The following is a 72,089-nucleotide window of genomic DNA, read 5'->3' on the forward strand; positions in this document are numbered from 1 at the left end:
GTTGGTATATATTTGGCAACGATATAGTTTGCATAATCAGCATACCACGGTGCACTACGTGAAGTATTGATGACATTCAGTTGCTCATCGGGAAAGCTATCATCAATAGGTTGTCTAACCTAGACAAGTTATCTACTACGGGGTTATCAACACCCTTCCTGTTGACAACGTGCAAATCAAATTCTTGTAGCAAGAGAACCCATCTGATAAGTCTAGGTTTAGCATCCTTCTTCTCCATGAGGTACTTAATAGCAGCATGATCAGTGTGAATAGTGACTCTGGAATCAACTATGTAAGACCTGAACTTTTCACATGCAAACACGACTGCTAGAAATTCCTTTTCCGTAGTAGCATAGTTTCTTTAGGCACTATAGAGAGTTTTACTAGCATAGTGAATAACATTCAACTTCTTATCAACTCTTTGCCCTAGGACAACACGAACAACATAATCACTAGCATCACACATGATTTCAAAAGGTAAGTTCCAATCAGATCGTTGAACAATAGGTGCCGTTATCAAGGCCTTCTTAAGTATTTCGAAGGCTTCCTCACAATCATTGTCAAAAACAAAAGGAATATCCTTTTGCAAGAGATTGGTAAGAGGCCTAGAAATCTTAGAGAAGTCTTTAATGAACCTCCTATAGAAACCATCATGACCAAGGAAACTTCTTATACCTTTGATATCTATGGGGTATGGCATTTTCTCGATCGCATCAACCTTAGCCTTATAGACTTCAATACCTCTTTCCAAAATTTTATGTCCTAAGACGATGCCTTCATTAACCATAAAGTGGCACTTCTCCCAATTCAAGACAAGATTGGTTTCTTTACATCTCTGCAAGACTCGATCAAGGTTGCTGAGGCAATCCTCAAAAGAAGACACGTAAACGGAGAAGTCATCCATGAAAACCTCGACAATATTTTCACAAAAGTCAGAGAATATAGCCATCATACATCTTTGAAGGTGGCAGGTGCATTACATAAGCCAAAAGGCATACGTCTATAAGCAAAGGTACCGAATGGGCAGGTGAAAGTGGTTTTCTCCTGATCAGCTTGTGCAACTGGTATTTGGGAAAAACCAGAATAACCGTCTAGAAAGCAGAAGTGTGTGTGTTTAGACAGTGTTTCTAGCATTTGGTCGATAAAAGGCAAAGGGTAATGATCTTTCCTAGTGGCTTTATTCAATTTCCTAAAGTCGATCACCATCTTATAGCCAATAATAATCCTCTGTGGGATCAATTCATCCTTATCATTAGGGACAACGGTAATGCCTCCCTTATTAGGGACGCAATGCACCGGACTCACCCAATCACTATGAGCAACAGGATAGATGATACCCGCTTCCAGGAGCTTTAGTATTTCTTTTCTCACTACTTATTTCATATTAGGATTTAATCTCCTTTGATGATCAACAACTGGTTTGGAATCAGGATCAGTTTTAATCTTGTGCTAGCATAGAGTGGGACTAATGCCCTTAAGATCATCAAGAGTATATCCAATAGCAGCACGGTGCTTTCTCAGAGTTTTTAGTAACTTCTTTTCTTCATGCTCTAAGAGGCTAGCACTAATAATAACATGATATATCTCTTTTTCATCAAGATAAGCATACTTAAGAGTATCAGGCAACTGTTTAAGCTCGAACACAGGATCACTCTTTGGTGCGGGTGGATCCCCAAGCAGTTCAATAGGCAAATTATTCTTAAGGATAGGATATTATTCTAAGACAGCCCTATCTATCTCATCCCTTTCATCCATATGAATATAATTTTCATGCTCAAGCAAGTATTGCTCTAAGGGATCAGTAGGACGCACGACAATAGAAGCCACGGCAATAGTTTCATCCTTACTGGGCAACTCTTTTTCATGAGGTTGTCTACTAAACTTGGAGAAATTGAACTCATGTGACACACCTTCAAAGCCAACAGTGACAGTTTGCTTCTCATAGTCAATATGAGTATTGACAGTATTGAGAAAAGGTTTGCCAAATATGATGGGACAAAAGCTATCTTGAGTGGTAGCAAGAATGAGGAAATCAGTAGGATACTTCGTTTTACCACACAAGACTTCAACATCCCTAACAATTCCCATAGGAAAGATAATATCTCTATTGGCAAGCTGAATAATGACATCAATAGGTTCTATCTCAACAGGTGCAATCTCGTCTTTAATTTCATCATATAATTAAGGATTGAGGTATTGCACTAACACTAGCACCCACGTCACATAAACCATGATAGCAATGATCTCCTATCTTAACAGAAACAGGAGACGTGCCATCAACATGCCTATGTTTATCTCTAGCGTGAGGCTTAGCAATTCTAGCAGCATCTTCACAGAAGTGAAGATTATGTCCCTCAACATTGTCGGACAGGAGATCTTTGATAATAGCAATGCTAGATTCAACTCTAATTTGCTCAGGGGGTGTAGGTGTTCTAATGTAGCATCTACGTATCACAGGTGAAGCTTTAGAATGATCCTTTATCCTAACAGGGAAAGGTGGTTTCTCAATGTAAGCACTGGGAACAATAGGATCATTATAGGCAATGACTTTCTCTTCAACTGGATTGGGTTTAACTACAATGACTTCTAATGGAGGATGATATTTAAACCACTTCTCTTTGGGGAGATCAATATGAGCAGCAAATGATTCACACAATGAAGCTACTATCTCAGAGTCAAGTCCATACTTAGCGCTAAAATCACAAAAAGTATTTGTTTCAACACAGGATTTAACGCAATCAAACTTGAAATTCATACCTGACTCCTTACCTTCTTCAAGCTCCCAATCTTCAGAGTTGCATTTAATTCTCTCCAATAAAATCTATTTGAAGTCAATATCTCTCTTCATAAAAGAACCGGTACAAGAAGTGTCAAGCATGGTGCGATCATCATGAGAAAGCCGAGCATAGAAGTTCTGAATGATAATTTCTCTCGAGAGCTCATGGTTGGGGCATGAATATAACATTGATTTAAGCCTCCCCCAAGCTTGAGCGATGCTTTCTCTGTCACGAGGCCAAAAATTATAAATATAATTCCGATCACGATGTACTAAATGCATAGGATAAAACTTTTGATGAAATTCCAATTTCAACCGATTGTAGTTCCATGATCCAGTATCATCACATAGCCTATACCATGTCAATGCCTTATCCCTCAAAGATAAGGGAAATACCTTCTTCTTGACCTCATCCTCGGGCAAACCTGCAAGCTTAAATAAACCACAAACTTCATCTACATAGATTAGATGCAAGTCTGGCTGTGATGTTCCATCTCCTGAAAAAGGATTAACCAACAGTTTCTCAAGCATACCCGAAGGAAATTCAAAGCAAATATTTTTAGTAGGTGCAGCAGGTTGAGGAGAAACTCTTGTGCTTTCGAGGTGAAGATACCCCGAACAAGCCCCTTAAAGGATTAGTTTCCATAGTGACAAGTGACAATAAATTTCAGCACACTATATGAATGTTTCCTTACCAAGTTCCAATTACCAAAGGCGCTTCACTCCCCGGAAACGGCGCCAGAAAAGAGTCTAGATGACCCACAAGTATAGGGGATCTATCGTATTCCTTTCGATAAGTAAGAGTGTCGAACCTAAAGAGGAGCAGAAGGATCTGACAAGTGGTTTTCACCAAGGTAAAATCTGCAGGCACTGAAATTGTCGGTAACAAGTAGTTGTGTGACAAGATGATTCATAGCAAGTAGCAAGTAACAAAGTATCAACAGTGAAGCAAAGTATCTCAATCCCTTTTGTAGCAAGGGACAAGCCTGGACAAAGTCTTATAGGTGGAAAAACACTACCGAGGACACACGGGAATTTCTGTCATGCTAGTTTTCATCATGTTCATATGATTCACGTTCGTTACTTTGATAGTTTGATATGTGGGTGGACCGGCGCCTGGGTACTGAACTTTCTTGGAAAAGCATCCCACTTATGATTAACCCCTCTCGCAAGCATCTGCAACTACGAAGGAAGAATTAAGACAAAGTCTAACCATAGCATTAAACTAGTGGATGCAAATCAGCCCCTTACGAAGCAACGCATAAACTAGAGTTTGTGCTTCTGTCACTCTAGAAACCCATCATCTACTTACTAATTCCCAATGCCTTCCTCTAGGCCCAAATAATAGTGAAGTGTTATGTAGTCGACGTTCACATAACACCACTAGAGGAAAAACAACATACAACACATCAAAATATCAAACGAATACCAAATTCACATGACTGCTTATAGCATGACTTATCCCATGTCCTCAGGAACAAAAGTAACTACTCTCAAAGCATAATCATATTCATGACCAGAGAGGTAATGAGTAGCATCAAGGATCTGAACATAAATTCTTCCACCAATTAATCCAACTAGCATCAACTACAAAGAGTAATTAACACTACTAGCAACCTTACAAGTACCAATCGGAGTCGCGAGACGGAGATTGGTTACAAGTGATGAACTAGGGTTTGGAGATGTGGTGGTGCTGATGAAGATGTTGATGGTGATGAGTCCCCTCCAATGAGAGGAGTGTTGGTGATGACGATGGCGATGATTTCCCCCTCTGGGAGGGAAGTTTCCCCGGCAGGATCGTCCTGCCGGAGCTCTAGATTGGTTCTGCTCAAGTTCCACCTCGTGGCGGCGGTGAATCCTCGAAAAAGCCTCCTCCTAATTTTTTCGGAACGAAACCCTTCATATAGCAGAAGAGGGGAGCCAGTGGGCCAGCAGGGAGACCACAAGCCCCCTAGGCGCGGCCAGGGGGGTGGCCACGCCTACTAGGCTTGTGGCCCCCTGGTTGTGCTCCTCTGGCAGTTCTTCGACCCAGTATTTTTTATATATTCCAAAAAAAATCCATGTTGACTTTCACGGCTTTTGGAGTTGCGCAGAATAGGCATCTCAAACTTGCTCCTTTTTCAGGCCAGAATTCCAGCTGCCGGCATTCTCCCTCTATATGTAAACCTTGGAAAATAAGAGAAAAGGCATAAGTATTGTACCGTGAAGTGAAATAACATCCCAAAAAGCAATAAATATCAACATGAAAGCATGATGCAAAATGGACGTATCAATGTAGCACAACGATGACAAGTATTTCTCTTAGTTATGAAACAAAGGTATCAATCCACTAGGAAGTCCACAAAACTATGTAAGTAGCACCTGCACACAAATAGAAAATCCTCGCAACCCAACGCGTGGAGGGGTTGTCAATCCCTCGTGGGTGAAGTTAGGATATATTGATAAATGAAAATAAGAGTGATAGCAAATAGAACGCAACAAGGTATTTTTGGGTTTTTCGATAATATAAATATAAAATAAAAGATAAAATAAAATAGAAACGTGAATAGCAAAGTAGAGATTGCAAGTAGATGATGTGAAGTAGACCCGGGAGCTGTAGGTTTCACTAGTGGCTTCTCTCGAGAAAATATCAAATGATGGGTCAACAAATTACTGTTGGGAAATTGATAGAAGAGAAAATAATTATGATGATATTCAAGACAATGATCATGTATATAGGCATCATGTCCAAGACAAGTAGACCGACTTATGCCCGCATCTACTTCTATTACTCCACACATCGACCGCTATCCAGCAGGCATCTAGCGTATCGAGTTCATGGAGAAATGGAGTAATGCCTTAAGAATGATGACATGATGTAGACAAGATCTATTCATGTAGGAACATACCCCGTCGTTTTATCCTTGATAGCAATGATACATGCGCGTCACGTCTCTTTGTATCACTGAGATTGTGTACCGCAAGATCGAACCCATCACAAGGCACCTCCTCCTATTGCAAGATAAAAGATCAAGTTGGCCAGACAAAAACCAAATATCAGAGAAGAAATACTAGGCTATAATAATCAAGAATGAATATTTTTTCATAGATCTGATCATAAACTCACAATTCATTGAATCCCAACTAACACCGCAAAAGGAAGAGTTACATCATATGGATCTCCAAGACACCATTGTATTGAGAAACAAAACAAGAGAGAAAGCCATCTAGCTACTGCCTACGAACCCATAGGTCTGATATGAACTACTCACGCATCATCGGAGGATCGCCAATGAGGATGGTGAACCCCTCTGCGATCGTGTTCCTCTTTGGAACAACCTCTAGATTGGATTTCATGGCTACGGAACTTGCGGCGGCAGAAAGGATTTTTCATCGACTCCACTAGGTTTTTCTTAGTATGGGGGTATTTATAGAGCTCAGAGGCAGTGGAGGAGGCGCCCGAGGGTCCCTCTAGACACGAGGTCGCGCCACGGGCCTCTGGCACGCCCTTATGTCTAGAAGGCCCCGTGGGCCTCGTGTGTTGCTCATTCTTAGCTCCCAAGTTTCCTTCTGGGCCAAAAAAATCTCCATAAAGTTTCATGGCATTTGGACCTCATCTGATATGGATTTTCTGCGAATGAAAAAAAAACATAAAGTGGCAGTAGGCACTATGTCAATAGGTTAGTCCCAAAAAATGATATGAAGTTGCTATAAAATGATCATAAAACATCCAAGAATGATAATATAACAACATGGAACAATAAAAAATTATAGATACACTGGAGACGTATCAACATCCCGAAGCTTAATTCCCGCTCATCCTAGAGTAGGTAAATGACAAAAAAATTATGTGGAATGTTGCCTCTCAAGTTCATCATATTATTTTTCTTTCAGCATGGACATATGGACTTATAGATGATACAAAGCAATAGTCTATAGTTTGACATGAAATTTTTAATAATCAAGCATATGAACAGGCCACAAAGTCTTTCTAAATATCAATGCTAAAGAACATTATCCCTAGTCCATCATGCCATATCATTGATCCATTCATGCAACCCACTTAAATATTAACTATATCCAATTCTCAAGTATGATAATTTTGTTCCTTAGTTTGTTCTTTCTAAGAGAAGATGGAGACTCAAATTCCAAAAAAATACATAAAGTAAACAGATAGGTTCTTTGTAGAGGGAAGCACGTATTTGTAGAGGTGCGAGAGCTCAAAGTGAAAAACTTAGAGATAAAATTTTCAAGGGTGGCATGCTTTTCCTGTCGATGAGAACAACTAAGAGTTTCCAATATCCTCCATGCTAAACAAATTATAGGTGGTTCCCAAACAGAAAATAAAGTTTATTCCCTTTCCACCATTCTTTCACATTCCATGGCTAGCTGTATCCACGGGTACTACCCGTACCAACACTTTCCAAGGAATTTATTATTTGACAACATCAAGTATTTTTTCTTTTTGGGAATGGGCATTCCTATTACCGCACATGTTGTCGTGCATTGACAAGTGAATTAACACTCATATTGAAATAACCTATTTAACATGGAAGATATCAACCACCCCTTGCCGCTACATCAGCGGTACGGGCACACAAAACAAAAATTTATTTTGAACAATAGAGTTGGCACTTGCAAATTTACATGGAATGACATTGAAATAACGCATATAGGTAGGTATGGTGGACTCATTGGCACAACTTTGGGTTTAGTATTTGGATGCACAAGCAGTATTCCCGCTTAGTACAAGTGAAGACTAGCAATAGATTGAGAAGCACCCAACAAAGGAACAAAAATTATCATAAGTGAACATTAAACATAACTAACACCGAATAATGCAACACAAGTAGGATGTAATTTTATAGCATAATTATTGACTTGATGTGCATGCATAGGGAATCACAAACCTTAACACCAATATTCTTACCAGAGTATAATTACTCATCAATATAACTCACATATTACTATTTTCATATCGCAAAACTATTGCAAAGAAGCAAACTTAATATACAATGATCTTCATGAAAGTTTTTATTATATATTTCCTGGGCATTCATCGCTTTGCAACTAATTTTCATTTAATTCCAATTGCCATGGCAAATAACAAGCTCTCAAACAATATAAGTGAAGATCGAGAGCACAACTTTCTTTAAAATTTTCAACTCTCAAAAATTTATAAGTGAACTTTCAAAATAATCTAAGTGAAGCATGAGAGAAAATTTCTTTAAAATAACAGGACCACCGTGCTCAAAAAGATATAAGTGAACTACATGAGCAATTCCATGGCTCAAAAAATTCAAGTGAAGCATATAGAGTGATTCTAACAAATCATAGAAGAACTTAGCTCTCTCAAATGGGTGTGTCAAGCAAGGTTTATTATGACAAACTAAATGGCAAAGAAAACACAGACACAAATGATGGAAGAGGCTCCAAGAAAAACTCATTATATGTGACGAAAAAAATATAGGTCCAAGTAAAATTACCGATGGTTTTTAGAAGAAAGAGGGGATGCCTTCCGGGGCATGCCCAAGCTTAGTTGCTTGGTACTCGTTAGATACTGCCTTGGGATTCCATGGGGAATCCCCAAGCTTAGGGTTTTATCACTCCTTATTCTTTCATCCATCGTGATCTCACTCAAAACTTGAAAACATCAATCACGCAAGACTCAACAAAATTTTCATGAGATCCGTTAGTATAAGAAAAACCAAACATTACTTTCGGTACTATTGAAAACATATTCCAATTTTGTTTTTGCATTATATCTACTGTATTATAACTTTACCATGGCTTATAACCCCTGATAAAAACCATAGAATCCTTGAAACAAGCACAAACACAAAGAAAATAGAATATGTTAAAAACAGAACATTATGTAAAGATTTGAATTTTACTCATGCTTGTGTAATTACAAAAGTTCTAAAAAATTAGTACAACTTAAGGAATTTGTACATCAGTCTTTTGTAAATGTTCCACACACTTTTGACGTTTTTGTTATTTTTAGGATTTTTTCTATAGGACGCAAAAGTTTCTGTTTTACAAGAGGATTAAATTATTACAACACGATTAAATCAACCAACACCCACATGATTCCAATGGCTTTACTTGGCAGAAAAACTAAATAAAACACAAAAAACACAATCATAATAGTACAATAATTGTGTAGACACTCAAGAATAGAAAGCAAAAGTGAAAAATAAATTTTATTCATTGGGTTGCCTCCCAACAAGCTATTTCTTTATAGCTATTAAGATAGGCTTGAGATTTGGTTCATGCTCACATGAAAGATAGTAGTCAAAACAAAAAGAGAGCATAATGTAGCATAAGACAAACACATTTAAGTCTAACATACTTCCTATGCATAGACATCTCATAAGAAAACAAATTAGCAAGACAACAAACGTCTAACATATGCATGGAAGAAGAAAGAAACAATAACAATCTCAACATGAAGAGAGATAATTTAGTAACATGAATATTTCTATAAGCATATTTCCCTCTCTTATAATAGTCACATGTAGGATCATATTCATATTCAACAATATAGCTATATTATAAAATATTCCTTCATGATCCACATGCATAAAAGTTTTATAATCTTCCAAGGTAGTGGGATTAACATTAACTAAAGTCATAACCTCTCGAGACCCACTTTTGTCAAAACAATCATGAGATAGATAATTCTCCAAAACAGTGGGATCATTATTACCTAAAGTTTAAACTCTTGCAATCCCTCTTTTAGTACCATTTCAAACATTATTATCAATATCATATTCATCATGAGGACTAAATAAATTTTCAAGATCATAAGTAGCATCACCCCAATTATGGTCATTACAATGAGTAGTGGACATGACAAAATTGCCATCCCCAAGCTTGTAGTTTTGCATATTATTAGCAGAATTGACATTAATAGAATTTATAATAACATCATTGCAGTCATGCTTTTCATTCAAGGAGATACCATGAATCACTTTATGAATTTCTTCTTTTAACACTTCATAGCAATACTCAGATTCACGATTTTCGAGAAAAACTTCACAAATATAGTCATGAGCACTGAACTCACTAGAAATTGGTTCAAGAAAATTAGATATTTTGAAAAGATTAGAAGGTGGATGAGGATCCACATGTCCTTACTTTTCATCTTTATTTTTTTTTCAAGTGTTGACATGAAGGCAATTGAAGCAAGCAAGCTAGAAAAAGGAAAACAAAAAGAAGGCAAATAAAAAGGCAAAATTTGTGAAGTGGGGGAGAGGAAAACGAGAGGAAAATGGCAAATAATGTAATTTCAGGGAGATGAGAGTTGTGTGTAGGAACCTGATACATCTTGACTTGACCTTCCCTTGCAATGGCGCCACAAATCTTGCTACTCCTCGCTGATGTGTTGGTTTCCGTCCAAGCTTAAAGGGTGATGTAGCACAACGACAAGTATTTCCCTGAGTTGTGAAACCAAGATATCAATCCAGTAGGAAGATCCAAAAGTATGTAAGCAGCACCTGCACACAAATAGAAAATCCTTGCAACTCAACGCGTCGAGGGGTTGTCAATCCCTCGTGGGTGAAGTAAGGATAGATTGATAGATGCAAATAAGAGTGATAGCAAATAGAATGCAGCAAGGTACTTTTGGATTTTTTGATAATATAGATATGAAAATAAAAGAGAAAATAAAATACAAACGCGAATAGCGAAGTAGAGATTGCAAGTAGATGATGTGAAGTAGACCCGGGGGCTGTAGGTTTCACTAGTGGCTTCTCTCTTGAAAATAGCAAAGGATGGGTAGACAAATTACTGTTGGGAAATTGATAGAAGAGCAAATAATTATGATGGTATTTAAGAAAATGATCATATATATAGGCATCACGTCAACGACAAGTAGACCGACTTCTGCCTGCATCTACTTATGTTATTGCACACATCGACTGCTATCCATCACGCATCTATTGTATTGAGTTCATGGAGAAATGGAGTAATGCCTTAAGAAATATGACATGATGTAGATAAGATCTATTCATGTTGGAATACACCCCATCGTTTTATCCTTGATAGCAATGATACATGCTTGCCATGTGTTGGGGATATTATCTGTTACGTGACCCTCCCTAGTTGGGCCGGTTCACCAAGTGGGCGACTCATCCTTTGGCGATTCAAGCTTTGGCCCAATAAGCCCAGGAGCTGGATGGCGGTTCAAGATCCTCGTGGAGAATCAATCATTGGGAGGATCTCCAAGTCTTGGAAAGCACGGCGACTTAGACATAGAAAGAATCATGCCTTGCGTATGGCAATGACTCTTGTAAACCCTAAGGGTTCGACCTGTATATAAAGGCGAGTCCCAGGGAAGGAGAGGGCAAGTTAGAAATCATCGAGAGTTAGGTCAGGCGAGTTACGCCCTCCTTGTAATCGAAACATCATCAATACAACACAAAGCAGGACATAGGCTTTTACCTCTTCACGAGGGGCCGAACCTGGGTAAATCTGCGTCTTGCTCCCGTTCAACCCCTTTGAGTCGCCACCAAGGTGCGATGGCTCCAACACTAAGTCCTTTCACGAGGACATCTGCCGTGATAAAACCACGACAGTTGGCGCCCACCGTGGGGCCTATGCACGGTGGAGTTGAGTTCTCAAAGGGAGCCCTACCAGGGTCAGGGAGCTACGCGGCTGGGCTCATGACCCGGAGCCGCCGCGGAAAGTACTACATCGACAACTCGCTGTGTGGGCCCGAGGCCGATTCAATCGAATCCGGCTACAGAGTCCCCTTTGGCAAGGTCAACATCTTCGTTGGCATGGTCGGAGCACCCGTGCCTGAGCCGGACACCTCCACCGACATCATCGAGCCGGCTAGGTATATCCGCCCCGTTGCGATGCCAAACCTGACACGCTCGGTCTTCGTTGGCTTCACATAGGACTCTGATGAACCAGAGCGATCGGCGACTCAGGAGACCACACCGGTCTACACGGACGACGAGTCATCCATGGGCGACACAGATTCAATTCAGTCTCTACACGGGGGCTGCCTGGGGACCTGTCGCTGGCAATGGATCCCGAGGTCCTCGACCGGACCCGTCGTCATATCGCCGTATACATGGCTGGGGCGACTCGGTCCCAGCAAAACCCTGCAGCCGACAACGGGGTGGGCGAAACATCCAAGAGCCCAGCTGCGATCTTGGTGGACTTGTCGACGGAGATAACAAGGATCATGGCGGCCCCTGTAACGATGGAAAACGAGGTCATGATAAATGCCGAGTTAACAAAACTACGAGATGAGATGGCGAAGGCTCGGCGAGATGCTGAGGCAGAATCCGCTAGGATTGAGACCCGGCAAGCTCAGATCACTACGGAGACAGCCCGCTTGAACACCGAAAACAGGCGACTCGAAAGGCATCAGCGCGCGTCCGACGCCGTTCATCAGAGGAGGCACCAGGGACGTTTACCCCTGATCTGAAACCTACCCGCCTTCTCGACACTCCGCGCACCCCCGGGGCAGGAACCGTTCCAAGAGGAGGGCCGGCTCAGCCACCAAACCCTCCGCTTCGGCCAGCAGTGGATCGCGTTCCCCGTTTCCAAATGCCTCAGGGCCACTTTTCCAACCCCGTGGACAACGTGCTCGCCGCAACTCGCCACTTAGAATCCCTTCCGATTTATGGCAATACTCCGGCTGAAATAGAAGCAAGAAACGCCACTGAGATGCTGAGGATGATGGTGGTTCAAAACGTGCAATTCTCGCACAGCCTCGACCGACTGCAGTCCACCCCCCAAGCGAACCGCACCAGAAGCCGGCCAGAGGACCAACCCGCCATAACCAGCGGACCGCGACACCCGCCTTAGGTTAACCCGCCTGACCATCGGGACCCGCCGGGCCGGGATCACCCGGACATTCAAACCGACCCAGCGCCGCTTATCGGAGGCGGCAGGCCAGTAGGGGTGCCATGCTTGGCCCCCGTCCTTCACAATTAACACATGCCGAAAGATTTTAAAGGACCAAGGAAGGTGCCCAATTACACCCCGGACCTTGAGCCGGCGTCATGGGTTGAGAGTTACGAAATCGCCATGGACATGCTCGATGTAAGTGAAGCGGTCTGTGCCAGGTACTTCACAATGATGCTCGAAGGGACGGTGTGCACTTGGTTGAAAAACCTGCCACCCAACTCCATCCAGACTTGGGCTGAACTGAAAGAACGTTTTGTCCAAAACTTCCGGGGAACTTGCAAACGCCCGATGATGATAGTCGACTTACAGCACTGCGGTCAGCGCCCCGATGAGTCGGCACACCACTGGACGCGGCGGGTCGCAGAAATCATCCACTCGTCGGTTGGCATCACGACGGCTGAGGCTGTGTTGATCCTGGAGCAAAACTGTCACTATGAGCCCTTGTTGCAGAAGCTAGGGCGAATCAAGCGCAAGGTCCAGGATATGGGCGAATTGATGGACACCCTCACTCGGTACGTCGAAGCGGATGATACTAAAGATCCAGGAGAGGACGGCAACAAAGCCAACTCGCCGAGGAAAGGCGAGTCATCCAAAAATCACACCCGGTTTCAAGGGCGCGCCCACCATAATCATGGCAAGAACGGCAAGAGAAGGCAGCAGGTAGGGTCCACAGACTTTGTCACCAACACTAGTGCTAATAATGGCAACCAGCGCGAGAAGAAGAGGGGGTACAGTGGCAAGAAGCTGCGCAAGTATAATGAGATACTTAAAGGCCCCTACCCACACCATGCCTTGGCGGATGGACCGGCGACTCACTCTTGGGACGACTGTTACGTGATGCAGGAATTTTGGGCAGAGGCAATCAAGAAGGGTCAAACCACTGACTAGGGCCAACGGCAGGAACAGTTCGGTGCACCTAATCAACACCAGAACCCGTTCGGCGACTTTCCCAAACCAGGAGCCCAGGGCGGCTCGCAACCAAGCAGTGGCCAGTATCCAGTGCACAACCAACAGCGATATAACCCGCACGGAGTGTTTCAGCAGCCACCCCCGCAGGGGGCTTCGCAGGGGCAAGATGATCATGGCGGGTTCCGCAACAATCCCAAACAATTAAGCAGCAGGCAATACCACGTGTTCACCACCAGTGCCTGCAAGCGAGATAAGAAGGTGAAGCACCGAACGTATAGTGTATCTGAGGCGGCACTCCCCAGGTACCTCCACTGGTCCGAGCAGACTATCTCGTGGAGTAGGGAGGATCACCCGCCCAGAATTGACAACCCTGGCGGCTTAGCATTTGTCGTGGCCCCCCAATTCAAAGGATATACCCTATCGAAGGTGCTTATGGATGGTGGCAGCAGCATCAACATATTGTACTTCGACACCTTTCGAAGGATGAACCTACTAGAGAAAGACCTAATGCCGTCAACCACGGTATTCCACGGTATTGTCCCAGGTAAGTTGGCATACCCAATTGGGCGGGTCAAACTCACTGTGGCTTTGGGTACAACATCCAACCACAGGAGCGAGTCACTTATATTTGAGGTGGTCAAGCTAAAGAGCCCTTATCATGCGTTTTTTGGGCGACCGGCTTACATCCGTTTCATGGCTCGCCCCTGCTATGTTTACCTTGAACTCAAGATGCCTGGTCCTAAGGGACCCATCACGGTCGATGGTGATAGGAGGATAGCAAGGGAGTGTGAGGAAGGAGATGCGGCTTACGCAGAAGTCGCTTGTGCTGCAGAAGAACTCAAGTATCACCAAGCCAATGTTGATCCGGCAGATATGTCGCCCCTCAAGAAGCCAACAACAGATGCTGAGCCGCCCCTCAAGTTCAAACCAACGGATGGCACTAAGATGGTGAACTTCGTTCCTGGCGACTCATCCAAGCAGTTTACTATCGGGGCGGGTCTGGATCCCAAATAGGAAAGCGCGCTCATCGAATTCATCCATGAGAACTGGGACATCTTCGCATGGAAACCTTCTGACATACCTGGTGTACCGAGAGAATTCGCTGAGCACCATCTTAATGTTGACCCTAAAGCAAAGCCGATTCAGCAATATCTTCGGAGGTTCAATGAGGAGCGATGCAAGGGAATCGGGGAAGAAGTCGCCCGTCTTTTGGCCGCCGGATTCATCGTAGAGGTCTTCCACCCCAAGTGGTTGGCTAACCCAGTCCTGGTGCTCAAGAAGAACGGCACTTTCCGCATGTGCATTGACTACACCGACCTCAACAGAGCTTGTCCGAAGGACCCTTTCGCCCTTCCACACATTGATCAAATCATTGATTTAGTGGCGGGCTGCGAGCGTTTGTGTTTCTTGGACGCCTACTCCAGATAGCACCAAATCAAGATGGTTGTGGAAGATCAAGAGAAGGCAGCTTTCATAACCCCATTTGGGCCTTTTTGCTATGTGTCCATGCCGTTCGGGCTCAAGAGCGCTGGGGCGATTTACCAGCGCTGCATCCAAAACCGTCTCCGTGGCCAAATCGGACGCAGCATCCACACTTACGTTGATGACATTGTGGTTAAAACTCGTAAGAAGGAGACGCTCTTGGAGGATCTCAAGGAAACTTTTGACAATCTGCGAGTCTATCAGATGAAGCTCAATCCCACCAAATGTGTCTTTGGCATTCCCACGGGAAAGTTGTTGGGTTTCTTGGTGTCCGAACACGGCATTGAGGCCAACCCGGACAAAATTGAGGCAATTACTTCGCTTGGGAAACCAGCGAATATCAATCAAGTTCAACGCATGGCGGGTTGTATCACGGCTTTAAGTCGCTTTATAAGCCGCTTGGGGAGAAAGCTATTCCCCTCTATCAGTTGCTTAAGAAAGCTGACCGTTTTGTTTGGACAGACGAGGCCAATGAAGCTTTTGCAGCCCTGAACCAGCAGCTGGTTAGCCTGCCAGTTTTGGCCGCCCCGACTGAAAAGGAGCCTATGCTTCTATACATCACGGCGAATTCCAAGGCGGTGAGCGTGGCAGTAGCTATCGAACGGAAGGAAGAAGGAAAGGAATATCCGGTGCAACGCTCGGTGTACTTCATTAGCGAGGTGCTAACCCTCTCCAAACAACACTACCCGCACTGGCAGAAGTTGGTTTACGGGGTTTTTGTGGCAGAAGTCGGAAGCTCAAACATTATTTCCAAGAGCATCCCATCATGGTGGTTAGCTCCGCCCCTCTTGGGGACATCATCCAGAACCGAGAAGCAACGGGGTGAATCGCCAAATGGGCAATTGAATTGGGCCGCACCACGTGCGGTACACCCCTCGCACGGCCATCAAGTCCCAGGCATTGGTCGACTTCATCAATGATTGGACCGAATTGAAGATTCTGGAAGACAAGCCTGACCTCACGTACTCGACTATTTATTTTGATGGGTCTAGGCAATTGGAAGGCTCGGGGGCTGGCATGGTGTTGATTTCACCCAGGGAGACAAGTTCTGTTATGTTCTCCGACTCATGTTCCCGTGCACCAACAACGTTGCGGACTATGAAGCCTTGCTTCATGGTTTACGACTCGCCAAGAAGGTGAACCTCACGCGCGTCAGATGTCTTGGCGATTCTGATATGGTGGCTCAACAAGTTTCAGGCACATGGGATTCCCGGGACCCCTTGATGGCGGCTTACAGAAGGGTCATGTCTGATGTGGCGGGTCATTTTCATGGCTACCAAGTTGATCATATCGACCGACGACTTGACGAAGCAGCTCATGCCCTCTCACGCCTCGGCTCACAACGTAAGCCGGTCCCTCCTAATGTTTTTCTGGATATTTTGCATAATCCTTCCGTGAGGTTGCCCTTAGAAGAGGAGTTGGCGATACTAGATCCTGAGTCCCAGCTGGTGGCGGTTCTCCGTGTTACGCCGGATTGGGATCTTCCTTATTTGGCGTACCTTACATGAGGCGAGTTGCCTTCGGATGAGGTGTTGGCTCGCCAAATCGTCCGTCGGAGAAAGTACATGGTCATCATCAACGGCGAATTATATAAGCGAAGTACCTCTGGGGTATTTCAAAGATGCGTTTCTTTCGATGAAGGGTGCGTAATTCTAAACGAGATCCATGCCGGAGAATGTGGGCATCACGCCGGGTCACGTTCCCTGGTCTCAAAGGCGTTCCGACATGGATTCTTTTGGTGGACGGCTCATGCGGACGCGGAAGAGATAGTTCATCGATGTGATGGCTGTCAATGTTATGGCCGATAGGCCCATGTGCCGGCTCAGGATCTGAGGATGATCCCTATCACTTGGCCCTTCGCGGTCTGGGGGTTAGATATGGTTGGCCCCTTTAAAATGTCAGCCAACAAAAAAACACATCTGCTGGTGGCGGTTGATAAATTCACCAAGTGGGTCCAAGCAGAACCTGTCGGCAGCTGTGATGCAGAAACGGCCGTCAATTTTTGAAAAAGTTGATCTTCCGGTTCGGATACGCGCATAGTATTATTACTGATAATGATACCAATTTATCACAAGGAGCGATGCAGGAGTTTTGCAACTGTCAGCACATTCGGCTTGATATATCTGCGGTCTCTCATCCACAATCTAATGGGCAGGCGGAACGGGCGAATCAGGAAGTACTGCGATGAATCAAGCCCCGACTCGTGGTTCCCTTGGAGCGCACCCCGGCGTGTTGGGTTGAGGAGTTGCCTTGATTATTATGGAGCAACCGAACCACCCCAAACCGTTCTACGGGTTTTACTCCTTTCTTCCTCGTATACGGAGCAGAAGCCGTTCTTCCCAGTGACATTAGGCATGAATCTCCCAGAGTCGCTGCTTATGAGGAACATGACAACGAGTTGGCACGTCAGGATTCTTTGGATGCTTTGGAGGAAGCACGCGATCTGGCGGCCTCCTGATCGGCTATTTATCAGCAGGACTTGCGGCGTTATCGTACCGCCGGGTCAAGAGCCGAGCTTTTCAGGAGGGCGACTTAGTGCACCGTTTGATCCAAGATCGCATTGGCATGCATAAGTTGTCACCACCATGGGAAGGACCGTTCGTCGTCAGCAAAAACCTTCGCAACGGGTCATACTATCTGGTGGATCTTCAGCCTGATCGGCCAACCATGGAGGCTAAGTCAACTCGCCCCTGGAACATAGCCCACTTGCGGCCTTATTACACTTGAGCTATTAGCTCCGTTTTTTCTTCTCTCATCTTCTGAAAATTGTAAGTCTTTCATTTATATAAAGCAATAAAGTTGATGCCCACAAATTCTGGGTCTTTCCTGCCACTTCATCTTATTGAAAGCATGGATCTTTATTGCTCTTCGACAAGTCGCCCAAGCATGGACGCTATCCATACCAGAGAGCATAAGTCGCCATGCTGCACTTATTACAACACTGGGTATCGATAAGCCAAAGAGGATCAAGTCGCTACAAGCGTGTGATTCAAACATGGGCGCCTTATATGATTCTGTGGATTAGGTCGGCTTACTTGGGGGCTATTAGCTCCCAAGTCATTTTATGGTAAGAGCGTATACGCTTCTACAATCCTATGACCGGTTTTTCCCCTAATCATAGGTCACTTGGGGGTTTCCTCTCACTGAGACTAGCCTTACTACCCATTTGGCTAGCGAAAAATTACCGCATTACAAATGGTTATACTGGACTTTGTGTTGGCCGAATCACCATATGGATCCATGAACTCTTGGCGAGTTACTCCGCACTATGGACCCTGAACTCTCCTTGGTTAAAACATGCATGGTATCAGCTAGCGCCCCACATGGAGAATAGAGAAACCATTGGTTCATTGAACCTGCTTCACTGAAGCTCGACTCGTGCCTGATCAGCCGGTCTAAATACTTGAGCTTTTTTACACAAAAAAATCTCCCTCGGGTAGCACTTGAGTTTATCTAACTCGTCCTATCCTGTCGCGACTTGAACGAGCCGACTAAATTCTTACTTTCACTTTCCTGGCACTGCCACGAGGTCTCACATTTTTTTATAACTCGCCGGATCTTTTTGAACCAGGCTCTTTTGCATATAATTCGCCAAAACACCTTGAGTCGGTTATTATTTATCATCCATCTGAGGCGGAAGGGTAGATGAGCAGCTAAGCATCTTTTTGATTGATGTTATGGGTTCCTTGGTGCCCATCACTGCCTTCACGGTCAGCACGCTTCCATTATACAGATGCTCCGTCAATGTGTAAATCGCCTTTAACCTCAAGATACAATCGTCCTGAAGATTGGCGGCTCTCAGACCTGTATAAAGCACAATAATGGTCAGTACTTTCTTCACACTAAGTTTTTCTTTTTCAAAGTACAAGATCAGGGATTCCTTCTTACCAAAGATAGCTTGTGCCATGTTGTAGATATGTTGCTTTAAGCCGGCCAGCTCTTGCTGCATGGCTTCCAGTCTTGTTTTAGCTTTTTCCGCTCGCTTTAGCACGGAGGCTTGATCAGCTTGAGCCTTCTTGTTGGCGGCCTTCAGTTTTTCCATCTCAGCTAAGATCACCTGATATTTTTCTTCCGCTTTAGCACGCGCGTCTTGCTGGTCGGTTAAATTTTTCTTTAAGTTGCCCAACGTCGACTCAGCTTGTGCAAGAGATTCCTGTCAAACATATTATCAAGGGACAAGTCTCAGAATTATTGCAAGCAACACCCCTGACACTTGGGGGCTAATGTATAATTTTTTAGACAAAATTATACCACATCAAGTCCTGGCTCATCTTTCAAAAAATGACACGGCCCTTGGGGGTTACAGGTCGAATTTTTTCTAACATCAAGACCCGGTTCATCTTTCAAAAGATGACCCGGCCCTTGGGGGTTACAGGTCGAATTTTTTTCTAACATCAAGACCCGGCTCATCTTTCAAAAGATGACCCGACCTTTGGGGGTTACAGGTCGAAAGTTTTTCTAACATCAAGACCCGGCTCATCTTTCAGAAGATGACCCGACTCTTGGGGGTTAATGAGGAGGATATGCATTAAGGAGTACCTCATGTTTATTCTTCATCATAAGGAGCAGATTCTTCTCCATCTCATAACTTGACTCCAGGCGACTTGCGAAGCCGGAGCAGGGCTCTTTAATTTCAAGATTCTCATACTGAGAAAGTTTGGCCTTGGAAATTTCATGTCCAGTAGAAGGCTGGGATGATGTTGATACATGCTTCGATAAGACTGCCGAAGCCGGCTTGGAGAAGCCAGTACCAGTGATGATTACAACATCCGGATCTTCAGCCGTTTTCAATGGACTTGGCGGGTTGGGCATTTCTGTGCCTTCCTTGGGAGAACTTGGGAGGTCCGCCTGGTCATCAGGTTTATCCTTTGTCGGGTTAGCATGAGCCGGTGCCGGTTTTTCTTTAGGCTCTGGCGCCGGAGCGGAAGTTGATCCGCCAGTTTTCCTCTTCTTCGCTTGTGCTCTAAAAAAGAGAAAAGATTATGCTTAAAAGCAAGCATCATCATCATCAGGGAAAATGTAAGTATTATAAGGACCTACCCTTGAACGCGAATCATTGGCGGAAGGGCTGACATCACCAAGTCGCCCAACGAAGGGGGAGAATTCTGCAGAAGTAATATCTCAAAATATGAGCAAGTTACAAGTATGATCCAAAAGGAAGCAAAGTGGGACGTTGCTAAAGGATACCTAATTCTGTCGTTTCTTGGTAGGAGTTTTCGCTGGTAACCCGGACACCAAATCTCCTGAGTGGCTCCGAGTCTTCTAATAGGAAGCATGTTGCGCCTTCTTCAAAAGGAAATTAGGATCCAGACAAGCATTCGGGTGAGACATGGGAACTTCCCCACAAACCCGCCTGGCCGGCTTAGGCGGAGGAGAAGATGAGTCGGAAGAAATAGAAATTACCTCTACGGCGTCTTCTTGGCTTTCGTTACCATCATTCTATACATAAGAGATTCAGAGATGTAAGCACAAATTGGAGCAACAAACGTCAAGACAAAGAAGATAGAATTTTTACCTCTGAAGATGCATCGCCGACTTGGGATTCATCCACATCGGACGATTCGGTGATGACGGCTTTGTTCTTTCCCTTGGTTTCCTTTTTTGGAGGTGGCCTTGCTTGCTTCAGGGCCATCTTCTTCGGCCTCTTGGACCAGAATCGGTCGCCTTTCTGAAGTGGAATTTTTATTATGCGAATCAGAATCCAAGTAAGTTGGGAAGAATGAACCAAAGGCGGGTTAAATTATTTACCTTAGGAGCCGGGTTAATCTTGCAGAATGGCTTAAGCCCTATTTGGCTACACTTGGCCATGGGCTCGCCGGTTAACTTCTTGATAATGGTCACAATATCATCCTGTGTGAGTGCTGTGCAGAAGTAGCATTGGGGGTGGTCTAAAGTGCCATCAAAGTCACACATCAAGCCGTCTCGGTGACTCAAGGGAAGGATGCGCCATTCCACCCAGCAGCGGATCAGATCAACCCCAGTGAGACCATTGTTCGTTAGAGATCGTAGCTCGGACAGCACCGGAATAAAATCTGACTCCCCTTCCTCGGTGAGCTTGTCTGGAAGTTTAAAGTTTGTAGGCAGACGTTCTTTCCTATAGCCAAGGAGTTTGTTCTCACCCGGAGGGGAAGTTTCCTCGCGGTAAAACCAAGACTCGCCCCAACCTTTGGTATGGCTAGGCATGGCGAGTGACGGGAATGAGCGGTCCCTGCGGCGTTGAACGTTAACCCCTCCAAGCTCTAAGCTAGGGCCATTGGCAAATTCGGTATGTCAATTCAAATGGAAGAAATACCAAAACAAAGGGACCGATGGCACCATCCACAAATAGGCTTCACAGAATACTTGGAATTGGCATATGTTGCTGATCGAGTTGGGGCCCAGGTCTTGGAGGCGGACGTTCATGAAGGACATAGCATCTCTGAGGAATTTTGATCATGGCGGCTTAAAACCCCGTTCGAGATGCTCAGCAAAAACAACTATCTCCCCTTCCTTTCGGTTGGGGATTTCCTCGCTTAATCCGGATCGCCACCCGAAACTTCCTTCGGGTCGAGATTCCCCGTTTTCACACTGTCGTTGAGGAAGGCGTCGTCAACTTTGGTCGGGAGCTAGTCGGCCTTGAACACGGTGCCCATAGCTACAGAGGAAAGGTTTTCTTGTAAGTTAACTCGCCGAACACCTGTTGGGCGGCTAAGAGGATCTATTAACCCGCCGAATACTTAGTGAGTTACTAAGGAGATCTATTAACCCGCCAAATATTTGTTGAGTGGCTATAGGAATTTGTTAACTCACCAATAAAGGACGAGATCTGGGCACAGGGGCGACTTAAGAATTTCCTATTGTTTAGAGAAGACATCTCAGAGCATCGGGTTCTATAAACAGGTTTCTACACGACACGCAGAAAAATATAGATCTACGAACAAATTAAAATGAATGGAAAGAGGCCTGGATAAGGTAAAACAGTCTATGGCTAGGGTAAAGACATTGGAGATTTGACAGAAGCCTTCTTTAGATCCCCAAACAGGAGCTGATCAACTGAGGATATGGTCGATACTACCGTGCCTAATACTGTTATTCCGAACCAATCAGCATCTATGGGGGCATTCGAGGTGTTCTACGGAACCAGCAGGCGATGAACATCGAGGAGCTAAGATCTGTCTCTAATGGCGAAGGTCTGACCTGATGATGGCGTCCGGAGGCAACCAAGGAAGATCCGCGGTGAGTGTTGCGCACTTGGTCGGCCTGGAGATGCGTCGGACGCGGTGGCCGGAGACGGAGGTCCTCGGGCGGCGATGGAGTTCTCGTGCAGTTGCGAGGAAGAAGGGGCCGACGAAATGGGTAGGTGGGGATGTGCCCTGCCCCTTTCCCCGAGCGTATTTATTGGGTCGGTCGCTGGAATCAAGGCGCCTCACGCGGGAACTGAAGACGGGATAAAGATTCGCCATAATAGATCCAAGATTTTCGGGATATCTGTGCCGAAAGATCCGTTGGTGATTGCGTCATCATTTCTTCCGAGATTAAAGGGATAAGATGGTGTCAACAAGAAACGGTTCGGTGACTTGGATATTTTTACAAAGGGTGGCGGATTAAGCGTGTGATGCGTAAAAAGAGCAGAGTCAGTCGCCCCTAACAAAGTAAGAGTTGGCGTGAACAGGTTCAAGTCAATCTGGGGCCTAATGTTGGGGATATTATCTGTTACGTGACCCGCCCTAGTTGGGCCGGGTCACCAAGTGGGCGACTCATCCTTTGGCGATTCAAGATTTGGCCCAATAAGCCCAGGAGCTGGATGGTGGTTCAAGTCTCTCGTGAAGAATCAATCTTTGGGAGGATCTCCAAGTCTTGGAAAGCACGACGACTTAGACATAGAAAGAATCATGACTTGCGTATGGCAAGGACTCTTGTAAACCCTAAGGGCTCGACCTGTATATAAAGGCGAGTCCCAGGGAAGGAGAGGGCAGGTTAGAAATCATCGAGAGTTAGGTCAGGCGAGTTACGCCCTCCTTGTAATCGAAACATCATCAATACAACACAAAGCAGGACGTAGGCTTTTACCTCTTCACGAGGGGCCGAACCTGGGTAAATCTGCGTCTCGCTCCCGTTCAACCCCCTTGAGTCGCCACCAAGGTGCGATGGCTCCAACACTAAGTCCTTTCACGAGGACATCTGCCGTGATAAAACCACGACACCATGTCTCTTTCTGTCACTGAGATTGAGCACCGCAAGATTGAACCCATCACAAAGCAACTCTTCCCATTGCAAGATAAAAGATCAAGTTGGCCACACAAAAACCAAATATAGGAGAATAAATACGAGGCTATAATAATCAAGCATGGATATGTTTTCATAGATTTGATCATAAACTCGAAATTCACCGGATCCCAACAAACACACCGCAAAAGAAATAGTTACATCATATGGATCTCGAAGAGACCATTGTATTGAGAAACAAAACGAGAGAGAAAGCCATATAGCTACTGCCTACGGACCCATAGGTCTGATATGAACTACCCACACATCATCAAAGGAGCACTATTGAGGATGGTAAACCCCTCCATGATCGTGTTCCTCTCTAGAACGAGCTCTAGATTGGATTTTGTGGCCCTCGAACTTGCAGCGGTTGAAACGATTTTTTGTCAACTCCTTTAGGGTTTTCTAAATATTGGAGTATTTATAGAGCTCACGGGAGATGGAGGAGGCGCCCGAAGACCCCACTAGGCTACACACCATGCCACGGGCCTTTGGCGCGCCCTGATGTCTAGTGGGCTCTATGAGCATCGTCTGCTACTCATTCTTGGATCCCAAGTTTCCTTCTGGTCCAAAGAAAACTCCATAAAGTTTCATGGCATTTGGACCTCATGTGATATGGATTTTCTGGGAAGTAAAAAAATAGCAAAAAACACCAACTAACACTAGGCACCATGTCAATACGTTAGTCCCATAAAATGATATAAAGTTGCTATAAAATGATCATAAAACATCCAAGAATGATAATATAACAGCATGGAACAATAAAAAGTTATAGATACATTGGAGACGTATCAGCGAACCTCGCTCCGATGTGCACATGTTCGAGGCTGCGGGGCATTAGCGAGCAAAGTGAGAGGCTGGCGGGGTTCTATGTGATGCGGTGAACATGTTAGGCTCGCTGGGGAAGAATTGGTCACCGGAGCATCGTCAACGACGTGCTCAGGCGGCGGCGGGCTTTGTTCATTGGTGAAACACCGCTAGAGATAGCTAACAATGCGGGAAGGAGAGGGGTTAGGAGCATGAGCTCAAAACAGTTGCGGCGTGATGCTCTGCGGGCTCCAAGACAACCTAATTAGGTTTGAATTCTAACCTTTCCTATATTTTGTTTAAAACTTAATTTCAAATTATTCAAATTTTTGCTAAAATGTCATCACATGAAAGTATATTTTACTAGGTTCAATTTGCAATTCTTGACCTATTCAAATTCAAACTCATTATGTTTGAATCTGAATTTTAAAATAACCAATTTCTAAATTTCACTTTTTGAGGTAAAATTATATTTAATAAAGATCATTCTGCAACATATTCACTCAATTTGTGCTTATAGGTAGAAGGTTATGATAATCTAAAGTTCTAGGGGGGGGGGGGTTATGCAAATCTGCCAATTTAACTAAATTAGAAAACGAGTGCGTTAGGTTATGGATAATGTGGGTGATGGGGCAGCACGCGGTTGGTCGATACCAATTCGAGGAAGTGATCTAACGAAGGCCTTTAGATCTAGATCAGATGGCTCTGGTTGCATACCCCATCATGAAATAAATCTTTCCAATGTAAAGGTCTGGATCAAGATCGGATTGTAGAGGCTCACCCTGAGTTTGAGTTGCCAAAATCTTGCCGGAGTAGGAGAAGACGGTGGTGCAACAGCTTGGGTTCGAATCAGGTGACGTCTTCATTGATCTTCGGAAGACGAAGGCGGGTCCCCAGTGGTGAGTGCATCATGGCGAGTACAAAGGTGACCACAGGGGAGATTCTAGTGTGCAACCATGGGGGCGACTGCCCCCACTCAATTTTTAGTGTCCTTGTAATATGCCAACGAAAATAACGGTTTGCCCCCACTTAGCAAAGCAAATTTTCCTCCTTTAACACATCTTTGCCCCCTCTAAAATTAAATCTTGCGTCCACCCTTGGGTGACCATGGTGTTGTCGATTGCGTCGTACACTGACGGTGGCACACAAATGGAGCACCAAAGGGAGTTGCTCATCTACTCGTCTTAAGGTCTGTTTGTGCAATAGAGAGGGTGAAGGAAGTAGAGGGGGTCTAGGTGTACCGAACAATGACAAAGCGAGCAACGGGGCCTCAATAGTGTTGACGAAATCGTTCGTCAGAGTTGGGCGGCTATTCCGAAGGTTGAAGACGAGCTTGAAGGCGATACTCCAGGGGCTCTGACGAGGCGTGCTTAGAGGAGGAGGTCGAGGACGACGCGATGATGCTCGGGGACACGACAAAGGGGCGAGGGAGGCGCGGAGGCTACACGAGCGGCTATGTGGATCTCGGGAGAAATTGGGTAGCCTCACAGTGTCGATCTCATGCTTCTCCCGGGTGATGGCTGGCACGGGGACACCGGGCGGAGTTATATACACAAGACCTTTAGCCCGGGTTCCAGTTATGAACAAGGACTAAAGGTCCTTTAGTCCCGGATCCAACCACGAACCGGGACTAAAGGTCAACCTTTTCGGCGCCCCAAATTCTACGCGGGAGAAGGAACCATTACTCCCGGCTCGTGGTTGCAACCGGGACTAAAGGTGTATTTCAATTAATTTTGTTTTCTTCATGTTTAGAGTTTTATAATATATTTTAAAGTGATTATTTTTGTGTAGAAAACTTTAGGTAAAACTCTTAGAATATTTATAGTTTTCTGAGTGAATCTTTTTTCCTTTACGCCACAAAAATTAAAAAGTTTCTTTTAGTGCTAGTAGTTTTCAAATTTGAATAGTTTAAATTTCAATCCTTTAAATTTGTATGAAATACTAGTTTGTGAATAACTTTAGTTTAGAAATAGATTGTTTATTAATTCATTTTCTTGTTGTTTAATATTAGTGTGTTTTATCGGTATTTTCAATTTGGGAATTTTTAGGATATTTTAAATAGGTGTTTTAATCAAAAACACATTGTGTTTAACTCTTTTAGTTTTATACCTTTTTCCTTTGTTTTAATTATTTTAGTTTTTGTTTTCTTGTTATTATTTTGCCAAATAATATTATGTTTTTGTGATTCAATATAATAATTTCCATTTTGAAGAAATTATTTGAGATATTAAATTTTATAGATTGAAATTAATTCCTGTAAAATGCATAACAATATGAAAACTAAACCAAATGAGTTGATTCAAATTTCCGTGGAATCATCTTGAAGATTTCTCTCAACTAGTATCATTTTGGCATAAAGTTGCATAACTAATTTTGCACTTATTACTTAAATACTGTAATTGAAGGAAATAAGTTGTCAAATTGTTTGTCTTAACATAACCTAGACATTCATATTTTGTTTGGAAATAATTGCATTGATTTACTCTATATAACTTAAATACTAAAATGACATGAATCATTCCTAATTTTGAAAATTCATAACTTAATAAATTATTATTTAAAAATCATGTTTCAAGAACCAAAATGCCCTAGCTCTTACAAAGATTCCGACTTTAGAAGGGGGTAGCAAAGTGAAATTTTTTGCTTGCTTGTGTTAGAGTAACCCCTAGGGAAACCAAAAACATATGTATATCCTAACTCTTAGAAAGATTCCCTCTGGTTTGTTCGAAGTGGGACTTTCGATTTATAAGTCCAGAAACTCACTAGAGAGGAAGTGATGATGATGAAGCGAGTCACATACCAGAGTGGGATCTTGGGGTATAAGACTTTTTCTTCGCATATGTCCCTTTATTATGATCGCGCAATAACCATGGAGAATCTTCATCATTTAACATGATGCTTGGGCCAGTATACACATTGAATGGAGGAATTTCATCAAACTCATTATAATCTTCTAACATGTCTTTATTGTCCTCCACTCCCACGATGTTTCTTGTCCCTCAAAGAACTATGTGGCTCTTTGGCTCATCGTATGATGTATTCACTTCCTTATGTTTTCTTTTCCCCCGTTTGGTAGTCATGTCCTTCAGAGAAAACATGATCCACATCATTGGCTAGGACGAATGGTTCGCATGTGTACCCGAGTTTGTTGAGAGCCACTGTTTTCACTCTGTACTATGGGTCTACCTTGACCCCTTCTCTTGTCAGATTGACTCATTTGCATCAAAACAAGGGACCTTAAAAGAACGTCCATAGTCAAGTTCCCATATATCCTCTATGTAACCATAATATGTGTCCTTTTTCCCGTTGTTGTATGTTGCATCAAATAGGACATCACTATTTTGGTTGATGATCTTTTTATCTTGGGCGGTCATGTAAAATATACTCCCATTTATCTCGTACCCTTTGAAAGTCAATATAGTCGAAGATGGTGACTTGGCCAACAAGCACAACTCATCTCCAAAAGTGGTGTTATTCATGAGATGTGTTTGCAACCAAGTTTCGAAAGTCGCCATGTGTGTACGTTTAATCCAAGAGTCAGACTGCTCTGGGTTCTTGGAGCGTACAATATCCATATATTCCCCGATATACGGAGCCACCAAGGTGGAATTTTTTATAATTGTGTAGTGTGCTTGAGTGAAAGAATGCATGTCCATAATTATTACTGCTTTCTTTCCTAGCCCGCCTTTTCCACCCAATCTCCCCTCATGCCGTGATTGAGGAACACCAATCAACTTAAGGTGAGGAATAAAGTTAGCACGAAACTCAATAACCTCCTCTATTCCATAGCGCTTGGATATGCTTCCTTCTGTCCTAGCAAGGTTATGAACATATTTATTTAAACCTCCCATAAACTTCTCAAAGGGGAACATATTGTGTAGAAATACAGGACCCAAAATGGTAATATCTTCGACAAGGTGAACTAGGACGTGTGTCATAATATTGAAAAAAGAATGATGGGAACACCAACTCGACACTGACAAGACATTAGACCAAATCATTTTGTAACCTTGGTAGGATATGTGGATCGATTACCTTGTGAGAAATTGCATTAAGGAATGCACATAGCTTCACAATGGATTTTCAAACATTTTCGAGTAGAATCCCCCTCAATGAGTCCGAAAGTAATTGCATCATAATCACGTGGCAGTCATGAGAATTTAGGTTTTGGAATTTGTTTTGTGCCATATTTATTATTCTCTTTATATTCGATGAGAAGCCAGATGGGACCTTGATACTACTCATGTATTGAAAAAATACTTCCTTCTCTTCTTTGGTAAGAGCATAGCTGGCAGGACCTTGATACTGCTTTGGATGCATGCCATCTTTTTAGTTCATATGTTGCGGGTCATGTTGTGCCTTCGGTGTATCTTTTGTCTTCCAATACACACCGAAGAAGCCTAGCAGGTTCATCGAAAGATTCTTCATCACGTGCACAACGTCAATTGGAGAGCGGACCTATAGGACTTTCCAATAGGGTGCCTCCCAAAATATAGATTTCTTCTTCCACATGGGCACGTGTTCGTTAGATTTGAAATAGATTGTCCACCAGGACCCTTTCCAAAGATTACTTTTAAATCCTTGATCATATAAAATATATCATCACCAGTACGGATGCCGCACTTCTTTCGGTGATCTAGCTCACCTTTGAAATGCTTGCCTTTCTTTCTTAAGAGATACCTGATCGGAAGAAATTGACGATGTCCTGGTTACACATTCTTATTACATTTATCCAAATATAGACTTTCAGTCTAATCTAAACAGTGCATGTATGCATGGTATCGATACGCTCAGTTTGCATCATGAATTACTATTGATATTTGTGTTGATCTTGTCCATTATCCATTATTATAATACAATTCTTATGCCTTTTCTCTCTAAATATGAAAGGTACATCACTGTAGTGTCGTGTTTCCTGGAAAATAATTTCCAGAAAAGAGGTCTCTGTATTTACCAGCCCCAGGATTGTTGTTAGGTGGTAGAAACTTACTTGATACAGAATATCCAAGAAAACTACAAAATCTGGGTTACAAGACCTTAAGATCTGCAGGGTTGGACAAAAGTCTGGGGTTGACGGCAGAAGCGACTCAAGGAATCTCCAGTGCCCATGGGACTCCATTCCCACATGAACAGCTGACCTGGATAAATTCCTATCTCACAAGGCTGCTATCCCCGACTCCTAGGGTCCGTGGTTGACGGCATCGTGCTCCTCTCCGAACGCAATCTGGCCAAGACAATAGCCAGGTACAAGCCAGTGAGTACTTTGAATGTACTCGCAAACATCAAGATAACAAATAATTTAAAGTAGGTGAGATGCATGCAAATCCACTAATAACTCTATCATGCCATTATAATTTAATTCATGGAAGCATTCATGCTAATAAGCAATTTTTCCACCAATATTTCATAAACAAGCAAGGAAGGTAATAATGAATAAGTAATAGCATGCGTGCCGCAGTCGGGCGTCGGAGCGGCATCACCTAAAGGGCTCACATGCAAGCCATAACAGTTGTCACGGTCGGGCGTCTAAGCGACACCACCTAATAGACCTATAAGAATTATAATAAGCATGCCACAGTTGAGTGTCTGAGCGACACCACAGAAAGGGCTTATAAGGAACAATAATAAATAATGAATATCCAGGAGGTAGAACCGTCCCAAGGATATCCAACAGTCACTATCATAGGGGTTAGTCCACAATAATATTTATAATAATATGGTCTCCCACCACATCTCCGGATTAGTCTCACGATTTCATTAACTTCCTCCGAAGACCGATACTCAGACCGACACTTCACTAGTCAACCAGTCGTCCTTGACCGTGGATACGGCTACTCGAATAGTTTTGACTCTGCAGAGGGTGTACTCTTTACCCACATTCCACGGGTTTCAATAGTCACTTGGACTAATCCCGTGTACGGTATTTTAGAAGTAAATTCTCAGAACCATAACACACCCATTTACCCCCGCGAAGCCTGGCTTCACCCGGACTACGCTGCCAGGGGAAAACCATAAGATGGGGAGGCTCCGACCTCGACTAGCATGGGATCGAATTTATACCGTGCGCTACAAGGGAAGGGCCATTCCCTCTCGGTCCCAGACCAGAAACACCCATGCCCCCTGACCGGATGACTGGATTTAGTCCAGGGCCATGGATACCTTCATCCCGGCCTCTCTACTTGGTGTGTACCTGGTAATAGGTTTATGACTTACTAAACCATATTTCCTTTCGGAAAGACATGCGGCAGAATGTAAGGTATGGTGACACCCAGACAAGACTCGATCTATGGTTGACTTAGGAGATTTAATATTTTCCTGCAAGGGTTGATACCACACAATCTTGTTGAAGAGATAATCTCAGGGTTACTACCATCACACCTTGACATGCTTTCACTGACCACTCTCGTCCCACGAGGTGTCAGCTTATAGTCTCATTTCCACCAAACACACCTTACTCTGAGGTTGTCCAGAACAATGTAGCATATGAAGTAAGCGGCAATAACAACTCACCACTTGCCTTCCACAACTTACCAACAATAATGTCCCACATGCTCTTATGCAAGTTATTATTTCATGCGAGATTTTTATTAACATAATCTAAAACCATGCAACATATGCACGACCACAAATATCACACACTTTATGCAAATTTGGATTCAAGATGCTTGCCTTTGGAGTTAGAGGAGGGTGATGTGCACCACATAATACTTGAAGCGAGTCTCCTCTGTCCAAATCCTAGTTGAAAATATTGGAATTAACACACAAACATAAAATAGCACACAAAAGTTGTTTGAATAATTTTGTAATAAATATGTAAACAAACTAGAGGCAATTAGAAAGTGGTAGGACAAAGAATCATTCCATTTGGAGTTTCCTATAAAACGTTATAGCCATTCTAAGTTTCTTTAAATCTGTTTTTAAAATCAAATATAAAAGAAAAAGTTTCAGTAAGAATACGCTTCTTAGCAGGGAAAACACAGTTATAGAGATAGCTATAGAATAATGCGCCTTACTCAAATGAAAACGCACCCCGGGGCTGCGCCACTCGGGGTTGCGGCTGGCTCACCGACAGGCGGGACCCTCCTGTCGGGTTCCTCTTCTACCTCCTGTGCGCGCACTAGACAGGGGACAATGGTGGTTCCGGTGACGCTTGTCGATGCTAGGGGGGTCTGCTCTTGGAGCTGAGCACGCCGGCATGCTCAGGAGTGAGGGCCCCATCCTCTGGACAGCAAGGGCAGCGCCGGGGGCCTTTGGTGAGTCTCTCCTCGCTGCCGCGACACAGAGCTCCAGCGGCGATGGCTTTGGCCTACGACGGCCATGGCCTGATTTTTGCAACGGGAATGGGTTCCTAGGGCTTCAGACAGGCTAACAGGGGAGGTACAGGAGAACGACAGGGCTTAGGCTGCCGCAATTTAGCCAAAGACGGTTGGCGACAATGCGGTCACACAGGTGCACAGAGTGTTGGAAATATGCCCTAGCGGAAATAATAAATTAGTTATTATTATATTTCCTTGTTCAAAATAAACGTTTATTATCCATGCTAGAATTGTATTGATTGGAAACTCAAATACATGTGTGGATACATAGACAACACACTGTCCCTAGTGAGCCTCTAGTTGACTAGTTTGTTGATCAAAGATGGCCAAGTTTTCCTGGCCATAGGCAAGTGTTGTCTCTTGATAACGGGATCACATCATTAGGAGAATCATGTGATGGACAATACCCAAATTATAAACGTAGCATGTGATCGTGTCATTTTGTTGCTATTGTTCTCTGCGTCTCAAGTATTCATTCCTATGACCATGAGATCATATAACTCACTTGCACCGGAGGAATACCTTGTGTGTATCAAACGTCACAACGTTACTGGGTGACTATAAAGGTGCTCTACACATATCTTCGAAGGTGTCCGTTGAGTTAGTATGGATCAAGACTGGGATTTGTCACTCCGTGTGACGGAGAGGTATCTCGGGGCCCACTCGGTAATACAACATCACAAACAAACCTTGCAAGCAATGTGACTAAGTGTAAGTCACGGGATCTTGTATTACGCAACGAGTAAAGAGACTTGCCGGTAACGAGATTGAAATAGGTATGTGGATACCGATGATCGAATCTCGGGCAAGTAACATACCGGACGACAAAGGGAATGACATACGGGATTATATGAATCCTTGGCACTGAGGTTCAAACGATAAGATCTTCAGAGAATATGTAGGATCCAATATGGTCATCCAGGTCCCGCTATTGGATATTGATCAAGGACTGTCTCGGGTCATGTCTACATAGTTCTCAAACCCGCAGGGTCTGAACACTTAAGGTTCGATGATGTTTTAGTATAGTTGAGTTATATGTGTGGTTACCGAATGTTGTTTGGAGTCCCGGATGAGATCACGCACGTCACGAGGGTTTCCGGAATGCTCCGGAAACAAAGATTGATATATAGGATGGTTTGATTTGGTCAATGGAAGGTTTCAGGCATTTCCGGCAGTGTACCTGGAGTGACGAATGGGTTCCGGGTATTCACCGGGAGGGGCCCACCCACCCGGGAGTGAGCCCGGTGACCCTAGGGTGGCGCATGAGCCCTTATTGAGATGGTGAGGCCAGCCCAATAGGTCCATGGCGCCACAAGTGGAAAGAAACCAAAGGAAAGAAAAAAAGTAAAGAGGGAGGTGGGACGGAAGGAGTGGACTACTTCCCACAAACCGAATTGGGTTGGGAGTCCACCTCCTCCCTCCGGTCGGCGCACCAAGGGGCTCCTTGAGCCCCAAGGCTAGCCCCTCCCTGTTGGAAATATGCCCTAGAGGCAATAATAAATTAGTTATTATTATATTTCTTTGTTCATGATAATCATTTATTATCCATGCTATAATTGTATTGATTGGAAACACAATACTTGTGTGGATACATAGACAAAACACTGTCCCTAGTAAGCCTCTAGTTGACTAGCTCGTTGATCAAAGACCGTCAAGGTTTCCGGACCATAGGCATGTGTTGTTACTTGATAACGGGATCACATCATTAGGAGAATCATGTGATGGACTAGACCCAAACTAATGAACGTAGCATGTTGATTGTGTCATTTTATTGCTACTGTTTTCTGCGTTTCAAATATTTATTCCTATGACCATGAGATCATATAACTCACTGGCACCGGAGGAATGCCTTGTGTGTATCAAACTTCACAACGTAACTGGGTGACTATAAAGATGCTCTACAGGTATATCCGAAGGTGTCCGTTGAGTTAGTATGGATCAAGACTGGGATTTGTCACTCCGTATGACGGAGAGGTATCTCGGGGTCCATTTGGTAATACAACATCACACACAAGCCTTGCAAGCAATGTGACTAAGTGTAAGTCACAGGATCTTGTATTACGGAATGAGGAAAGAGACTTGCCGGCAACGAGATTGAAATAGGTATGCGGATACCGACGATTGAATCATTGGCAAGTAACATACCGAAGGACAGAGGGAATGACATACGGGATTATATGAATCCATGACACTGAGGTTCAACCGATAAAGATCTTCGGAATATGTAGGATCCAATATGGGCATCCAGGTCCCGCTATTGTATATTGACCGAGGAGTGTCTCTGGTCATGTCTACATAGTTCTCGAACCCGCAGGGTCTGCACACTTAAGGTTCGACGATGTTTTAGGCGTATTTGAGTTATATGGTTGGTTACCGAATGTTATTCGGAGTCCCGGATAGGATCACGGACGTCACGATGGTTTCCAGAATGGTCCGGAAACGAAGATTGATATATAGGTTTGTCTCATTTGGTTACCGGAAGGTTTTCGGGCATTACCGGCATCGTACCGGGAACGACGAATGGGTTTCGGAGTTCTACCGGGAGGGGCCCACCCACCCGGGAAGAAGCCCAAAGGCTTTGTGGGGGCACACCAGCCCTTTGTGGGCTGCTGGGCAAGCCCAAGGGGGCTTGCGCAGGAAGAAGAAAAAAACCAAGAAGGGAGAAAAGGAAAAAAAAGGAGAGGAGGTGGGACAAAAGAGGAGGACTCCTCCCCCTCCAAACCGAATTGGAGAGGGACTCCTCCTCCCCCTTCGGCCGAACCCTTGAGGCTCCCTTGAGCCTCAAGGCAAGGTCCCTCCCCTCCTCATTTATATACTGAAGGTCTTGGGTGTTTTGACACAACTTTTGCCACGTGCATTCCGACACCTCTACTTCATAGATTTCCCTCTAGATCGTATTTCCACGGATCTCGGGCGGAGCCCTGCTGGAATAGATCACCACCAACCTCCGGAGCACCGTCACGCTGCCAGAGAGCTCATCTATATCTCCATCTCTCTTGCTAGATCAAGAAGGCCGAGATCATCATCGCGCTGTACGTGTGCTGAACACGGAGGTGTCGTCCGTTCGGCATTAGATCGGGAAGGATCATGACGAGCTCGCGGGACGGATCGCGATGAAGTTCGCGGGACGGATCATGATGAGATCACGAGATGGATCACGATGAAGTTCGTGGGACGGATCGTGATAAGATCGTGGGATGGAGTGTACGAGTACGGTGATTTGAATCACACAAGCTATTCCACTACATCGTCCGTGTTTCTTAACGCTTACCGCTGTGCGATCTACAAGGGCATGTAGATCTGAATCTCCTCTCGTAGATGAACATCACCATGACAGGAATTGCGTGTGTGTAGGAAAAAAATTCTTTCCCATGTGACGTTCCCCAACAGTGGCATCATGAGCTAGGTTCATGCGTAGATGTTATCTCGAGTAGAACACAAAAGTTTTTGTGGGCGGTGATGTGCGATTTGCTGCCCTCCTTAGTATTTTCTTGATTCTGCGGTATTGTTGGATCGAAGCGGCTCGGACCGACATTACTCGTACGCTTACGAGACACTGGTTTCATCGCTGCAAGCAACCCCGTTGCTCAAAGATGACTGGCGAGTGTCGGTTTCTCCAACTTTAGTTGAATCAGATTTGACCGAGGAGGTCCTTGGAGAGAGGTTAAATAGCAATACATACATCTCCGTTGTGGTGTTTGCATAAGTAAGATGTGATCCTACTAGATACCCATGGCAACCACATAAAACATGCAACAACAATTAGAGGACGTCTAACTTGTTTTTGTAGGGTATGCTTGTGATGTGATATGGCCAACGACGTGATGTGATATATTGGATGTATGAGATGATCATGTTGTAATACTTAATATCGACTTGCACGTCGATGCTACGGCAACCGGCAGGAGCCATAGGGTTGTCTTTAAACTAACGTTTGTGTTTGCGGATGCGTTTACTATATTGCTAGGACGTAGTTTTAGTTGTAATAGCATAGCATACACGTCAACCTCGATGGCGGCACGATGATGGAGATCATGGTGTGGCGCCGGTGACAAGAAGATCATACCGGTGCTTTGGTGATGGAGATCAAGGAGCACTTGATGATGGCCATATCATGTCACTTATGAATTGCATGTGATGGTAATCCTTTATGCACCTTATCTTGCTTAGAACGACGGTAGCATTATGAGGTGATCTCTCACTAAAATTTCAAGACGAAATTGTGTTCTTCCAGAGTGTGCACCGTTGCGACAGTTCGTCGTTTCGAGACACCACGTGATGATCGGGTATGATAGACTCAACGTTCACATACAACGGGTGCAAAACAGTTGCACACGCGGAACACTCGGGTTAAACTTGACGAGCCTAGCATGTACAGACATGGCCTTGGAACACATGAGACGGAAAGGTCGAGCATGAATCATATAGTTGATATGATTAGCATAGAGACGCTTACCACTGAAGCTACTCTCAATTCATGTGATGATCGGACTTGAGATAGTGGATTTGGATCATGTACCACTCAAATGACTAGAGAGATGTACTTTTTGAGTGGGAGTTTAAAATTAATTTGATTAGTTAAACTCTAATTATCTTGAACATACTCAAAATGTCTTTACGAATTATGATGTGGCTTGCGCTATAGCTCTACAGTTTTTATATGTTCCTAGAGAAAATTTAGTTGAAAGTTGATAGTCGCAGCTTTGCGGAGTGAGTCTGTAAAACTGAGGATTGTCCAAGTTGCTGCGCAGAAGGCTTATGTCCTTAGTGCACCACTCGTTGTGTTGTACCTCGAGCATCGTCTGTGGATGTTGTGAACATCTGACATACACATTTCTGATGACTACCCGATAGTTCAGTGCATAATACGTAATGGCTTAGAAGCAAGGCGCCGAAGACGTTTTGATACGTCACAGAACATAAGAGATGTTCTAAAGAGATGAAATTGAGATTTCATGCTCGTGCCCTTGTTAAGAGGTATGAGACCTCCGACAAGATTCTTTGTCCACAAAGTAAAGGAGAAAAGCTCAGTCGTTGAGCGTGTGCTCAAATTGTCTGAGTACGACAATCGCTTGAATCAAGTGGGAGTTAATCTGCTAGATGAGATAGTGATGGTTCTCCAAAGTCACTACCACCAAGCTGTGAGAGCTTCGTGATGAACTATAATATATCAAGGATAGATACAATGATCCTTGAGCGATTTGCGATGTTTGACACTACGAAAGTAGAAATCAAGAAGGAGCATCAATAGTTGATGGTTAGTAAAACCACTAAGTTTCAAGAAAGGCAAGGGCTAAAAGGGATACTTCATGAAACGGCAAACCAGTAGCTCCTCTAATGAAACCAAAGATCGAACCAAAACCCGAGACTCAGTGCTTCTGTTATGAGGGGAACGGTCACTGAGGCGGAGCTGCCCTAGATGCTTGGTAGATAAGAACGTTGGCTAAGTCGATAGAAGTATATTTGATATACGTGATATTGATGTGTACTTTACTAGTACTCCTAGTACCACGAGGGTATTGGATACCGGTTCGGTTGCTAAGTGATTAGTAACTCGAAATGAAAGTTACGGAATAAACGGAGACTAGCTAAAGGCAAGGTGACGATACATGTTGGAAGTGTTTCCAAGGTTGATATGATCAAACGTCGCACGCTCCCTCTACCATTGGGATTGGTGTTAAACCTGAATAATTGTTATTGGGTGCTTGCGTTGAGCATGAACATGATTGGATCATGTTTATTGCAATACGATTATTCATTTACGGAGAATAATGGTTATTCTATTTTCTTGAATAGTCACCTTCAATGGTTTATTGAATCTCGATCGTAGTGTTACACATGTTCATAATATTGGTGCCAAAAGATACAAAGTAATAATGATAGTACCACTTACTTGTGGCACTTCCACTTGAGTCATGTTGGTATAGAATGCATGAAGAAGCTCCATGCTGATGGATCTTATACTCACTTGATTTTGAATCACTTGAGACATGCAAATCATACCACATGGACAAGGCCTAGTTTTTCATTGAGATGAAACAAGAAAGTAACTTGTTGGAAGTAATACATTTATGATGTGTCAGTCCAGTAAGTGCTCAGGCACGCAGTGGATATCATTATGTTCTTACTTCAATGACAATTTGAGTAGATACAGAAGTATTCACTTAATGAATCACAAGTCTGAAATATTGAAAAGTTCAATTCTGTTTCAGAGTGAAGTTCGTCGTAACAAGAGGATAAACTATCTACGATGCGATCGTAGAGATGAATATCAGAGTTGCGAGTTTTGGTACACAGTTAAGACAATGTGGAACTTGTTTCGCAATATATGCCACCAAGAACAACATAGTGTGATGGTGTTTCCAAACGTCATAGCCACAACCTATTTGATATGGTGCATGCTATGATGTCTCTTATGGAGTTACCACTATCATTTATGGGTTGTGCATTAGAGACAACCGCATTCACTTTAAATAGGGCACCGCGTAATTCCGTTGAGATGACATACTATAGACTGAGGTTTAGAGAAATCTAAGTGTTGTTTCTTGAAAGTTTAGGGTTGCGACGCTTATATGAAAAAGTTTCAGTCTGATAAGCTCGAACCCAAAGCAGATGAATGCATCTTCATAGGATATCGAAAACAGTTGGGAGCATCTCCTATCTCAGATGTGGAAGCAAAGTGTTTGTTTCTAGAAAACGGGTCCTTTCTCGAGGAAAGGTTTCTCTCGAAAGAATTGAGTGGGAGGGTGGTAGAACTTATGAGGTTATTGAACCATCACTTCAACCAGTGTGTAGCAGGGCGCATGAAGTTGTTCCTGTGGCACCTACACCAATTGAAGTGGAAGATGATGATGGTGATCATTAAGCATTGGATCAAGTTACTACAAACCTCGTAGGTCGACAAGGTCGCATACTACTACATAGTGGTACGGTAACCCTGTCTTGGAGGTCATGTTGTTGAACAACAATGAACCTACGAGTTATGAAGAAGCAATGGTGGGCCTAGATTCCGACAAATGGCTGGAGGCCATGAAATCCAAGAGAGAATCCATGTGTGAGAACGAAGTGTAGACTTTGGAAGAACTACTTGATGGTCGTAGGACTATTAAGTAAAGATGGATCTTTATAAGGAAGTCAGACGATGATGGAGAAATGTCACCATTAAGAAAAGCTCGACTTGTCGCAAGGATGTTTTCCGACAAGTTCAAAGAGTTGAATATGATGAGACTTTCTCACTCATAGCGATGTTAAAGGTCTGTTGGAATTATGTTAGCAGTTGCTGCATTATTTATGAAATATTGCACAGTGGATGTCAAAACATTATTTTCCTCGACGAAAAGGTTGTATGTGATAGAACCGGAAAGTTTTGTCGATCCTAAGGATTCTAACAAGTATGCAAGCTCCAGCGATCCTCGTATGGACTGGTGCAAGCATCTCGGTGTTGGAATATATGATTTGATCAGTTGATCGAAGCTTTTGGTTTATACAAGGTTTGTGAGAAACTTGTAATTCCAAAGAAGTGAGTGGGAGCACTATAGTATTTCTGATAAGTATAAGTGGTTGACATATTGTGGATCAGAAGTAATGTAGAATTTCTGTAAGGCATAAAAGGTTGTTTGAAAGGAGTTTTTCAAAGGAATACCTGGATTGCGCTACTTGAAATGTTGAGCATCAAGATCTATGGAGATAGATCGAAACGCTTAATAGAAGTTTCAACAAGATGCATGCCTTGACAAGTTTTTGAAGGAGTTCAAAATAGATCAGCAAAGAAGGAGTTCTTGGTTGTGTTGTAAGGTGTGAATTTGAGTTAGACTCAAAACCCGACCCCGGAAGAATAAATAGAATAGGCGAAGGTTGTCTTCCATACCATAGCCGTAGACTCTAAAGTATGCCATGCTGAGTATCGCACCTGATGTGTGCCTTGCTACAAGTCTGTTAAGAGGTACACAGAGTGATCCAGGATTGAATCACTGATCAGCGGTCAAAGTTATCCTTAGTAACTAATAGACTAAGGAATTTTTCTCTATTATGGAGGTGGTTAAAGATTTCGTCGTAAAGGGTTACATCGATGCAAGCTTTGACACTAATCCGAATAACTATGAGTAGTGAAACGGTTTCGTATGGTAGAGTAGATATCTGGAATATTTCCGAATAACACATAATAGCACCATCTATAAGATGACATAAAGATTTGTAAATCTCACTCGGATCCGAAAGGGTTCAGAACCGTCGACTAAAACCTCTCTCACAAGCAAGAGGTGATCAAACCCCAGAACTCTAAAGGTGTTGGATTCGTTAGAATCACATAGTGATGTGGACTAGATTATTGACTCTAGTGCAAGTGGGAGACTGTTGGAAATATGTCCTAGAGGCAATAATAAATTAGTTATTATTATATTTCTTTGTTCATGATAATCGTTTATTATCCATGCTATAATTGTATTGATTGGAAACACAATACTTGTGTGGATACATAGACAAAACACTGTCCCTAGTAAGCCTCTAGTTGACTAGCTCATTGATCAAAGATGGTCAAGGTTTCCTGACCATAGGCAAGTGTTGTTACTTTATAACGTGATCGCATCATTAGGAGAATCATGTGATGGACTGGACCCAAACTAATGAACGTAGCATGTTGATCGTGTCATTTTATTGCTACTATTTTCTGCGTGTCAAGTATTTATTCCTATGACCATGAGATCATATAACTCATTGGCACCAGAGGAATGCCTTGTGTGTATCAAATGTCACAACGTAACTGGGTGACTACAAAGATGCTCTACAGGTATCTCCGAAGGTGTCCGTTCAGTTAGTATGGATCAAGACTGGGATTTGTCACTTCGTATGACGGAGAGGTATCTCGGGGACCACTCGGCAATACAACATCACACACAAGCCCTGCAAGCAATGTGACTAAGTATAAGTCATGGGATCTTGTATTATGGAACGAGTAAAGAGACTTGCCGGCAACGAGATTGAAATAGGTATGCGGATACCGACGATCGAATCTCGAGCAAGTAACATACAGAAGGACAAAGGGAATGACATACGGGATTATATGAATCCTTGACACTAAGGTTTAACCGATAAGGATTTTCGGAATATCTAGGATCCAATATGGGCATCCAGGTCCCGCTATTGGATATTGACCGAGGACTGTCTCTGGTCATGTCTACATAGTTCTCGAACACGCAGGGTCTGCACACTTAAGGTTCGACGATGTTTTAGGCGTATTTGAGTTATATGGTTGGTTACCGCATGTTGTTCGGAGTCCCGGATAGGATCACGGACGTCACGAGGGTTTACGGAATGGTCCGGAAACGAAGATTGATATATAGGTTTGCTTCATTTGGTTACCGGAAGGTTTTCCGGCATTACCGGCATCGTACCGGGAATGACGAATGGGTTCCGGAGTTCTACCGGGAGGGGCCCACCCACCCGGAAAGAATCCCAAAGGCTTTGTGGGGGCACACCAGCCCTTAGTGGTCTGGTGGGCAAGCCCAAGTGGGCCCTTGCGCAGGAAGAGAAAAAAACCAACCAGGTAGAAAAGGAAAAAAAAAGGAGAGGAGGTGGGTGGGACAAAAGAGGAGGATTCCTCCCCCTCCAAACCGAATTGGAGAGGGACTCCTCCTCCCCCTTCGGCCGAACCCTTGAGGCTCCCTTGAGCCTGAAGGAAAGGTCCCTCTCCTCCTCCTTTATATACTGAAGGTCTTGGGTGTTTTGACACAACTTTTGCCACGTGCATCCCGACACCTCTACTTCGTAGATTTCCCTATAGATCGTATTTCCACGAAGCTCGGGCAGAGCCCTGCTGGAATAGATAACCATCAACCTCCGGAGCGACGTCACGCTGCCGGAGAACTCATCTACCTGTCCGTCTCTCTTGCTGGATAAAGAAGGCCGAGATGATGGTTGCGCTGTACGTGTGATGAATGCGGAGGTGCCGTCCGTTCGACACTAGATCGCGAAGGATCATGACGAGATCGCTGGACAGATCGCGACGAAGTTCACGGGACGGATCGTGATGAGATCGCGGGACAGATCGCGATGAAGTTTGCGGGACGGATCGTGATGAGATTGTGGGATGGAGTGTACGACTACGGTGATTTGAATCACGCAATCTGTTCCACTACATCGTCCACGTTTCTTAAAGCTTACCGCTGTGCGATCTACAATGGTATGTAGATCTGAATCTCCTCTCGTAGATGAACATCACCATGATAGGAATTGCATGTGCGTTGGAATTTTTTTTCCCATGCGACGTTCCCCAACACTCCCCTCCTCTTATATATATTGGTGGTTTAGGGCTTTTTGAGATACAAGTTTGCCACGTGCAACTCAAACCTATACCACGTAGTTTTACCTCTAGATAGAATTTCTGCGGAGCTCGGGCGGAGCCCTGCAGGAGTAGATCATCACCACCACCGGAGCGCCGTCACGCTGCCGGAGAACTCATCTACTTCTCTGTCTCTCTTGCTAGATCAAGAAGGCCGAGATCGTCATCGAGTTGTACGTGTGCTCAACGCGGAGGTGCCGTCCGTTCGACGCTAGATCGGAACGGATCGTGGGACGACGGTGATTTGTATCACGAAGCTGTACCACTACATCAACCGCGTTTCTTAAACACTTCCTGCTTAGCAATCTACAAGGGTACGTAGATCTAATCTCCTCTCATAGATAGACATCACCATGATAGGTCTTCGTGTGCGTAGGAATTTTTTTGTTTCCCATGCAACGTTCCCCAACAGTGGCATCATGAGCTAGGTTCATGCGTACATGTTATCTCGAGTAGAACACAAAAGTTTTTGTGGGAGTTGATGTTCGATTTGATGCCCTCCTTAGTCTTTTCTCGATTCGGCGGTATTGTTGGATTGAAGCGGCCCGGACTAACATAACTCGTACGGTGGCGAGAGACTGGTTTCATCTTTTGACATGCAACCTCGTTGCATAAAGATGACTAGAGGGTGCCTGTTTCTTCAAGTTGAGTTGAATTGGTCTTGACTGAGGCGGTCCTTGGAGACAGGTTAAATAGCAATTTTCACATCTCCGTTGTGTATTTTGCGTAAGTAAGATGCGATCATACTAGATACCCATAGCAGCGACGTAAAACATGCAACAACAAATTAGAGGACGTCTAACTTGTTTTTGCAAGGTATGCTTGTGATATGATACTGCCAATGACGTGATGTTATATATTGGATGTATGAGATCATCACGTTGTAATAGTTAATATCGACTTGCGCGTCGATGCTATGGCAACAGGCACGAGCCATAGGGTTTTCTTTAAACTAACGTTTGTGTTTGCAGATGCGTTTACTATATTGCTAGGTCGTAGCTTTAGTAGTAATAGCATAGATAGCACGACAACCTAGATGGCAGCATGATGATCGAGATCATGGTGTGGTGCCGATGACAAGAATATCATGCCGGTGCTTTGGTGATGGAGATCAAGAAGCACAAGATGATGGCCATATCATGTCACTTATGAATTGCATGTGATGTTAATCCTTTTATGCACCTTATTTTGCTTAGAACGACGGTAGCATTATAAGGTGATCTCTCACTAAAATTTCAAGAAGAAATTGTGTTCTCCCCGACTGTCCACTGTTGCGACAGTCCGTCGTTTCGAGACACCACGTGATGATCGGGTGTGATAGACTCAACATTCACATACAACGGGTGCAAAACAGTTGCACATGCGGAACACTCGGGTTAAACTTGACGAGCCTAGCATGTGCACACATGGCATCGGAACACAAGAGACCAAAAGGTCGAGCATGAATCTTATAGTTGATATGATTAGCATAGACATGCTTACCACTGAAGCTATACTCAACTCACATGATGATCGGACTAGAGTTAGTGGATTTGGATCATGTACCACTCAAATGACTAGAGGGATGTACTTTTTGAGAGGGAGTTTATTAAGTCATTTGATTAGTTAAACTCTAATTATAATGAACATTGTCAAAAGGTCTTTGCGAATTATGATGTAGCTTGCGCTATAGCTCTACTGTTTTTATATGTTCCTAGAGAAAATTTAGTTGAAAGATGATAGTAGCAACTTTGCGGACTGAGTCCGTAAAATTGAGGATTGTCCTCATTGGTGCGCAGAAAGCTTATGTCCTTAATGCACCACTCGGTGTGCTGCACCTCAAGCATCGTCTGTGGATGTTGCTAACATGTGACATACATGTTTTTATGACTGCGTGATAGTTCAGTGCGTAATACTTAATGGCTTGGAAGCAAGGCGTTAGAGACATTTTGAAACGTCACAGAACATAAGAGATGTTCTAAGAGATGAAATTGAGATTTCATGCTCGTGCCCTTGTTGAGAGGTATGAGACCTCCGACAAGATTCTTTGTCTACAAAGTAAAGGGGAAAAGCTCAATCGTTGAGCATATGCTCAGATTATCTGAGTACAACAATCGCTTGAATCAAGTGGGAGTTAGTCTTCCAGATGAGATAGTGATGGTCCTCCAAAGTCACTGCCACTAAGGTGCTAGAGCTTCGTGATGAACTATAACATATCAAGGATAGATATGATGATCCTTGAGCGATTCTCAATGTTTCACACTGCGAAAGTAGAAATCTAGAAGGAGCATCAATTGTTGATGGTTAGTAAAACCACTAGTTTAAAGAAGGGCAAGGGCTAGAAGGGATACTTCATGAAACAGCAAACCAGTTGCTGCTCTAATTAAGAAACCCAAGATTGAACCCAAACCCGAGACTAAGTGCTTCTGTTATGAGGGGAACGGTCACTGAGGCGGAGCTACCCTAGATACTTGGTAGATGAGAAGGCTGGCGAAGTCAACAGAAGTATATTTGATATACCTGATATTGATGTGTACTTTACTAGTACACCTAGTAGCACGAGGATATTAGATACCGGTTCGATTGCTAAGTGATTAGTATCTCGAAATAAAAGCTACGAAATAAACGGTGACTAGCTAAAGGCGAGGTGATGATAAGTGTTGGAAGTGTTTCCAAGGTTGATGTGATCAAATATCGGATGCTCCCTCTACCATCGGGATTGGTGTTAAACCTAAATAATTGTTATTTGGTGTTTGCATTGAGCATGAACATGATTAAATCGTGTTTATTGCAATACGATTATTCATTTAAAGAGAATAATCGTTATTCTATTTGCTTGAATTATTACCTTCAATGGTTTATTGAATCTCGATCGTAGTGTTACCCATGTTCATAATATTGGTGCCAAAAGATACAAAGTAATAATGGTAGTACCACTTACTTATGGAACTCCCTCTTGAGTCATGTTGGTGTAAAATGCATGAAGAAGCTCCATGCTGATGGATCTTTGTACTCACTCATTTTTTGAAACGTTTGAGACATGCAAACCATACCTATTGGTATAAACGCATGAAGAAACTCCATGCAGATGGATCGTTTGGACTCACTTGATTTTGAATCACTTGAGACATGCAAAATCATACCACATGGAACAAGAAAGTAACTTATTGGATGCAACTACATTATTGATGTGTGAAGTCCAATGAGTGCTGAGGCACACAGCGGATATCGTTATGTTCTTACTTCTGATGATTTGAGTAGATACAGGAGTATTTACTTGATGCATCACAAGTCTGAAATGTTGAAAAGTTCAAAGCTATTTCAGAGTAAAGATCATCGTGACAAGAGGATAAACTGTCTACGATATGATCATATAGATGAATATCTGAGTTGCGCATTTTGTTACACAGTTAAGACAATGTGGAAATTGTTTTGCAGTTCATGCCACCTAGAACACCATAGTGTGATGGTGTGTCCGAACGTCATAGCCACGCCCTATTTGATATGGTGCATACTATGATGTCTCTTATCGAATTACCACTATCATTTATGGGTTATGCATTAGAGACAACCACATTTACTTTAAAAAAAGGGCACCGCGTATTTTCGTTGAGATGACACGGTATGAAATATGGTTTGGAGAAACCTGAGCTATCGTTTCTTGAAAGTTTGGGGCTACGACGCTTATGTGAAAAAGTTTCAGCGTGATAAGCTCGAACCCAAAGCGGATAAATGCATCTTCATAGGATATCTAAAACAGTTGGGTACATCTCCTATCTCAGATCCGGAAGCAAAGTGTTTGTTTCTAGAAATGGTTCCTTTCTCGAGGAAAAGTTTCTCTCGAAATAATTGAGTGGGAGAGTGGTGGAACTTGATGAGGTTATTGAACCGTCACTTCAACCAGTGTGTAGTAGAACGCAGGAAGTTGTTCCTGTGGCGCCTACACCGATTGAAGTGGAAACTGATGATGGTGATCATTAAGCTTCGGATCAAGTTACTACAAACCTCGTAGATCGATAAGGTCGCGTACTACTACAGAGTGGTACGATAACCCTGTCTTGGAGGCCATGTTGTTGAACAACAATGAACCTACGAGCTATGGAGAAGCGATGGTGGGCCCGGATTCCGGCAAATGGCTGGAGGCTATGAAATCCGAGAGAGAATCCATGTATGAGAAGAAATTGTAGACTTTGGAAGAACTACTTTATGGTCCTAAGACTATTAAGTAAAAGATGGATCTTTAAAAGGAAGACAGACGATGATGGTGAAAAGTCACCATTAAGAAAAGCTCGACTTATCGCAAAGATGTTTCCGACAAGTTCAAAGAGTTGACTATGATGAGACTTTCTCACTCGTAGCGATGCTAAAAATCTGTTGGAATTATGTTAGCAATTGCTACATTGTTTGTAAAATATTGCACATAGGATGTCAAAACATTGTTTCCTCGACGGTTTCCTGGAGGAAAGGTTGTATATGATACAACCAGAAGGTTTTGTCGAACCTAAGGATGCTAACAAGTATGCAAGCTCCAGCGATCCTTCTATGGACTGGTGCAAGCATCTCGGAGTTGGAATATACGCTTTGATGAGATGATCAAAGCTTTTGGGTTTATACAAGGTTTGGGAGAAACTTGTATTTCCAAAGAAGTGAGTGGAAGCACTATAGAATTTCTGATAAGTATATGTGGTTGACATATTGTTGATCAGAAGTCATGTAGAATTTCCATAAAGCATAAAGGGTTGTTTGAACGGAGTTTTTCAAAGGGAAACCTGGATAGAGCTACTTGAACATTAAGCGTCAAAATCTATAGAGATAGATCAAAACGCTTAACAGAACTTCCAATGAAATGCATGCCTTGACAAGTTTTTGAAGGAGTTCAAAATAGATCAGCAAAGAAGGAGTTATTGGCTGTGTTGTAAGGTGTGAATTTGATTAATACTCAGAACCTAAACACGACAGAATAAAGAGAATGGACGAAGGTCGTCTTCTATGCCTTAGCCGTAGACTCTAAAGTATGCCATGTTGTGTACCGCACCTGGTGTGTGCCTTGCCATGAGTCTGTCAAGGGGTACAAAGAGTGATCCAGGATTGAATCACTGAACAACGGTCAAAGTTACCCTTAGTAACTAATAGACTAAGGAATTTTTCTCGATTATGGAGGTGGTTAAAGAGTTTGTCGTAAAGGGTTACGTTGATGCAAGCTTTGACACTAATCCGAATAACTTTGAGTAGTAAAAAATATTCGTATAGTAGAGTAGATATTTGGAATATTTATGAATAGCACGTAGTAGCTGCATCTATAAGATGACATAAAGATTTGTAAAGCTCACACGGATCTGAAAGGTTCAGAACCATTGACTAAAACCTCTCTCACAAGCAAGACGTGATCAAACCCTAGAAATATATGGGTGATGGATTCGTTAAAATCACATAGTGATGTTAACTCGATTATTGACTCTAGTGCAAGTGGGAGACTGTTGGAAATATGCCCTAGAGGCAATAATAAATTAGTTATTATTATATTTCCTTGTTCATAATAATCGTTTATGACCCATGCTTTGTATTGATTGGAAACTCAAATACATGTGCGGATACATAAACAACATAATGTCCCTAGTGAGCCTCTAGTTGACTAGTTCGTTGATCAAAGATGGTCAAGTTTTCTTGGCCATAGGCAAGTTTTGTCACTTGATAACGAGATCACATCACTAGGAGAATCATGTGATGGACAAGACCCAAATAACAAACGTAGCATGTGATTGTGTCATTTTGTTGCTATTGTTTTCTGCATGTCAAGTATTCATTCCTATGACCATGAGATCATATAACTCACTGGCACCGGAGGAATACCTTGTGTGTATCAAACGTCACAATGTTACTGGGTGACTATAAAGGTGCTCTACAGGTATCTCTGAAGGTGTCCGTTGAGTTAGTATGGATCAAGACTGAGATTTGTCACTCCGTGTGACGGAGAAGTATCTCGGGGCCCACTCGGTAATACAACACTACACACAAACCTTGCAAGCAATGTGACTAAGTATAAGTCATGGGATCTTGTATTACGGAACGAGTAAAGAGACTTGCCGGTAAAGAGATTGAAATGGGTATGTGGATACCGACGATCGAATCACGGGCAAGTAACATACCGAAGGACAAAGGGAATGACATACAGGATTATATGAATCCTTGGCACTGAGGTTCGACCGATAAGATCTTCGGAGAATATCTAGGATCCAATATGGGCATCCAGATCCTGCTATTAGATATTGACCGAGGAGTGTCTCGGGTCATGTCTACGTAGTTCTCCAACCCGCAGGGTCTGCACACTTAAGGTTCGATGATGTTTTAGTACAATTGAGTTATATGTGTGGTTACCAAATGTTGTTCGGAGTCCCGGATGAGATCACAGACATCATAAGGGTTTTCGGAATGGTCCGGAAACGAAGATTGATATATAGGATGGTTTCATTTGGTCACCGGAAGGTTTCGGGCATTTCTGGCAGTGTACCGGCAGTGACGAATGGGTTCCGGGTATTTACCGGGAGGGGCCCACCAACCCTGGAGTGAGCCCAGTGACCCTAGGGTGGCGCATTAGCCCTTAGTGGGCTGGTGAGGCCAGCCCAATAGGGCCATGGCAGCACAAGCCGAAAAACACCAAAGGAAAAAAAAGGAAAGAGGGAGGTGGGAAGGAAGGAGTGGAATCCTTCGCCCAAACCTAATTGGGGTGGGAGTCCACCTCCTCCCTTCGGCCGGTGCACCAAGGGGCTCCTTGAGCCCCAAGGCTAGCCCCTCCCCTCTTCCTATATATATTGGTGGTTTAGGGCTTTTTGAGATACAACTTTGCCACGTGCAACTCAAACCTATACCACGTATTTTTACCTCTAGATCGGATTTCTACGGAGCTCGGGCGGAGCCCTGCACGAGTAGATCATCACCACCACCGGAGCGCCGTCACACTACGGGAGAACACATCTACTTCTATGTCTCTCTTGCTGGATCAAGAAGGCCGAGATCATCATCGAGTTGTACGTGTGCTTAACGCGGAGGTTCTGTCCGTTCGGTTCTAGATGGGAACGGATCGTGGGATGGAACGTGGGATGACGGTGATTTGAATCACAAAGCTATACCACTACATCAACCGCGTTTCTTAAAAGCTTCCCGCTTAGCGATCTACAAGGGTACGTAGATCTAATCTCCTCTCGTAGATGGACATCACCATGATAGGTCTTCGCGTGTGTAGGAAATTTTTTGTTTCCCATGCAACGTTCCCCAACACAGAGAGCAAACTCCGGCAAAATTGAAGCGAGGGGAGGGAAGCTACAGGTTAGGGGAGGCTGTTGCAAAGCTCAGAGGGCTCTGGGGTCCTTTATATGTCCTGCTCGAAGCGGCTCACCGATGCTTGCGGATAAGCTCGCCGGCGACAACTTTTGTCAGCAGCAGGGCTCAACACGGGCTCAGGTGCTACAGCACGGCAGTTGGCAGTTAGCACATGACACAGGGGAGAGGGTCCAGGGGCAGGTGGCGCTCGGGAGGGGCTCGGGCGGTGCCGTCCACTACAAGGGCCGGAAGAAGCCACGGTCATTGTGCTGCCACTGCACTGCTCGTGCTCAGGGGCGGCAACCAACGGTCGGGGAAGGGGGTTGACGTAGCTCTTCGCGCAGACCAGAGGACGAGGGTGTGTGGATGCGGCGGCTCGGCACGCGCCCGTGCAAAACGTGCGCTCTGGCTTGCCCAGAGCACGCACGACACCTGTTCGACGAAATGCCCGGCACCCACAAAGGACTTCAGAGCTGCTAGGACTCACCTGGCTTAGGCTAGGGCAAGGGAATAAGTTATTTGACAAGCTAGCTGGGCCACAGAAGGAATTTGCCAATGTAAATTCAAACTGATGCCAAATCTGGCCATGCTCCAATTGTGGTTGATGAAATGCCAGGGGCTCCAAATGATCTTCTCTGCAACCCAAAAACTCCAAATCACACTATCCCTAAGTGTTAGCGATGGTGGTAGGGTTGGTTGGGGAAAAGAAGAATTGGTTAGTGCAACTCTTGGAGAAAACCTATTCTGGATAGAATCAGGAAGCTAATATCACATGCACATAAATTCACTCAATGGGGGCTCAACTCCTGGAGTTAAGGTTTTGGTAGGGTGTCATACAAATATGCAAAATATCAAAGAAAACAAAGCAAGGAAGAATATGGTTGTAGTACAATGTACCACACTGAATCAGAATAGAAAAATGGTTGTTTTGCTAAATTTTTCCAAGGCACAAGGTTAGGTTTTTGCATAAAATTTAATCTCATGCTATACTTGACATCCCCAAATTTTTATAGAATTTTTGAAAGATTATTTCTAGAGGTTGTAGTACAAACTCAAATCTGGATCAGATTAGAAAAGAAGTTAATGTGCTAAAAGTTTTCAAAACAATTGGCTAGTTTTTTTGTAAAAATATGATCCAGGGACATCATAGGTCATCTTCAAGTTTTTATAGAATTTTTAGAAAAAGTTATATAAGGGTTGTAGTGAAAAACAGGCCCTTAAAGAAAATATAAATCATTTTGAATAAAAGTAATCTTAGAAAAATATTAACATAAAATATCCCATGAATTTTCCATAACAAAAGAAATGTTTTTGAATCAAGCACTCAGGTTCCATCACAAACTTTCAAAAACATTTACTTCGGGAAAGCATCTTTATAAAGGAAAAAAGAGTGTTTCAAAGATGGATTGAAAACCCAGGAATTCAGATTTTAGATAGACATGGCCAAATACTAACCTGATGTATTTGAGTAAAGAATTTAAAAAAAGTATCAAGTAAGGGCTCAAGCACTAAATGATCTTTGAAATGCGAGAAGAATGGAAATATTTTTTGTAAAGAGGCTCGGAGAAGAGTCATGAAGCAATTTATTTCTCAATTTTTTTGTTCTAGCCAATATTTTATTTCAGAAAAATATTATTAATTTTTTGGGGTGTGACAATCACTGAGAGGAAAATATCTTGCAACTAGAATTATGGATCGGGAAACCGAGAAAAAGGGAGAAAAATCATCTTGCTCCAAATGACCTAAACTTGACTGACATTTTTTCTAGAATACTTGAGAATTTCTGGGCCAAAAATATACCACAGAGGGGCCACCATCCGGGCAACAAGCCAACAAGGCGCGACCCCCCTGGCCGCACCCTGATAGCTCGTGGGGCCCCAACTGGCCGTGTGGTGACCATATTCTCCTATATGGTGTGTTCACCCTAGAAAAAATCATAAGTTATCTTTCGGGACGAAGCGCCGCCGTCTCGAGGTGGAAACTGGGCAAATGCCATTTTACTCTCTGACAAAGAGATTCTGGCGGGGGAATTCCCCTCCGAGAAGGGGAAATCAAAGCCATCGTCAGCACAAATGTGTCCTCCTTCGTGGGAGGACCAATCTTCACCAACATGTTCACCATCACCATCTCATATCCAACCCTAGTTCATCACATGTATTCAATCTTTGTCTCAAAACACAAGATTGGTACGCGTGAATTGCTAGTTAGTGTTGATTACATCTTGTAGTTAATTCTTGTTTGAGTACTTGGTGGAACATATTATGTTCAGATCCGTAATTATTATCATTACACCTCTGATCTTGAACATGTTGATGTTATGTGAGTAGTAATTATTGTTCCTCAGGACATGGGAGAATTCTTGTTATAAGTAATCATATAAAGTTGGTATTCGTCCGATATTTTAATGATATGGATGTTGTTACTTCTCTTAGTGGTGTCATGTGAACATCGACCAGATGACACTTCAACATGTTATGGGCCTAAGGTAAGTCACTCTGAAGTAACAAATATATAATGGGTTGCGATAATGACAGAAGCTTAAACCCAAGTTTATGCGTTGCTTCGTAAGGGGTTGATTTGGATCCACATATTTCATGATATGGTTAGATTATTCTTAGTTCTTTCTTCATACTTGTGAATGCCTGCGAGAGGGGGTAATTATAAGTAGGTTGTTAGTTCAAGTAAGAACAACACCTTAGCACTCGTCCACCCACATGTCAAATCATCAAAGTAGCAAACGCGAATCAACTCAATATGATGAACATGACTAGACAAAAATTCTCATGTGTCCTCGGGAGCGCTTGCTTTATATAAGAGAACTTTCAGGCCTATCCTTTACTACAAAAAGGATTGGGCTACCTTGCTGCACCTTTTCTACTATTATTACTTGTCACTCGTTACGAATTATTTTTCTATAAAACTATCTATCACTGCTACTTACAACACTTACACAGAATTCCTTGTTGAAAACTACTTATTGTTTCCTTCTGCTCCTCGTTGGGTTCGACATTCTTACTTATTGAAAGGACTACGATTCATCCCCTATACTTTTAAGAATCTTTTTTGTATCCATTGCCGGGGAGTGAAGCGCCTTCGGTAAGTGGAAATTGGTAAGGAAACATTTTCGTTACATGCTGAAATTTACTACTTCTTATCATTATGAATGGTCACCCTTTGAGTGGCTTCTTTGGGGCATCTTCGCCTTGAACTAAAGTTGAGGAAATTGTTCCTCAACCTGTTGGACCTACTGAAACTATTTATTATGAGATTCCTTCGGGTATGGTAGAGAAACTGCTGGCTAATCCTTATAACGGTTCAATTCATCTTGATTACCATTTGATATATGTTGATGAGATTTGTGGATTTTTTAAGCTTTCAGGTTTACTAGGAGATAAAGTTAATAAGGAAGTCTTCCCTTTATCTTTCGAGGGGAAAGCACTAATGTTGTAGACTCTACTGGATGATATTGGATCATGGGATTGGTATTGCTTGAAGGTGGAATTTCAACAGAAGTTTTATCCTACGCATCTAATTCATCATGATTGGAATTTTATTTATAATTGCTAGCCTCATGAAGGAGAAAACACCACTCAAGCTTGAGTTAGGCTTAAATATATGATGCACACCTTCCCCAAATATGAGCTCTCAAAGGAATTTATTATACATGATTTTTATGTTCGACTTTCTCATGATGATCAAACATTACTTGATGCTTGTGTTGTCGGTTCCTATATGAAGAAGACTATTGAATTCAGATGGGATCTTCTGGAAAAATTAAAAAGCAACGCCGAAGATTGGGAACTTGATGTAGGTAAAGAGTATTTTATGGAAACTTCTCATTTTCATGAGTTTAGCAACAAATATGGCCTTGACAATCAGATATTAGTTTCTTTTTGTGAATCTTTTGCTACCTATGTTGACCTGCCTAAGGAAAAGTGGTTCAAATATCATCTCCCAATTTAAAAATTACCTGAGGAACCGGTTAGAATTAAGAAGGAATAATAATTGTTAACCACGTTGATCCAATTGTTCCTACTTCTTACATTGAGAAACCTCCTTTCCCTGTTAGGATTAGAGAACATGCTAAAGCTACAACAATGGTTAATAAGAGTTATGTTAGATAACCTACACCTTCTAAACAAATAAATGTTGAGCCTAATGTAGTTATAGGTAAATATCTCGTAGTTTGTAATATTGATGGGCAGGTTATTTACCTTTGTGATGAAGCTTCTACAATTGCAAAACCCGTTAGAAACAAACGAGATGAACTATATAAAAATAAACCGGTGGTAAGCACACTTGTCATCTCACTTAAAATTGGAGATCATTGCTATCATGGACCGTCTCATATTGGTGCTAGTAATAGTGCCATACCCTTCACATTATATCAAGAAATTATGCATGATATAGCACCCTGTGAAATTGAAGATATTGATGCCACTATTAAGCTTGCAAACCGTGATAATATTTCCCCACTGGGGATTTTTAGGGATGTCAATGTCTTGTGGGGAAAGGTCAGTACCCCACTGGTTTCTTAGTACTTGGTTTGGAACAAGATAATTTTTATCCCGTCATATTTGGTACACCATTCTTAAACACGATTGATGCTGAAATTAATTGTGCTACCGTGAAGGTTAAAGTCATCTTTGGTGATATTTCTCATGAGTTTAACTTCCCTAATTTAAAAAGCAGTCGCATGAAAAAGAATTGCCTAGTAAGGATGAAATAATTGGTCTGGCTTCTCTTGATGTACCTCCTACCAATCCACTAGAACAATACATGCTAGACCATGACAATGATATGCATTTGAACGAAAGGAATGAAATACATAGCATACTCCTTGATCAACAACCTATCTTTAATCATAGTTTTCGAGTCGAAATTTTAAGTGATCCTCCTCCACCCAAGGGAGATCACATATTTGAGCTTAAGGCTTCACCTGATACTTTCAAATATGCTTATCTTGAAGACAAGAATATATATCCTATAGTTATTAGTGCTAACCTTTCAAAACATGAAGAACGGAGATTACTCGATACTTTAAAGAAGCACATGGCTGCTATTGGATATATTCTTGATGATCTTCAAGGCATAATCCCCACTCTCTCTGAGCACAAGATTAATTTGGAATGTGATGTTGAACCCTTGGTTGATCATCAACGTCGTCTCAACCCTAAGATGAAAGAGGTGGAAAGAACTGAAATACTAAAACCTCTGGAGGTTGGTATAATCTATCCTATTTCTGATAGTAGATGAGTGAGTCGTGTTCATTGTGTTCCTAAGAAAGGCAGTATAACTATTGTTCCAAATAATAAAAATGAACTTATTCCACAAAGGATAGTAACTGGTTATAGGATGGTAATTGGTTTCAGGAAATTTAATAAGGCTACTAGAAAAGATCATTACCTCTTGCCTTTTATTGATCAAATGTTAGAAAGATTGTCTAAGCACACACACTTTTGCATTCTTGATGGTTACTCTGGTTTCTCTCAAATACCCGTGTCAAAAGAGGACTAAGAGAAAAGTAACTTTACTTGTCCCTTTGGAACTTATGCTTATAGGCCTGTGCCTTTTGGTCTATGTAATGCACCTGCTACCTTTCAAATATGTATGATTTCTATATTCACTATTTTTTGTGAAAAGTTTGTTGAGGTCTTCATGGATCATTTTTCCGTTTATGGTACTTCCTTTAATGATTGCTTGAGCAACCTTGATCGAGTTTTGCACAGATGTGAAGAAACTAATCTTGTCTTGAATTGGGAGAAGTGCCACTTTATGGTGAATGAAGGTATAGTGCTTGGGCATAAAAAAAATTCAACGTGGTATTGAGGTGGATAAGGCCAAAGTTGATGCAATAGAGAAAATCCCTTTCCCACGAGATATCAAAGGTATAAGAAGTTTCCTTGGTCATGCTGGTTTCTATATGCGTTTCATTAAAGAATTCTCAAAGATTTCTTGGCCCTTAACTAACCATCTCTAAAAAATATGTTCCTTTTGTTTTCGATGAAGATTGTAGAAGCCTTTGAAATACTTAATAAAGCCTTAATTTCTGCACCTATTGTTCAACCACCTAAGTGGAACCTACCCTTTGACATTACGTTTGATGCTAGTGATTATGCTGTATTTGCTATTCTAGGGCAAAGAGTAGACAAGAAATTGAATGTTATTCATTATGCTAGTAAGACCCTAGACACCGCTCAAAAGAATTATGCTATGAGTGAAAAGGAATTTTTAGTAGTTGTGTTTGCATGTGATAAGTTTAGGCCTTACATTGTTGACTCTGAATTAACTATTCACACTCATCATGCTGCTATTAAATACTATATGGAAAAGAAAGATGCTAAATCTAGACTCATTCGATCGGTGTTGCTACTCCAAGAATTTGATTTGCATATCGTTGACGGGAAGAGAGTTTATAACCCTGTAGCACATAACTTGTCTAGGATGGAAAATGTTCTTGATGACACACTACCTATTGATGATAATTTTCCTAATGAGCAACTTGCTATTATAAACACTTCACATAGTACTCACTTGTATGCGGATTATGCTAATTACATTGTTGCTAAATATTTCCTCCTAGTTTCACCTATCAACAAAAGAAAAAAATTCTTCTATGATTTACGACATTAATTTTGGGACGACCCACATATTTATAAAGAAGGAGTAGATGCTCTTATTGGATGTCATATACCTGAGCATGAGAAGAAACAAATTCTAAGTGTCACTCCGAGGCCTACAGAGTACATAATGCTCGTGAGAAACTGCACACAAGATATTACAATCTGGTTTCTATTGGCCTACTCTTTTTAAAGATGCTCGTAATTACATACTTTCTTGTGATGAATGCCAAAGTGTTGCTAATATTAGTAAGCGTCAGGAAATGCCTATGAACTATTCCCTTGCTATTGAACCATTTGATGTGTGGGCTTTTGACTTTATGGAACCTTTTCCTGCCTCGAATGGATAAACTCATATTCTAGTTACTATGGCTTACGTTACTAAGTGGGTAGAAGCTATTCCATCTAGTAGTGTTGATCATAACAATTCTATTAAAATGCTTAAAGACATTATCTTTCCGAGGTTGGGTGTCCCTAAATATTTAATGATTGATGGTGTTCACATTTTATTCATGGTGCTTTCCGTAAACTGCTAGCTAAATATGATGTTAACCATAGAATTGCATCATCTTATCATCGTGAGTCTAGTGGTCAACTTGAACTGAGTAATCGTGAAATAAAATTAATCTTGCAAAAGACTGTCAATAGGTCTAGAAAGAATTGGTCTAAGAAACTTGATGATGCTTTGTGGGATTATAGGACTGCTTATAATAATCCCATGGGGATGTCCCCATATAAAATGGTCTATGGAAAAGCTTTTCATTTACCTCTTGAGTTAAAACATAAAGCTTATTGGGCAATTAAGGAAATTAATTATGATTTTAAACTTGCCGGTGAGAAGAGGTTATTTGATATAAGCTCACTAGATGAATGGCGGACACACACTTATGAAAATGTTAAGTTGTTTAAAGAAAAGGTGAAAAGATGGCATGACAAAAGAATTCAATGTAGGAGACTTAGTGCTTTTGTATAATTCTCATTGTAGAATATTTTTTCTGGAAACTCCTCTCCAAATGGGAAGGACCTTATGTTTTCAAGGACGTTTATCGCTCTGGTGCTATAAAAATCAATAACATCGAAGGTAAAAAGCCGAGAGTGGTGTATGGGCAAATAATCAAGCATTATATTTGAGGTACATCCATTAATGAGGTAACTAATGTCATCCAAGTCATAACACAGGAGAAGCACATAAAGGCAGTCTTCCGGAACACTCGAGAAACCTAAAAAGGGCGTAGGTACATGGTACGATAAGTACACAAACTACAAAAATGCCAGAAAATACTTTTTGCTGGTTTTGGTATTTTAGAAAAAATACAAAAGCAAAACAGAGTCCACGGGACCGATATGGGAGGCATAAGCCAACAAGGTGCGACCCCCTTGGCCGCGCCCTAGTAGCTTGTGGGGCCCTCGTGAGCATCCTGGACTTCAAATGCTTCCCCAGCACATATTCATACCTGGAAAAATTCATTATATATACTCCCATGTTTTTTGACCACCGCCTCACGAGATTTTCCTCTATTCTAGTTTCGAGGTGTTTTTCTCATAGATTTAGATCGCCATGACTTCACCAAGGCCTCCCAAGGAAAAGTTCTTCAAAAAGGTCATCAACCCCTACCTACCATAGGTGATGAAGCACCCTCAAGCCATTGAAATGCATGAAGGGGTGCTTCACATCCGCGATGTTCAAGGTCCAAAGAAGGAGGGAAGCGAGAAGGCCAGGCTTGCAGTGGTGGAACAGGAGATCTTTAAATGCCAAAGGATGGTGGAGCAAGGTTTGAGTGCTAACCACTCCATGATAACAGATATCATCCGGGAAAACAAGATGGACACAAAGAACCTGGGGGATATTCTCTCTAACCTTCAAGATCGGATCGATCACCTCCAAGATCAAATCTATGAACTCCAAGGTCAAAATTGTGAGTATGAATTTAGGTTTCAGAGGATGAGCTTCAATGTTGGTTTCAGGAATCCCGAGAGAAAATTTTCTTTCTATGATGGGGAGTCTACAACCTGGAGTACCGAGGACACGCATGCTAATTCACCACCATCACCTAAAGAGGACGTTTGAGTACATGGGTATGGGAACCACCCTTGGCTTGTTCCAAGCTTGGGGAGGTGCCTCATACGTCTCCATCATATCTACTTTTCCTAACACTTTTGCTCTTCTTTTGGACTCTAATTTGCATAATTTGAATGAAACTAACCCGGACTGACGCTGTTTTCAGCACAACTACCATGGAAATAAAAGTTCTCGGAATGGAACGAAACCTTTTGGAGATTTTTTCTAGAATAAATGAAAATTACTAGAACCAAGACCCACCAGAGGGGAAGCCACATGCACCCACTAGACATTAGGGCACGCCATCCCCCTAGCATGGCCTGGTGTCTAGTGGGGCCCACATAGCTCCGCTGACCCTAATTTGAGCGCTATAAAATCATATTTCCGTAGAAAAAAATCACAGAGGAAGTTTCATCGCCTTTCACGATACGGAGCCCCCGCCACCTCCTGTTCTTCATCGGGAGGCCTAATTTGGAGTCCGTTTGGGGCTCCGGAGAGGGGAATCTTCGGTCTTTGTCATCACCAACCCTCCTCCATCACCAACTCTATTATGCTCTCCATCGGGAGTGAGTAATACCTTCATAGGCTTGCTGGTCGGTGAAGAGCTCGATGAGATTCATCATGTAATCGAGTTAGTTTTTTAGGGCTTGATCCCTAGTATCCACTATGTTCGGAGATTGATGTTGCTAGGACTTTGCAATGCTTAATGCTTGTCACTAGGGCCCGAGTGCCATGATTTCAGTTCTGAAGGGTTTACGTTTTCACCATTATATATATGTTCTTGATCCGATCTTACAAGTTATATGCACATACTACGTGTTAGGCTCCGCATACCCCAAAGTGACAATAATTGGGGTTCTTTCGGGTGATTATCGTAGTATGAGGATTTCATGTATTCACTATGTGTTAATGCTTTGTTCCAGTTCTCTATTAAAAGGAGGACTTAGTATCCCTTAGTTTCCTTATGGGCCCCGCTCCCACGGGAGGTTAGGACAAAAGATGTCATGCAAGTTCTTTTCCATAAGCACGAATGACTATTTACGGAATACATGCCTACATTATATCGATGAACGGGAGCTAGTTCTGTGTCACCCTATGTTGTGACTGTTATATGATGAATATTATCCGACAATATCACCAATCTAGTGCCTACGAGTTTTCCACATATTGTGCTTGCTAAGTTACTACTGTTGCCACTACTGTTACAACTGCTACAAAACTGCTAACACTGTTACCGTAACTGCTTCTAGTGTTACCACTGCTATCAAAACTATCATATTATTGTTCTATTGATCACTGTGTTGTAGATACTAAATATCCAAGGGTGGTTGAATTGAAAACTTAGCTTCTAATACCTGCAAATATTCTTTGCTCCCCTTGTGTCGAATCTATAAATTTGGGTTGAATACTCTACCCTCAAAAAGTATTGCGATCCCATATACTTGTGGGTTATCGATTCCTTGTTATCGTATCACCATCACATCCATCATTACTATCTATCTTAGTTCGATCCGTAGTAGTTCGTGACTTAGAGAAATAATTTTCAGATTTTCTTTGCTTAGGATTTTTGCTTTGGGTTCGACCTATCCTTGTAATCAAGTATGGGAGATATATAATAAAGATTAGTTGATTTTTTGTGGTTTCGCATGGGCACCCATCATCATAGCATGTCAATAAAAAGAAAGATAGAGATCATATGCTCATCTCATGAGAATGTAATGACTTCACACAAAAAGGGTATGAGTGATAAAAATTGTCCATAGTAAACAAACATAGTATTAGTCATTTTGCAATCTAAGCAAGATTATGATATAGGATAGGGGATCACATATAAATACATTATCGTGGACATCTTTTATGATTGTGAGCCTTCATCAAATATTCTATAATGATCAAGTGTTGATGTTGGACATGGAAGACAACGTAATAATCACGGTAGTTTATATTCACATATAAGTTATATGGTCTTGGATCCTTCAACATGTGTTGCTTTCCTTAGATCCTTCGCTAGCCCAAAAATTATGTACCAAGTAGAGATACTACTTGTGCATCCATAACCCTGAAACCCAGTTTTTGCCATGAGAGGCCACAATACCTACCTATGGATTGAGTAAGATCCTTCAAGTAAGTTGTCATTGATGCATCAAGCAATAAAAATTGCTCCTAAATATGTAAGATGTGTTATTGCAAGGTAAAATAAGCTTTGTACAATCTTGTGATGGCAAAGAAATAAAAGCAACATGGTGCATAACAAAGTTTGCTACCATAAGGGGCAATATAAAGTGACGTCCCCTTGCATTAAGAGTTGGCACATCCAACAAATTAGAAGCGCATGACAACCTCTGCTTCCCTCTTTGAAGTCCTATCTTTTACTTTCAGGATTTAAACTCTGTGCTTGAGTCAATAAAGTATGTTCCTCTTCCAACCTATTAATTCTATAGTGGAAAACATCATGTGTTGGGGAAAGATTCAGATTTATATATCCTAGTGGATGTAGATGATCATGATTTATTATAATTAACATTATCCTTGAGATAAGTAAGTTGGGTGGCAAATCATTTAAGATCCTATCTTCCTATGTGTCCTACGGAAACATGAGCTCCACAAATATGCCCTGATTGTCAGCAATCATAGAAGATTAAATGATAGTTTAGTTTGTGAACTTGCAAAAAATAAAGCTCATACATAGACTCTCCTCTTGATTATGATGAATTATGATTGCCCTAATGACTGAGAACATAGTTTGGTGATTTTAATTTTATGCTCCATGATCCAATTTTTGAGAAACGATTGTAACTTGTTTATGAGAAGTTATATAATAAAAAACTTGCTACTATGTTAATATTCATGATGCTCTCATGCTCGTATTGTGTTTTTGCGACACCTCTCTCTCAAATGTTGTGGTCATTATTTTCGAGCTCGGCTTCCGCTTGAGGACAAGCAAGGTCTAATCTTGGGGGAGTTAATATGCTCATTTTGCATCACGATTTACTATTGATATTTGTGTTGATCTTGTCAATTATCCATTATTATAATACAACTCTTATGCCTTTTCTCTCTAAATATGCAAATTACATCACCGAGAGGGAAATATCTAGAAACTGGAATTTGGACCGGTATACCAAGAAAAACGCAGAAAAATCGACTTCCTCCAAACGACGTGAAACTTTACGGAGAAATTTTCTAGAATATTTGAGAATTTCCCCACCAAAAATATACCGAAGAGGGGCCACCAACTAGGCACAAGCCAACAGGGTGCCCCCAGGCCGTGCCCTGATAGCTTGTGGGGGGCCACCTAGCCCTCTCACGACCATGTTCTCCTATATGGTGTGTTTTACGCTAGAAAAAAAATCATAATTTATCTTTCGATACGAAGCGTCATCGTCTCGAGGCGGAAATATGGGCAAAGGCCCTTTTGCTCTATGGTAGAGAGATTCTACCGGAGAAATTCGCCACCAGGAGGAAGAAATCGAAGCCATCGTCATCACCAACGCTTCCTCCTTCATGGGAGGACCGATCTTCATCAACATCTCCACCAGTACCATCTCATCTCCAACCTTAGTTCGTCACCTGTATTCAATCTTTGTCTCAAAACCTCAGATTGGTACCTATCGGTTGCTAGTAGTGTTGATTACATCTTGTACTTGATGCTTCTTGCATTACTTGGTGGAACATATTATGTTCAGATCCTTAATTGTTATTACTACACCTTTGATCTTGAACATGTTGATGTTGTGTGATGTGTAATAATTGTTCCCGAGGACATGGGAGAAGTCTTGTTATTAGTAATCATATAAAGTTTGTATTCATTCAATATTTTGATGATATGGTTGTTCTTACTTCTCTTAGTGGTGTCATTTCAACGTCGAATAGAAGATACTTCGCCATGTTATGGACCTAAGGGAAGTCATTGTGAAGTAACAAATAGATGATGGGTTGCAAGAGTGACACAACCTTAAACCCCAATTTGTACATTCCTTCATAATGTGCTGATTTGGATACATATGTTTCATGCTATGGTTAGATTATTCTTAATTGTTCTTTCATAGTTGCGGATTCTTGCGAGATGGGTAATCATAAGTAGGTTGTTATTTCAAGTAAGAATAGCACCTTAGCACTGGCCCAGTGACATGTGAAATCATATAAGTAGAGAACGTGAATCAACTTAATATGATGAACATAACTAGATAGGACTTCCCATGTGTCCTCGGGAGCGCTTGCTTTATATAAGAGAAGTTTGTGGCATATCCTTTGCTATAAAAGGATTGGGCTACACTTCTGCACCTTTTCTACTATTATTCCTTGTCACTTGTTATGAATTATTTTGCTACAAAACTATCTATCACTGTTACTTACACCACTTGCACAGAATTCCATGCTGAAAACTACTTGTCATTTCCTTCTGCTCCTCGTTGGTTTCGACACTCTTACTTACTGAAAGGACTACGATTGATCCGCTATACTTGTGGGTCGTCATGTATCCCTTTTTTGTTTGTCCTGAAAGGTTACTAAGAGTAGGCCAATCATTGTTGGTTACAAACAACAATGCTCTAGGTTAATTTCCTCATGTTTATGCTCATCCTCATACACGTACAACTTTTTTATCCCACAATTGTAAAACTTTTTCAACTAATGGCCTAAGGTACACATCAATGTCGTTGCCGGCTTGCTTAGCGCCTTGGATGAGCACTGGCATCATAATGAACTTCCACTTCATGCACAACCAAGGAGCAAGTTTACAGATACATAGATTCACGGGCCAGGTGCTATGACTGCTTCTCTGCTCCCCAAAACGATTCATGCCATATGTACTTAAGGCAAACTATAAGTTCTTTGCGTCAACTGCAATTTTCCGGAACTCTCTCTCTCTCAATTTTTCTCCACTGCGACCCATCAAAGTGTAGATCTGGCCAAACGGGCCAGGTAAATGGGCCGGCCCGACAACCCGCATGCCTGGCACGACACGGGCCCAGCCCGGCATGGGCTAATCATGCTCGGGCCCGGCACGAAGCACACATCGGGCCGTGCCTGGGCCTGGAGGCTGAGCGCGCGGGCCGGCACGACACGACCTGTTTATTTTTTTTATATGTTTTTAGATTTTTTTAATATATATACAAAAATATGACCCAATAGACCCAAAAATAAACCCATAAGGCTAAAAAATGCATCCCGGTGTGCTAATCGGGCCAACATGCCGATCCGTTTAATAATTGGGTTGTGCTTGGGCTTAGAGGTGCAGCCCATGGGTCGGCATGGCATGGCCCGACTAATAAATGTGCCTGGGCAGTCCATGTCGTGCCTGGCCCGATTACCACGGGTCGTGCCGGGTCATGCCGTGCCGGCCCGTTTGGCCAGGTCTGTTAGCGAGTACTCTCAACATCGTGTCTTTCTTACGATCTTATTTGTGCCATCACGACAACTTTGCATGCTCCTTGTTTTGGAACAAACGTTTCAACCATGGTATTATAGGAGTATACCACATCACCTTGGCAGGAACCCTCTTCCTAGGGCGCTCGACCTCAACATCACTAGGGTCATTGTGACTGATCCTATAGCGCAATGCACCGCATACCAGCATGCATTCAAATTCTCCTACTCCTCACTATGGTAAAGGATGTAGTCATTAGGGCACGCATGTACCTTCTGCACCCCTAATCCTTGGGGGCAGACAACCTTCTTTGCTTCGTACGTACTGGCGGGCAATTCATTATCCTTTGGAAGTGTCTTCTTTATCATTTTCAACAACTTTTCAAATCACTTGTAAGATACACCATTCTCTGCCTTCCATTGCAGCAATTCCAGTGTGGTACCCAACTTTTTCTTGTCAAGTTCACAATTTGGGTACAACAATTTTTTGTGGTCCTCTAACATGCACTCCACCTTCAACCTCTGATTTTTCACTTTTGAAGTTTCTCCATGCATAAACAATGGTCCGACCAAGATCATCAACGGGATCATCTCATGCCTCTTCTTCATCTTCGTATTAAGGGAACCTAGGATAGTTGTCATCATCCTCTTCTTCTTCATTGTCTTCCATTAAAACCCCTTTTTCTCCGTGCTTGGTCCAATAGTTATAGCCGAACAAGAAAGCGGACTGAAGCAGGAGGTTGTGAAGGATTTTTTAGGTAGAGCAATCCTTATTATTTTTACTAACACCACATGGACAACACATAAAACCATTCCGCTTGTTTACCTCAGTCACACGCATAAAATTATGGAGGCCATTAATGAACTCGGGAGAGCGTCGGTCATTGTGCATCCATTGTTGGCTCATCTTGATTACACAACATTGAAGTGACCAAATTAATACAAGTTCATCACATTAAAACCATAGTAGAGTAGTGACCAAATGTTATTACTACAAAAATTTATACATAAAGTTCATACATACTTCTTACAAAATAACATAAAACTATCTGAAACATTTAAATGAAACAACAAATATGATCAAAATGCAACTAAGGTAATAATTGATCGAACAACATAATGATACCAAGCCTATCTATTAATGAAATATTTTCTAATCTTTCTAATCTTCAAGCGCATTGCATCCATCTTGATCTTGTGATCATCGACAACATCAGCAACATACAACTCCAATTTCATCTTATATTCTTCATTATTTTAAAAAAAAATCAAATAATATTTTTCTTTTTCAACTAAATTTAACTTCTCGACAAGAGGATCGGTTGCAATTTTCGTTTCACATACATCCTAGATAAAAATATCTAAGTCAACTTGATGGGCATAATTGTCATAAACACGAAATGAAACCAATAGTTATAAAATATAGTATACCACATCCGAATCATAAACCAGATGGGGGTCGACGGGGACGGATATCAAAACCATGGCACTATATATAACAAACAATCATACAAGTAAGAAAATTATACTAGTAACTATCTAAATCAAAGAAATAAGATCAGTTTTAGCAAAAAGGGTAAGAACAAGAGGCTCACCAAGGTGGTGCCGGCGACAGGACGGCGCAGGCGATTGACAATGATGAGGACGAAGATGGGAAGGCACTAAGTAAACCACACCTACACATATGCAAAATAAGAAGTTAATTTGAGTTCAAATTGCATATAAATCAAATAAAACTCCCACATAATTACACCCAAATTGAAACACACAAATCACTATACGTATAGAGCATGAAACGAGCTAAACTAGCAATAAGAGATGAAAGGATGAAGTTGCTAACATTTTAAAACCTTGGATAGATGGGCTGCCACCAATCTTGACAAATATTGGAAAACATGGAGGATCAACTCAAGCTTGGTGAAGGAAACACAGAGGAGAGAAAGCTTGGACTCGGTCTGATGAAGCAGCTTTATAAGGGAAGACTTTAGTCCCAATTGGTTATACCAACCAGAACTAATTAATGGTCTATCTTTAGTCCCGGTTGGTGATACCAACCGGGACTAAAGGGGCTCGCAGGTGCCCCAGCCTGTCACAACCCCTTTAGTCCCGGTTGGTGATACCAACCGGGACTATAGGTTCCATTTAAACCGGGACTAATCCTAGTCGTGCCCCCGTCCGCTCCTAGTCGTTGGGACCAGGACTATAATGCTTACATTAGTCCCGGATCTAAACCTGGCCGGGACTAAATCTTCGGATGAAAGGTCTGTTTTCTACTAGTGTTCCTACACAGGTGAGACACATCGCATGGCCATGACCCGAGCCAAAAAGCTGTGCATTGCTCCGTTATACAAAACAAAGCTAGGTAGTGGCCTTACACCATTTTGTTCACGCACAATGAGCTACCTAAACCTCTCTCCCTTCCCTGATAAGCCTTCTAATCTGCTCAATTAGCATAAGATAGCGGGACCAGTCCACCTATATAGCTTTCATCATGTTGGCACCAACAAGATAGTCAGAAAAACAAATTTTTTAATCTTAAACACAATACAAAAACTCATTTGTACGAAACATGCGAGCACACAGCACACCCTTCTTCTATGTGTACTTTCGAAAAATTGAGATGGCAAATTGAGACTAACATAGTCAGCATAAGCTCCTTGAGAACGTGGATACAACACCTACCACTAAGGGAATAAAAACTGTATACCTTGCAATAAATCAAGAAAAATACGAATATCAATATCAAGTCTTATATTTAAATCCCGATGGACAATTTTCATTACACGGAACCTAACCGACTGGGAAATTTTTGGTTCGCTGAGAAAACATAAAATAAATTTGTATATGTGTAACTTAACATAGTATGTAGCTCTTCAAACTTGTCCTGGCCTTTTTTAAGCAATTTACCTCCAAATTTCACATTTAGTGTCGGATATGACCATGTTTAGCGAAAAACATTTTTTCCGTAATCTAGGAAATCTTGTGTCGCATTTTCAGTTTTTATTAAATTTCCTTTTAATTGTGCATGTCATGTATATGGTTTATTTTTTATCCAGTTTTGACTAGTTTTTTCTCTATGAAACAGTATACGGGGTCGTCGCACCGCCCCACCTAGTTCGGACCCAACCTGCCACAACCGCAACTCGTCCTTCCCATGTGTCTGCTCGCACTTGTACTTGGTTGAATCCAACAATGTGCCCACTTGCTCGTGTGCTTGGTCAATACCAACCGTGTGACCAAAAATACTGTACTTAGTGAGACCAATATACCTTGTCTCCCCGCTCCTTTCTTTTCTTCTCTTTTCACTGGTTCCTTGCTTTCTTTTCTCGGCGACGGATCAACCGATGACATCAAGGTGATCTATGGCATGCCCGACGTCCAAAGATAACTTTTTCTCTCAAGCTCCTCTGCCATCTCCCCTATCTCCCTCGGCTGGTCGGTTTTTGGTGGAAAAGTAGAGAGTTGGTCCAAATATTCTGGAGGAAAAGAAATACAATATGTATCGGGGGGAATATTATGTTTTTGGTTGTGTAAGATTTGGATCTAGGTTTTGTGCAGTGCTCGTCAGTGAAATCCATATCTTTTTTTAAGAACAGAAAGGTTTTAAAAGTGGTAAATGTTGTGTTTTGATTACGTGTACTTATTGTTTTACTCGATTCGATGTTGCATCCTGATGATTTTCCAAAAAGAGAAGGATTTAGGGCAAATCAAACTTGGGTTTAAGCTTTAAGATTGAAAATGTCGTAATATGTTATGATGTTCAGTCAGGTGTTATAAAAAATATTTTGAGTTGTCAAGAAATTAGTTTCAGTTGCACTAAATAGGTATTGGTTTTTGATGGTGCAAATGAGAGAGTTGTGGATGGTTAGGTTCATTCTGCATAATAAACAAGAACTCCAGGTCGTGAACTTGATATCTTGCAAAGTGGTTTAAAGTGTTTTTTGTTATTTGAAGGAGCAAGTTTTTTGATTTGGATTTAGTTGAAGTGATTGCGTGTATAATCCGACAACAAGAGGCAATATCATCATGGTTGAAATCACTAATGAATCTTCAGTTCAGAAGATGCTTGAAGAATTTCGAGCACTAAAAATGTTGATGATGCATATGAATATGTGGATAATGATGATGCATGTGAATATTGGAAACCAATTATAGACAAGATCATTTCATTGACTCAATTGATGATGTGGACTTTGACCTTTATGCGAAGGCAAAGAGATTGAAATAATTGTATGCACTAGAAAAGAAGAAGAAGACAAGGGTGCTCATTTAGGGAAGAGTGTGAGGATTTTTTTTCTAGATGAGGATGTTGATGCAATGATAGACAAGGTGCATAAATATTATGATATATTTCTTTTGCAAAGGCATACGAGGTAAGACAAAAAGGGAGAATAGAAGGAAGAAATTATCTTTGGTCAATAGAAGGGAACAATAGAAAAGGCGGGTTGATAAATACTTGAAATTGTTTGATCATGTAAGTTCAGATGGCGGAGACCGTCCTTTATCAGAAGATAGTGCTTATGGGGAGACAAGGTCCATGGTTTTATTCTGGGACAGAAAAAGAAAAATAATAAGATGTTAATAGACCCTAGAATGCAGTTTGATGATGAATGTATGATTTATCCTAATAAGATGTCATCACATTTGGAAGAGTGTACAAAAATGTGATGGGTGAAGTGTTGGGCGAAAGTGTGTGCAATTTTGTTCATGTGAAAGCGTTCAAGGAGTCATGTGCAATTGAGTCTATTTTTTTGATAAACGTGATGGTCAATGTGATCAATCGTGGTCCGACCTTGTTGCTTGGACACTATGGTGCCACCACAATGTGGCCATCTTCGACAAGATCGCTCCCTCTACCTCCTTTGTGTTTGTTACTATCAAATATGAAGCCCGCTCATGGGCCACTACCGGATCTAGAGGACTTAGAAACCTTACTCATGTAACCTGCAAATCTTGCAAAAGGGGTTGAGCATCCCCATCTTTCTCTGCTCATGCAACTGCCATGGACACACCTTCTAGCGCATGTATCATGGCACCGACCTATTGTTTCAATCTCTATCTATCAATATAAATATACGCTACTAGGCGTATTCGCGATTATAAGTAATTGTGTTAATTTAAAGTTTCCTAAATTTTCTTCGTGAAATTGGGCTAAATGATTATTGCTAAGCGAATATTTGAGTCATAAGTGTATTTTTTTACTCAATCCATTATTCACATTCAATCCCTGATTACATTTAAATCTAACCCATAATTCATAATGCATATAACACACAATTAATTGTCAATAATCATTTCATTTCAGTATATCCTAGTGCCAAGAATTACATTTGAGTTTTAGTGTCAAAAAATTCACTTCAATTTAAAACAATTGATATCAAAAAATTATGTTTGAATGTAGTGTAAAATAATCCAGCTTAAGTTTCAGCCTGCAAATAATATCCACTTCATTTCATACCAAGTCGTTGTCCAAATTTTAGTTTTAGTTTGTAAAGATTCAGTTTGACTCAAATTTAGTGTGGGTGTCTAAAAACTTAGTTTCACTAAAATTCAGTGTCACATGTCAACAAATTTAGTCCTGGATAATATTTCACTCAACACCATAATTCACATGGAATACAAAACATAATTTACAATTCATAATAGCACCATTACTCCTCATCATGACAATCATGATTTCCATCAATTAGTTCACATAAGAATCCTACTTAGCTGACTACACATACATTAGAACTCACTTCATCAACATCACCCACATTTCCCCACACTTGTAATGCCCTTTCTTGACAACTTAATTTAACTTCATCACAACTGGGACTACTACACTAGTAAAACACATCACTAACCAGTATAAGGCACACATTTCATTACTACAGTAACCATAGATGCTTGCAACAAACAACATGATTATGATTAAAACCATCAAACTATACCTTTGCATCTTTCTCAACTCCATCTTCATCTTGTGTATCTCCTCCTCCTTGTCCTGTCCATCATATGGTTGCAACATCGCACTAACCGCATTGAGCGTGCTGGTGTTGTTGTATGTAAGACTAGGGGAGTTCCTCCTTCTCATGCGACGCTCGAAATTTGAGGCACCACACAAGTTGTACTATCTTGCCACAAGACAATGTTACTTAGGAACCCTAACAGAAGCAACCAGGAGGCGCCATGGAGGCACAAATACAAATGGACAAAGAAAAATGTGGTGATCAAAGGAAAACTTACCATGAATGTGCTCTTGGACGCCCGACTTCCCACATGTAGCTGATCATCGACAAGATAGCTTCCCCTCGGCAGCTCACCCCAAGATCCAGAAGTGAGCCTCACCACTGCCAGCAAAAGTGAATGATCCCAAGACACCGAGCACGACACCGTCGCCACACACATGACCAAAAGACATAGCCACAACCGCCGCCATGATGCTCGACGGAGAGTCAACCATGTGTACTGCAACCCCATAATCCATTGGCGCAATACTACACCAATCGTCACCATCATAGCACACCGACCATGGACGGAAGAGTAGAAGGTGCGTCCTTTCACTCCTAGATCGACATCAACCATCAAGTCACTACATCAAGCGTCGATGTGGCCACGCCAAAGTCCCCCTCTAGTACAAGTGGACCCTAGGAGACCTAGTGACTACCGCAACCGTCGTTTGGAAAAATTTCTGCCCATAACTCTCTGGCATGGCCCAAGTGAGCTTGCATGATGCCACACATGTGGCCATCGACAAAAATCCATTCAACAAAAAATTAGCCCCTCCGAGAGATACCTCTCAATCCACCAGCGACGCCATAACATGTGGATTCCTCCCCCAACCAATCTGCAAGATGCCGCCTAGGCGTGAACAAAACGTGGCTTAGAGCCGAGAAATGATACATGAAGTCGAGTGAGAGTCGAAGCATGAAGAAAGAGAAACCAAAACTAGGAAGGATGATCGTAAAAACTCCTATACCGGTGGCAAGCATGCGCCCCGCCCCTCTACCAACATGCGCAACCTAGAGAAGCAGTTTCCACCTCCATGTGATATTCCCTTCCATAACTGCATGATGGGACAGCCATGACAATCGGGAACATCCATTGTTTATCAGTCACACCCAATCTACCCCCCCCCTCCATCATTTCCCAATGACCCTCCCTTGCACCATCATCCAACGTTGTGGACCACAGCCCAACTTGCACAAACCTGTTTCTACACACCTTAAGGAATGGACAACACTCTGTTGGGGAACGTTGCATGGGAAACAAAAAAAATCATACACACACGAAGACCTATCATGGTGATGTCCATCTACGAGAGGAGATTAGATCCACATACCCTTGTAGATCCCTGATACATCTCCAACGTATCTATAATTTTTTATGGTTTCATGCTATTATCTTGTCAAACTTTGGACGTTTTGTATGCCTTTTATATCTTTTTTGGGACTAACTTATTAACTCAGTGCCAAGTGTTAGTTCCTGTTTTTTCCGTGTTTTTGACCCTTTTCAGAGGAGGATATTAAACGGAGCCCAAACAGAATAAAACATGCGGAATGATTTTTTCATAACAGAAGACACGCAGGAGACTTGAGAACAAAGGCAGGGAACCTCGGAGGAGGTCACAAGCCCACCAGGCCCGGTCTAGGGGGGGCGGGCCTAGCAGGCTTGTGAGCTCCCCGTGGCGCCCCTGCCCTAGGTCTTCCGCCTATATATTCCCTAAAATCCTAGAAAAAATCCGGAGATCATTGAAAGTACTTTTCCGCCGCCGCAAGCTTCTGTCTCCGCAACGTCATGACTTGTCTCGGACGTGATGCCAATATGTATGATCATTGCCTTAGATAACATCATGACTTTGGCGATTCTATCAATTGCTCGACAGTAATTTGTTCACCCACCGTAATACTTGCTATTTCGAGAGAAGCCTCTAGGGAACACTATGGCCCCCGGGTCTACTCCACATTATATTTTCAGCCTTACACTTTTACTTCGTTGCTCTTTCCGCCTTCAGATCTCACTTTGCAATCAATCTTGATGGGATTGACAACCCCTTTATAGCGTTGGGTGCAAGCTCTTTTGTGTTTGCGCAGGTACTCTGGACTTGACGAGATTCTCCTACTCGATTGATACCTTGGTTCTCAAACTGAGGGAAATTCTTACTGCTCCTGTGCTGCACCACCCGTTCCTCTTCAAGGGAAAAACCAATGCAAGACCAGTCTCCGTCAACGTGTCAATCTCTGGCACTATTGTCTGTTGCCGCAGCAGAAGAATTTCTGGCATCGTTGCCGGGGAGGATCAAGTCAAGAACTCATCCAAGTAAGTGTCGCAAACTCATCTCTTGCATTTACTTTTTTTGCCCCTCGTTTTCCTCTCCCCCACTTCTGAAAAACAAAAATTTACAAAAAGATTTGCCCTTTTCTTTGTTTGCCTTTTTCTCTCGCTTGCTCTTAGTTCGCTTGTGTGCTTGCTTGCTTGCTGAAGTCACCATGACTGAAAACACCAAACTTTGTGACTTCTCGAATACTAATAATAATGATTTTATTAGTACTCCGATTGGTCCTGCCACTAGTGCGGAGTCATATGAAATCAATGCCGCTTTGCTGAATCTTGCTATGAAAGAGCAATTTTCCGGCCTTCCTTGTGAAGATGCCGCATCCCATCTTAATACCTTCATTGAGCTTTGTGATATGCAAAATAAGAAAGATGTGGATAATGATGTGATTAAATTGAAGCTTTTTCCTTTCTTGTTGCGAGATCGAGCAAAAACTTGGTTTTCGTCTTTCCCCAAAAATAGTATTGATTCTTCGGATAAGTGCAAAGATGCTTATATATCCAAGTATTTTCTACCGGCTAAGATTATCTCTCTCCGTAATGATATCATGAATTTTAAGCAACTTGATCATGAACATGTTGCACAGTCTTGGGAGAGAATGAAATTGATGATTAGAAATTGTCCCGCTCATGGCTTGAGTCTTTGGATGATTAT

The sequence above is a fragment of the Hordeum vulgare genome, chromosome 4H (assembly GCF_904849725.1).
Source record: "Hordeum vulgare subsp. vulgare chromosome 4H, MorexV3_pseudomolecules_assembly, whole genome shotgun sequence".
NCBI classification, from domain to species: Eukaryota; Viridiplantae; Streptophyta; class Magnoliopsida; order Poales; family Poaceae; genus Hordeum; species Hordeum vulgare.